We start from the raw sequence: 70,413 nt of genomic DNA on the forward strand, positions 1-70,413 counted from the left end.
AGGAGGATTCTGTTCTCCACAGTCATAATTAGGAATGTTCCTTCCACTGCCTGCAGGCAGCTCTCTGTAAACAAACAATAACCGTCCATAAAAATGGCAAAAGCAGTTTCTTTCCCAAATAGGTTTAATCTTAATTGCAAACGCAGTAATAAAGAGTCCACTTGTTTGTTGTTTTAAATTATTTTTATTAATTTTCCAAATTAATACAAATCAAACCACATTAAATTAATACAATTTCTTAAAATCAGGTTTCCCACTCCTGTTCCAAACATATGATCATCATCATTTCCTCACATTGCTGCATCATTTCTTATTTAGAGTCCCGTTGAAATCCTTCACTTGCCGTTACAGCATTCTTCCAGCTGGCTGCTTTTTCCACCATCTTATAAACGGCCAATGCATTTCGCATGTATAGTCCTTCATGTACAGTGTCGTTCCAGACCTGGTGTGCTGGGAGAGATCATTACGATCTTCCATGGCTCAGTTCTTTGCAGTTTTTATCTGGGCGGCACAAGGTCACATTCCATCCCTTCTGCTGTTTATTGACTAGGCTATGAGCTGCAGCCATAAATAACTCACACAATGCATATCCATACTCCGCCATTAAAATTCCTCTCTGGAGTTCTTCCTCGGCACACAGTTAAAGACAAGATCTTTTCTCAAATTCAGCCTCTTTGCCAGATACACTCAGCAGCAGGTCCTTCCTTTTTCAGTGCACCAACAGCATTCCTAGTCTACTCCAGGAATAATTTTAAATAAAGTCCATTCAGCCTTTGTCAAGGGGGGAGAGCATAGTAAAACCTTGTTAAATTCCTTGTTGAGCATAAATCAAAACCTCCCTCCCTCCTCTTTTCCGAAGTAGCAAACAGAAAAACATAACAATGGCTACACACGTCTCTTTCATTTTGAGGGGAGGGCAAGAAGAAAGAAGAGCATTTGAAAACCACAAAAGAGCACAAAGCACCTTGTTTCCCCCCCTTCCTTTCCTGGCTGTTTTTATTGTTCTCAAGCTTCAAAGAAAACATTCAAAGAGCCAAGCCCAGTTCTTTTGGCAGCTGACTGAGTATATCAGAATTGCACTGAATTAACAAGTAGAATAAGGAAAATTAAAAATACATTGAGAAAGCATAATTAAGACATACATTTGTAGTAAATAATATACAAGACAGTATGTAAACTGCTATTCCCAATCGAATGAAAACAACATAATATTATACACAAAGATTAGTATTTATTTAATTATCTTACTGCAATTATATCCAATCCTTTTCTGTCAATTACACAATAAAGATTGGGAGATTCATGCTCCGTTACAGGAATTTAAATGAACACAGTCTCTATCCAGAGAATAAAACAGTAAAAAATGAATCTCCCACCCTCAAAGAGTCTGAATTGTTTTGCCTTTGCTTTTGGCTCAGTGGTTTGGCTCCTTCAATCCAATGCCATCTGAAGTCCTTGTTCCCAGGTGCTCCTTTATATTCAGATCAGGCCTCAGCACAATAATGTAGCACTTGGGAAGGAAGATGCAGCCCAGAAGCCCAGCACTGGAGGCCAACATAGAGAAGATCTGCACGGCCACCATGTACTTGCCCTTGGTGCTCAGGTAGGTGGGCACAAAAGACACCCAAACACTGCAGAAGACCAGCATGCTGAAGGTGATCAGCTTGGCTTCGTTGAAGGAGCCAGGCAGCTTCCTGGCTAGGAAAGCCACCATGAAGCAGATGGCAGCCAGGAAGCCCAGGTAGCCAAGGGCAACATAAAACATGGCCACAGAGCCTTCGTTGCATTGCAAGATGATCTCTTCCGCCTGGGAGTGCATGTCGGGCTCTGGGAATGGGGGAGAAGAGCCCAGCCAGATGGTGCAGATGAGAACTTGCACACCAGAACAGGAGATGACAATGGAGTTGGCCAGACTCTTCCCTAGCCATCTCCTCACCCTGTTCCCTGGCCTTATGGCCAGGAAGGCCAGCACCACCGTGATGGTCTTGGCCAAGAGAGAAGAAACCGCAACGGAGAAGATGATGCTGAAGGCCGTTTGTCGGAGAAGGCAGGTCGCTATTCTTGGTTGCCCAATGAAGAGGAAGGAGGACAAACAGGAAAGCAGAAGGGAGGCGAGCAGGATGTAGGAGAGGTCCCGGTTGTTGGCTTTGACTATTGGGGTTTCTTTGTATTTAATGAAGATTCCTAACACAATGCCTGCTGTGGAAGATAAGAAGAGGACAATGGAAGCTAAGGTGATCCCCAGATGTTCTTCATAAGCCAGGAAGGTCACAATCTTGGAGACACATTGATCTCTGTCCTTGTTTGGATGCTGATCTTCTGGGCATTTGGTGCAATATTCTGCACCTGAGGAAGAGGAAAAGAGTGGCTTCAGCATCTCTTACATCCATCACCACCTGTGCCCCGGAAATAAGAATGTGTAAAGAGGTAAAGAGGGGCAAGCAATTCTTTGTTCCTTTTTTGCAAAGGGCAAGAATGCTTCCTTTCTTGTAATCCTTCACACCCACCTTCTTGGTTGGACATGGTTCCTTCCGCACAAGGATCACAAGCATAGCAGCAAACAGGCTTTCCTTCTGGAACCACCTTTGCAAATCCAGGTGGACATATTTTGCTGCACCTGGAACGAGGCACGGCCTAACCATGAAGATAAGAAGGTGCATGGAGAATCAATAAAAATGATAGGGCGGGGAGAGAAGGTGAATTTTGACAGTTTGCAAATGACCTAATAGGATCTCTTTTCCCCCTGACCCTGTCCACTTCTTGCATAGAAGCATCTCTTTGTTTGTTCATTCATTCAAGTTTTATATCACACGTTTATATACAATTCAAAATGTTGGTGCTGATCTTTAAAGCCCTAAACGAACTTGGCCCTGTACGCTTGAAGGTGTGTCTCCTTCCCCTTTATCCAGCCCTGACCCTGAGGTCCAGCTCCAAGGGCCTTCTGGCGGTTCCCTCCCTGTGAGAAGTCAGGTTACAGGGAACCAGGCAGAGGGCCTTCTCAGTGGTGGCACACTCTCTGTGGAACAACCTCCAAACAGATGCCAAGGAAATAAGTAACTAGCTGACTTTTGGAAGGCAGTCCTATACAGAGAAGTATTAAATATTTGAGGTTTTATTGTGCGTTTTTGGGAGGAATTAGCTGCTCCTCTTGTACCAATTGGCTGTTCAGGTCTTTAATGTGGTTTGGCCAAACTTTAGGATTTGGGTAATCTCCCACATGCCAAACCACTGGGTGCACACTCCTGGGTGTAAGATTTGGGGTTTAGAGAAAACCAGCCACCAGCCTATTTTGATGCTGGGGGGGGGGGACAGGACAGGAGAGAGAGAGAGAGAAGGAGGGAGGGAGGGAGGAAGGGGGGGAGGAGAGGAGAGGAGAGGAGAGGAGAGGAGAGGAGAAGGAAAGAGGGCTGGGTGCTGCTGGCTTTCCTCCCCAGGTGGACTGAGAGGGACCTGGCTGGGAAATATAGTCTACCTTTTCTCAGGATGCCTGGGTGCTAGCGCATTCTTGAGCCTCCAAGATTCACCGCTGGCAGCTGAAGCTGGGTGGAAAGGACACCACTGGTCCCCCGTCTAAGGCCATTTGGCAAAAGAGGCTCCAGGAAGAGGACGAGCAGGATCTCCTAGCCTTCTTCCTGGGTAACATCCCCTACCTTGTGGAACTTCTCAGGCCACTCAATGGCTTCTGGGTTGATGGTGAACTTGATGCCAGTAGAGGCCTCTCTCCTTGTACTGCCAATCTTCACTAGAGCACGAGACCCATTGGGAAACATCACCCAATTCAGAATATCAAATTCAGGAGGCAGCTCCCAATTCTCATCCAAACACATTGTGCCCCTGGAAGTATTCAAACACTGGATTTCCTTTAAGAAAAGGTGGAGCTGGAATGACAGGGAAAACAGCAGCATTTTATTGTTCCTCACTTGGAGCAAGGAGCTGTACAAAATAAGATTAATACTAATAATAAATAAGATCAATACAAATGACAATACAATCATTTTATTTAAAAAAACCCAAAATGCCTAACAGACACTTTGGTCTATTAGAAGTAGCTGAGAGAACATCATTTTCACAGATACCCCTTTAATTTCTAGTGAAGATTGAATTCATATAGTTCCGTTCATCCAAGGATCTGATGGTGGATTACAGCATAATTAAAATTCTTTATGTTGCTCTTGCACATGACATCTGGTGAAAGGCCTGTCAGGAACGTGGCTCACCAGAATGAAGGGGAAGAGTCAGACTTAGAAATTGAACTAAGTGAAAGAGGGACCGACTCTGCAGATGACAGCTGGCTGACAGTTGAGAAAGGGGCAGTTCAACACTCCCACTTTCTCAAGGAAGATACTGTTAGCTCTTAAGAAGAGGAAGAGTTGGAAGGCAGCCAGAGTGTTGCTAGGCAATCAGCAGATAAGCAGAGGTCTGAGACTGTGTCAAGAGAAAGTGGGGAGGGCAAAGGCCAGCCTCTCAGTCCCCATTCTAGGAGACTGGATAAGATCAGAGGTCAACGAAAGGGCAAGAGGGGAAAGGCAGAGATTTGGCATCCTTCCGGCTGTGGGAGGGGTGAGGATTCAGACTGACCAACTATCGTCCAGGCGAGCAGGTGAGAAGCCGTGCTCTGGAAGTGTTTTGTTGAAAATAAATGTACATTAAGCTGCCAGAGAGTCATTACTTCTTGTTGGGGCTTGCTTGCCTGCCAGAGATCATTACAAGCTGTATCGCAGTGGAACAGCATCTACTTTTCACACCGAAGGCCCGTGCTTCAATCTCCAGTCCCTGCAGGTGAGGCTCTGTCTGAAAGCCAGGGGAAATAGTCCTGGAGGCAGCACTGAGGGCGATGGGCCAATGATCTTGAGAGCTTGCAGGGCAGCAGCTGAAGAAGGAGCAAAAAGGGTTTCCTCCTGTGTGTGTTTCTTTGTGGCTGATTAGCTGTTCCCCCTGTGCAAAGGTCAGAGGGGGCAGGGTTTCTGTTGAGGTAGGTGCGGCACGCGCAGTTTGATCCATCTTTTAGATTTAGGGGAGCTAGTCTCAAACGTTTGTCGGGGTAGACCTAGGGTTTTTTGGGGGAGGAAGTTATTTGTCCTGTCTGCACGCTTCTTATGATGGAGGACCGCTGTAGCCATCCCCAACGACACATTCTCAAGATGGAGAGTGAGGGAACAGCTGCAGTCGCCTGCAGTTCCTGCACAATGTTTGCCATCTTGCCAAAGGTTGCAGGCAGCTTTACCTGCAGCAATTGCATGTTGATTGCCCTCTTAGAAGACAAAGTCCAGCAACTGGAGGAACGTGTAGCTACGCTCCAAAGAATTAAGAGAGCTGGAGCTCTTCTTGGAAGCAACAGAGCACACTGTCGCCACCAAGGAGGAGACAGGGGACTCCCCTGAGAAGGAGGCTAGTTCACCAACACAGGAGCCAGATATATGGAGAAACGTGACTCAAAGAAGTAGGAAGCCCAGGGTTCGCTCTGATTGTTTAGAAATACACAATCGCCTTGAGGTCCTCTCCCCTAGCATGGAAGACGAAGAGCAGACTCCGTTTGAGGATCTCTCCCTCATTACAGTCGATCAGGTATATGAAGATGAGAAGCAAAGTCAGTCCTCAGGGAACGTGCAGGCGACCTTGGAACGGACAGCTCACGGAAGAACCCCGACCAAACCTAAGAGGAGGCGTGTAGTGGTGATAGGGGATTCCCTACTGAGGGGGACAGAAGCAGTGATCTGTGGGCCTGACAAGATGTCTCGGGAAGTGTGCTGTCTCCCCGGGGCTAAGATCCAAGATGTAACTGAACGACTGCAAGGAATCATAAAACCCACTGACAAATACCCCTTCCTCTTGGTTCATGTGGGAACCAATGACACTGCATGCAATAGCCTCCAGAAGATCAAAAGAGACTATGAGGCTCTGGGCAGGAAATTGAAGCAATTAAATGCACAAATTGTCATCTCATCTGTCCTCCCAGTTGAACGACGTGGCCCAGGGAGAGAGAGAAAAATAGTGGAAGTGAACAGCTGGCTTCGAAAATGGTGTAAACAGGAACGGTTTGGATTCTTAGATCACGGACAGCAGTTTCTTGAAGATGGACTTCTGGCAAGCGATGGGCTGCACCTCACAACGGTTGGGCGGAATGTTTTTGCCAAAAATCTCAGAAACCTCATCAGGAGGGCTTTAAACTGACTAATGTGGGGGAGGGAGACAGTGCTCCTGAAGGTAGGAGTCCAAATGTCATAGACCGAATGGAGCATACAGCACGCAGACCTAGTGATGGGAGGAAAAAATCCTTAAATAAGAGACACGGGGGAATGATTAATGGACTTCAATGTCTGTACACTAATGCCCAAAGCATGGGTAATAAACAAGATGAGCTTGAGCTCTTGGTACAGCAAACTAAATATGACATAATAGGCATCACTGAAACCTGGTGGGATAAGTCCCACGACTGGAATGTAATAATGGAGGGATACAATCTATTTCAGAGAAACAGACCAGACAAGAAAGGAGGAGGAGTGGCGTTATATGTCAGGGATGTGTATACCTGTGAAGAGATCCAAGATTTAGAACCTCAAAGCCAAAGTGAGAGCATTTGGGTCAAAATTAAGGGAGAGAAGAATAACAGGGACCTCATTGTGGGAGTTTACTATAGATCCCCAAGCCAAACGGAGGACATAGATGATGCCTTCCTGGAACAGATGGCCAAGCATGCAAAAGGAAGGGAGATAGTAGTAATGGGGGACTTCAATTACCCGGATATTTGCTGGATGTCAAACTCAGCCAAGAGCATAAGGTCAAACAGATTCCTCACTGGCCTTGCAGACAACTTCATTGTCCAGAAAGTGGGAGAAGCAACAAGAGGAACAGCCATTTTAGATCTGGTCCTAACCAATGTTGATGACCTGGTTAGTGGGGGTTACAGATAGGTAGCCGTGTTGGTCTGCCATAGTCAAAACAAAACAAATTCCTTCCAGTAGCACCTTAAAGACCAACTAAGTCAGTTCTTGGTATGAGCTTTCGTGTGCATGCACACTGGTTAGTGGGGTAGAAGTGGAAGGATCATTAGGCGCGAGTGATCATGCTCTTCTGAAGTTTACTATACAGTGGAAAGGAGCAGCCAAGCATACTAGGACTCAATTTCTTGACTTTAAGAAAGCCGCCTTCATAAAACTTAGGGAAGTGCTGGGTGAGATCCCATGGACAGTAATATTAAAAGGAAAGGGAGTTCATGATGGCTGGGAGTTTGTTAAGAGGGAGATAGTAAAAGCACAACTTCAGGCAATACCAATGAGACAGAAACATGGAAGGTACCTAAAGAAGCCAGGGTGGCTATCTAAAGAACTTTTAACTGAGTTAAGATTAAAAAAGGATGTGTACAAAAAATGGAAAAGGGGGGAAACCACCAAAGAGGAATTCAAACAAATAGCCAGCACGTGTAGACACAAAGTCAGAAAAGCTAAAGCACAGAATGAACTCAGGCTTGCTAGAGAGGTTAAAAGCAACAAAAAAGGCTTTTATGGGTATGTTCGTAGCAAAAGGAAGAACAAAGAAACAGTGGGGTCGCTCAGAGGAGAAGATGGTGAAATGCAAACAGGGGACACAGAAAGGGCTGAACTCCTCAATGCCTTCTTTGCCTCAGTCTTCTCCGATAAAGAAAACAATGCCCGACCTGAAGAATTTGGAGCAAATGATTCAGCAGAGGAAACACAGGCCAGAATAACTAAGGAGATAGTACAAGAATACTTGGCTAGTTTAGATGTATTCAAGTCTCCAGGGCCAGATGAACTGCATCCAAGAGTATTAAAAGAACTGGCAGATGTGATCTCAGAACCACTGGCAGTCATCTTTGAGAATTCCTGGAGAACAGGCAAAGTCCCGGCAGACTGGAGGAGGGCAAATGTTGTCCCTATTTTCAAAAAGGGGAAAAGAGAGGACCCAAATAATTACCGCCCAGTCAGTCTGACATCAATACCAGGGAAGATTCTGGAGCAGATCATTAAGCAAACAGTCTGTGAGCACCTAGAAAGGAATGCTGTGATCACCAATAGTCAGCATGGATTTCTGAAAAATAAGTCATGTCAGACTAACCTGATCTCGTTTTTTGACAGAATTACAAGCCTGGTAGATGAAGGGAACGCAGTGGATGTAGTCTACCTTGATTTCAGCAAGGCATTTGACAAGGTGTCCCAATGATATTCTTGTAAAGAAGCTGGTAAAATGCAGACTTGACTATGCTACCACTCAGTGGATTTGTAACTGGCTGACTGACCGAACCCAAAGGGTGCTCATCAATGGTTCCTCTTCATCCTGGAGAAGAGTGTCTAGTGGGGTGCCACAGGGTTCTCTCTTGGGCCCGGTCTTATTCAACATCTTTATCAACGACTTGGATGATGGACTCAAGGGCATCCTGATCAAATTTGCAGATGACACCAAACTGGGAGGGGTGGCTAACACCCCAGAGGACAGGATCACACTTCAAAACGACCTTGACAGATTAGAGAACTGGGCCAAAACAAACAAGATGAATTTTAACAGGGAGAAATGTAAAGTATTGCACTTGGGCAAAAAAAATGAGAGGCACAAATACAAGATGGGTGACACCTGGCTTGAGAGCAGTACATGTGAAAAGGATCTAGGAGTCTTGGTTGACCACAAACTTGACATGAGCCAACAGTGTGACGCGGCAGCTAAAAAAGCCAATGCAATTCTGGGCTGCATCAATAGGAGTATAGCATCTAGATCAAGGGAAGTAATAGTGCCAATGTATTCTGCTCTGGTCAGACCTCACCTGGAGTACTGTGTCCAGTTCTGGGCACCACAGTTCAAGAAGGACACGGACAAACTGGAACGTGTCCAGAGGAGGGCAACCAAAATGGTCAAAGACCTGGAAACGATGCCTTATGAGGAACGGCTAAAGGAGCTGGGCATGTTTAGCCTGGAGAAGAGGAGGTTAAGGGGTGATATGATAGCCATGTTCAAATATATAAAAGGATGTCACATAGAGGAGGGAGAAAGGTTGTTTTCTGCTGCTCCAGAGAAGCGGACACGGAGCAATGGATCCAAACTACAAGAAAGAAGATTCCACCTAAACATTAGGAAGAACTTCCTGACAGTAAGAGCTGTTTGACAGTGGAATTTGCTGCCAAGGAGTGTGGTGGAGTCTCCTTCTTTGGAGGTCTTTAAGCAGAGGCTTGACAACCATATGTCAGGAGTGCTCTGATGGTGTTTCCTGCTTGGCAGGGGGTTGGACTCGATGGCCCTTGTGGTCTCTTCCAACTCTATGATTCTATGATTCTATGATTCTATGATCTGACTAGGTATAAGGCGGCTTCCTGTGCTCCAAATGGTCATGCCTGCACCAAGTAAATGGTTCAATAGCTGCATTTCCTTTCATCACCATGAATGCTACACAAAGTGATAAGGAAAGGCAATTCTTCCGAGGTTAGAGAGATTCATTAGCAGATTCAACAAGTATTTCATTTTTCCTAACTGAGCAGGTGCAACAGCGTCACTCCACAGAAGGCCTTCATAACCCCCACAATCATCATCTGATGGACTTGTTCATGCGCACGTCTTCTACAAGAAACCATACTGCAGTCCCTTTATTATGGACCGCAAAGACCTCCCTTTCTGGAATGGGATGATTAACATGTGTTTCTGCGTCTGTCAACAAAAACCAGTCCCTGTTGAATTAACTTTTTCCGTAATAAAGGAGAAAGAAAGAAAGCTCCAGTTTACAGCGTTGAGTAAAAGCAACAAAGAGCTGAATTTATTGTGTGGATTGAGAAACTTATGTCTCACTCCTACTTTTATTCCACAGTTGGGACAATGGATTGCAGTTTGCAGAAGGAGGAAGGAAATACCTGCCATGACTGAAGCCTTCCCTGTTCCCATTTGGCTCCTCCTCCCACCATCAGCATCCACCGTGGTCTAGATGAAAACGCAGCATTCAAGGCCTGGGCTGCCGCTTGAACATTGATGTAAGTGCCATAGCTGTCTGCAGACAGGACTCTGTCAATCTCCCCTTGGGGCAAAGACTCCCGTTCCTCCTTCTCTCTGCATCTTATCCGTCCTTTTGGGGATAAGACATGCTTGGAATATGAACAGGGAAATGCTTCCCACAAAAAATAGAAAAGAAGATCAGACAGTGGTCCATCATCACCACGTTTGGTGCTCCCTATTCTGGTCTTAATTGCGAAAGAGAGAGAACCATGAATGTACTGGAAGAATGTACAAGGGAAAGTCAAGCTGACGCTGATGTCCTGGAAAGCTGTTGTGATCCAGACTTTGGCCCCTATTTCCTTCTCATAATACATATGTATTTTCATTGTTATTATGATTCTCACTGTATCAGTTACATAGCAAACAAATACCCTGGCTTGTCTCCAGTTGAAAAGAGCATCACTTGGGTTCAGAAGTTGCTTTAAATCCTCTTCTGCAAATATTTTTGACAAGGCAACACAGATCCCTCTTCTGATCATCAGAGGTGTCATAATGCTCACAAACCTTTCTCCACTGTCATTGTCTGCAGCCAAGAGGCCAACCCACGTCCATCCGAAATGGAGGAGCAACTCCACGATCCCTTGGTACTGACTTTCCTCTTTGGGGAGCATCTGGTAGAGGAAAGGGAACTGTGTTTTATCTTCAAGAACCTGGGCTCTGAAGCCATAACTGAGCTGGTGAGGAAAGGAAAGAGTAATTGTTTTGCTTTCAGGAAGGGAGCAGATATTTAGTAATCTGAAATGATTAATATCTAACCAAAGTTGTGCTGCTGGGATCAATGGGAGCTTTATTCCGAAACATCTGGTGGTGTCAGGAACTGTTCAGATGAGAAGAAGAGGTGGAGACCCTCAAGAGTCTTCCAGGGAGGGGGCAGAGGAAGACAGCATGGAGCCAGGTTTGTGGTGGTGGGAAGAGGACACAGCCCAGAAGAAGAAAAGAGCTGGGGAATGTTGGAAGGTGAGGAAGAAGGGCAAGGTAGTAGATGCACCAGCCCTGAAGAGAGACAGGCGTCAGATGCAGTGGAGACAAGATCGGAGCCAGTTGAGACTAGGTCCCTTGGGAGCCTGCTAGATCTTCCTCCTTCCGCTAAAACCAGGCGTTTCACCCACATCACAGAGCAGAAAACGACCCAGAGGCAGAAGGGGTCCCTTGGCCGCCACCGTAGGCAGCAGGAGGGCAAGCTGGGGCAAGGAGGAGTGGGCACACTGGGCAACAGCTCCAGCCTGGAGGGAACATACTTTGTGGTTCTCTGTCTCTTTCGTTTGATATTAAGAAGTGAAGGGATAAAGATGCTCCCTGCCTGCCTGGTTCCCCTTGCTGGTACTTTGCCTGTCAGCTCCCTCCCTGTCAGGTGGGGGCCAAGTAGGAAAAGGCTCAGTACCTTCAAAAAAGAGTATGGATTCCATTCCATTTATTACATTTCTGTGCTGCTTTTCATTCACAAAAATCACAAAGCGGCTCATGAACAGCAAAAACGTAATAGAACATCACAAATGCAACATAATTCATATAGAATAATTTACAAACCATCAGTTAAGCATTTACGCTCTATAAAAAAACAATTAAGAAAACTACTCATAAGCTAAACAACACAATTTCAACAAAAGTAACTTTATAAGATTAACAAAATACCACAGTATGTATAATCTATGGAATAATATTAACACCCTCAACAAACCAGCAACCAGAAATGAACCGAGCACTCTTGAATTCATGCACCCAGTCTCCCCACCGCATGACTCATGATCTTTCTTTCAATTCAGTTCACTAAAAGACACATGCAGATAATGTCCATGGCAGCAGCTCAGGGCTAGAAAGTGGGGCAAGGCAGGTGGGAGAAGCCTTGGCCTGATGGCCAGCACATAGCTCAAGGTTTCCCCCCTTAACTCCCCCCAGGAGAGAGTAGAGTTTCCTCCTGTGTCCCTCCATGCCCCCTGTCCCATTCATACCTGTGGGATTTTGTAGATGCCTGACATGGTGGAAATCTCCTTTGAGATGTCAGAATCACTCCTTCCAAGAACAGCCAGAAGGGGATTCTCTTCTCCGCAGCGATAATTGGGAATGTTTCTTCCGCTGCCTGCAAGCAGCTCTAGCATGGCATCTGAAGTCATCCTGGCATCAAAATAGTTCTCATAGAGGTTGTAGCCAAGGGTGGTGTTGGGTAAGAGCCTGAGATCCCGGTTGATCTCCTGGATGGTGAACAGGAAGGACAGGGTGTGCCAGTAATACCTCGGCGTCTCACTGCAATAAGTGGATCAATTAAAAAGAGTGAAACCGCTACTCACAGTTGAATGAAAACAAACATGATATGATACACAAAGGGACTTCCGGGTTGGCGCCATCGCCGAATGGCGGACTCCCTCCGAGCTCCGGAGGGAGTCTGCTCGGCAGGGGTTGGGTCCCGCCGCGCCGGCAACTCAGGGACCCTCAAAACCATGGGCGCAGATGCCCATGGACCTGGTGACTCAGCGGGCACCGCTTGCGCCCCCCGACCCGCAAAGGAGCCTTTTTAAAGGCTGCGGAGCGGGGGACGGGGTGGTGGTGTGGTGCTATGAGTCCACTGCTTCCCCTGCCGAGCGAAGCCGCATGCCATTTGATGGAGAGCGCCGACTTCTTCTATTGAAAATCTGGACTAAAAATAACAACCCGTGAGTAATTTAATTGGACCTAAAAGGGAAAATTTGTTTTTTGAATTTGGATCGAGCGGGGGAGGTGCAAAAAGGAAGTCCGTCTCCCCCCTGTTGTAGACGATTTAAAGCAAGGATCTTTTTTTTTTTTTTTTTTTTTGCATTTTAAAATTTTTTATTAATTTCATTCTAAATACAATATATCCGAAATACAGAACTTTCCATTCATTTTTGACTTCCTTCAGCGACGTTGACATTCCTTCGAATTTGAGTCTTTGAAACACATTCCATCCTTACATATTGCCATACATATCTCCCTTTATACATTATTTCGATTTGAACAATACTTGTTAATTCTTTACAGTGCCTCTTTAAAACCCACTAGCGTTGTATTTACAAAACATTTATTCTCCAGATAACCCACAAATTTCCCCCAATCTTCAATAAACTTTTGATCTTTTAGGTATCTTAATTTCCCTGTCAATTTATCCAACTCAGCATACTCTGTCAGTTTTGCTCTCCACTCTGCAACTGTTGGCATTTCTTCCTGCTTCCACCTCTGGGCTATCACAATTCTGGCTGCTGTGACCGCGTACTGGAATAGTTTACAATCCTTTCTCCTGATGTCCTTTCCCATAATACAAAGTAGAAAAGCTTCTGGTTTTTTAACAAAAGTGTAACCTAGCATCTTTTTCAGTTCATTATATACGTCCTCCCAGAAGCTTTTAACTTTCTTGCACTCCCACCATTGATGATAAAACGTCCCCTCCATAAGTTTACACTTCCAACACTTATTGTCTATCTTATACATCTTAGCTAATTTTACAGGAGTCATATACCACCTGTATTGCATCTTCATTACATTTTCTTTTAGTAGTGTACAGGCTGTAAACTTTATATTCACTCTCCACAGCTTTTCCCAATCTTCCATTTGGATGTTATACCTTAAATCCCTTGCCCATTGTACCATCACTGACTTCACTTCCTCATCCTTCGTATTCCACTCCAGCAGTAGTTTATACATTTTGGAAAGGTTTTTATAATCACTATTTATTATCTCTTTTTGGAATATTGATTCTTTTTCTACGTATCCTCTTTCCTTCACCTCTGTTTTAAACATCTCATTTATCTGGAAGTAATGCAGCCAACCTTGTGTGAGCATTTTGACCTGGTCGTATGGTTTAACTTTCCACTTCCCTCCTTCATAAACAACCATATCTTCATACTTCCCCCATTTTTCCTTCATGTTAACTTTCTTTACACCTATCATCTCCTGTGGGGACAACCAGTGTGGTGTTCTTGGTTCTAATATATTTTTATATCTGTCCCAAACCTCTATTAATGGTCCTTTAAAAATGTGGCTACCAAATCCCCTATGCACTCTCTTTTTATCCTTCCATAGATACGCGTGCCACCCAAACCTGTTGTTGTACCCCTCCAAATCTAATAACTCTTTGTTCTCTAACTTTACCCAATCTTTTAACCAACACAGACATGCTGCTTCGTAATAAAGTCTCATGTCTGGTAAGGCGAAGCCCCCTCTTTCTGTTACATCTGTTAACAACTTAAATTTAATTCTTGGTTTCTTCCCCTCCCAGACATATCTGGAAATCGCTTTTTGCCATTCTTTGAAGTCCTTTGTTCCTTTTAAAATGGGCAGTGTTTGGAACAGGAACAACAACCTGGGTAGCAGCATCATCTTCACCATGGAGATTCTTCCCCAGAATGATAGTTTCATCCTGGTCCAGAGCGTCAGATCTTTTTTAATTTTATTCCACACCGGTACATAGTTATTTTGGTATAGGTCGATGTTTTTGTTGGTAATCCAGATACCTAAATATTTTATCTTTCTGACAACCTCAATTTCAGTTTGTTGTTGCAGTGTTGTAACCTTATCTTGCTCCATATTTTTAATAATCATCTTGGTCTTACTCTTATTCAATTTGAAACCTGCAAGATTCCCGAATTGTTCGACCTCGTCCAGAAACGCCCTTATACTTTCTATAGGTTCTTCCACCGTTAAGACCACATCATCTGCATAGGCTTTAACCTTATACTCATTAAGGCCTAAAGTTACCCCTTTAATTTGTTTGTTTTGTCTGATTGCATTCAGTAACACCTCCAAAACCGTTATAAAGAGCAGAGGCGAGAGCGGGCAGCCCTGCCTCGTTCCTTTACATATTTTTATATCCTCAGTAATCACATTATTAATTATCAATCTCGCCTTCTGCTCTGTGTAAATTGCCTTTATCCCATTTAAGAACTTTTGTCCCACCTCCATAGCTTCCAAATTCTTTAACATAAATTCCCAAATTACATTATCGAAGGCTTTCTCCGCGTCTAAGAAAATTAAACTTGCTGGTTTGTCACATCTATCAGAAAGGTACTCAATGATGTTAACTATATTTCTCGTATTGTTTCTTATAAACCTTCCAGGAAGAAAGCCCGCTTGGTCTTCATGTATCAACTTTATTAATATCTTTTTTAATCTTTTAGCCAAAACTCCAGCGAATATTTTATAGTCCGTATTTAATAGGGAGATGGGTCTATAGTTCTTGATTTGAGTTAAGTCCGAGTCTTGTTTTGGGATGATTGTGATAAGGGCCTCTTTCCAGGAGCCAGGGATGTCTTTTCCTGTCAAGATGTTATTCATTACATCAGTTAGCGGCGTCATTAACGTGTCTTTCATTTCTTTATAGTAACTTGAAGTAAACCCATCTGGGCCCGGGGCCTTTCCTCTTTTTAATTCTTTTATCACTTCTTCTACCTCTTCTCTACGAATTGGGACATTTAGCTGTTCTCTTTGATTTGATGACATCTTCTTCACCATCTTTTCTTTTAGGTATCTTTCTATTTTTCTCTTATTGTTCCTTTCCTTGAACCTATACAGTTGCTCATAGAAATCCTGAAATCCTTTTCTAATTTCTTTCGAATCAGTTGTTTCTTTTCCATTTATTATTATTTTACTAATTGTATTTTGCTCTTTCCTTTTTTTGACTTGCCACGCAAGCCATTTTCCTGACTTATTTGCATATTCAAAGTTTTTTTGTCTTAATCTTTTGATATTCCACTCAACCTCCTTATTAATTATCATTGCGAATTGCGTTTGAAGGGATTTTATTTCCTGCATTATCTTTTCGTTGTTTGGTTTTTTAATCAGTTTTTGTTCATAGTCCATAATCTGTCCCAAAATCTCTTTTGACCTCTTTTCCTTAATCTTGTTTTTCAGTGCGTTTTGTTGGATGAAGAGGCCCCTCATTACAGCTTTACTTGCATCCCACACCGTACTTGTTTTCACCCCTTTATCTAAGTTATCCAAAAAGTATTCCGCTAATTTCTTCCGTATTCTTTCAGTAAATTTTTGATCATCCCATAGATTATCATTTAGTCTCCATCTAAAAGTCCGTTCTTCTACTCCCTTCATCTCCATTTCTATTGGGTTATGGTCTGATATAACTTTGGCCTGAATTTCAATTTTCTTTATTCTTGGTGTCAGCTCACTCGATATCCATATTTGGTCAAGTCTTGAAAACGACTGATTCGGTTCCGAATGATAAGTGAATTGTTTCTCTAGGGGGTGTTTCAACCTCCATATATCTATTAGGTTGTAATTTTTAATCAACGTAAAAAAGGTCTTGGGAAGTTTTCCTTCATTGTTCTTTGATTTTCTTAATCTGTCCATTTCAGTAGAGGTCACATCATTCATGTCTCCCATTATAATAATTTTCTGGTCCGCATATTCAAATAACTTTTCTTCCAATGAGCTAAAAAATTGTGTCTTATTTCCATTAGGTGCATAAATCCCTACTATTATCATTGTTTCACCTTGCCAGCGAATGCGCACCGCAATTATTCTCCCTTCCTCATCCTTAAATAGTTGGTGAGCTTCGATTTTATTTTTAATATAGAGTACTACTCCCCTTTTTTTCTCTTTATCTGAGGAGATAAATTCATTCCCTAGCCTCCTATTGATCAAAATTTTCCTGTGTTTCTTAGCCACATGTGTCTCTTGAAGGCATATGACATCTAGATTTTTCTTTTTTAATATATGCTCAATACCGTTCCGTTTCTTCTTATCGTTCATGCCATTGATGTTCCAACTCCATAATTTTAGTGTCATTTTTTTTTTAAAGAGTTAACCACTAATTAGATTTAAGTTTAAGTTTTTAGCTAAAGCCTTTCTGTTTCTTCTTCTTCTTCCTCTTCTTCGTCTTCCTCCAACTTTCTTCTAATCTGTTCTTCCTCTTCTCCCAGCTCTGAGTCCTCCCTCTGTCTTGTTCCACCTTCAGCTCCTTTCAGTTCCTCCTCTCCTTGTTGAAGTTCTTTGTATCTTCTGGTAAACTTTCCTATTTCCTCTGGGCTTGTTAATCTTCTTTTGACTCCTTTATAGAAAAAAGAGACGCCCTCCGGAAATTCCCAGCGGAAATCTATCCTGTTTTTTTTAAGCAGTTGCACCAGTGGTTTATAAGATTCTCTCCGTTTCAAGAGTCTTATAGGTATATCTTTGAAAATAATTACGTAGTTCCCGTCAATGTACAGTCTCTTCTCTCTGTTCCTCTGTAGAATCAAATTTCTCATCTCCCTATCTTTAAATGTGATTAGGCAATCCCCAGGAAGTCTCTTTACTTTACTTGACTTAATTTTCATCCTGTAGGCATTTTGTATTGTCTTTGCCACCTCCTCTTCCTCTAACTCCATCCATTGTGCTATCTCTTTTATTAATCTTTCCTTTATATTTTCATTTTGTAGTTCCGGGATCTGTCTAAATCTTAAGTTCACTTCTCTTTGTTTTAATTCATTCATCGCAATAGAATCTTTTAATTCTTCCTGTGTTTTACTTAAATCTGCTATTTCATTTTTCATTTTTTCTTCTTCTCTTTTCATTTCTTTCATTTCCTGTTTAGTCTTTTTAAATCCCTCGTCTACTCTTTTCGCAACTTCTTTAATCTGTCCTTTAAGCTCGCTTACTGTCTCCTCGATTTTCTTGTCCATTTTTCCAATTTTGTTGTCTACCTGTTCTAGTTTTGTCTCTAAATTTTTCTCACTTTGCTTTATTTCTGCAAACATCCTCAATATTTCTGTTCTAAATTCTGTTTCTTGTTTTGATGCTCTCCTATCTGTTGGGGTTCCCCCCTCCGTCCCTTTTTTTTGATTGTATGACATTATCACTGGTCTCTGAATAACAAATATTCCTCTAAACTATACCTGTCTAATATTCTTATCCTTACTAATTACAAATACTATATTTGACCACCAATGAGCATATATCGAGTCTCAAACATCTGCCATCATATGCCAATAATAGAGAACATAACTACTAATAGTAAAAGTCAAAAAGAAAACCAAATCAAAAAAGCCAGAGCACGGGATAGTGCCTCCAGTTCCCCTCTATTTATAGTATTTGGTCTGTTATCTCTAGCCCCCCCCCCCCCAATGTTAAGGCAAGTTGTATGATCGCTGATTCTTAAAAATAGTCAATTTGTAGTCTTCTTGCCCCTATTCGGGCTAATCCAACCGGGATCTTCTTGCCCCTATTCGGGCTAATCCAACCGGGGTCTTAATGACCGTGGACCTTCTTTATGGATTTATGAGTCCGTGCCAGTCCCAATAATGATGATAAAGAGCGATATGACGGCAGTACTTAAAGCTTCATATATAGTCCAAATTTAGATATCAATTTTAATATATTAACTGTTTTCAAGTTACCTATTCTTTACTAATAAAAATTCGTATTCAGAGATATTAGTCCAGCAAGTAAAGTGAGATTTCTGCAAAGCAGTCCAAAAAAAGAAAGTCCAGGAGAGACTCAGCTAGAAATTTCCTCAGTTATCAAATAAGGCAGTGCAGTGTTAAGCACCTACCTTCGTGATAGATGGTCTATTTTCGCCCCCGAGAGAGTTTCTTATTTAGCTTTCCGAACAAACAAACAAAAAAAAGTGGAAGAAGAGTGGCCACACAACAAACATACGGTAGTAGGGTGAGGTAGCCCCCCAACGCTAGGGGTTATTTTATGATGTTTTATACCCCCAAAGTTAAACGTTTTTCCTTTTTTTTAAAGCCACTTAGATATGGCGTCTGCAGCTCCGTTCCTTTTCTGCCTTCCTTTCCTCCGCAATTAATATGGCGTCGGAGAGTCTTCTCACTGTTTAACTTTTCCACAGGGTTCTAAACGTCGATCTTCTCTATATTTTCCGGGGTCTCCTACACTCTAGAGACTGGGTTCCCCTCTATCACGCCTCTTCTCTGCTCCCTCTTGACTCCCCCCTTTCCTTTAGAAAGAAAGGGTTTCTTTCTAAACTTTTAACTTATAAGTCCTGAGGGAGACGGAAACAGTAACCGCTAGCGGCAACTTACTTTCTCTTTAGGCTCTGCTCGCCGCGCTGCGTCTTTTTAAATGAAGTCAAAACCACCGCCGAACTCGAATTTCCCTCCTGTCACTCGGAAACTTCCTTGTTGACCCACTCGTTATTAATATAAATATCTATTTTACGAGTCCGAGTTTCTTTATATCGAGAGCGGAGCGCTATCCCTCGCAGGCTCGGGGCTTCGCTGAGTCGCCGTTGAAATCGCCGCTGTAATGGCTGCTCAACTGCCTACCGCTCGTTCCGTCGCACTCTTCACCTTTTTCCAAAGGTTACCTGACGACCGGACGAACGGCTGCTTGGCACTGCCGAGCACCTGGACCTCTGGACACCCACCAGAGGTTTAAACGGGAGGTTTTGGCGCCCTAAAAACCTCCTATTTTAGGCGAAACAGCTAGGGTTTCCTCCGCAGAAAGAACCCTCGCCTGCGATCGGTTCCGCGCTCCACCGGAAGTCTCGATTTAAAGCAAGGATCTGACAACTAAGGTCGAGAGAAGAGCTCGGTTTTTTTTATAAAAGTTATTAATTTCACGATGGGAAATTACAAGTAATTGTGCTGGAGGAGAAGAGTGATTTGCGAGAACTAAAGTGCAACCCCCTGGAAACCGGGAGTGATCCATCATGAGAGAGCCTGGCGAAGAGATATAGAAATTTTGTCAGCTGTCAAAGTAGCTGTCAAAGTGGGAGAATAAAAGAGAACTTTGTTTTGATGACTTTGCTGGTTAGATTCGTTACAATTTGGATATAAACTGTTGAAAACAAGGGTACAAGTTAACTTGACTTTTGGGTGTGATTTGGAAGGAAACTAAGTTACCATAATCCCTCTAGAGGAGGCCTTGGGACATTGTAAGAATGGTGGCAAGTGGAAAAATACTCATGGAATTGAACAGGACTTTTTATCTCCTGGGAAAGCTGCAAAAACGAAGCATTATTTTGTCTACAGAGGTCTCTGCATTAAAGGAGACAATGGATATATCTATTGAAGAATGGAAGGGACTTGACGTAAGTTTTTGTTCCTGAATAAATAAAGCCTCTGTAGAGGAACTAGAAGTTTTTGAATTAGAAGGTTTTTGCAGCGGAACAGGAAAAGAAACCTGAGGAACAAGAATTGGACTAAGCTGGAAGTTGGAGCATTTGGGACATCCAGACCTTAAAAGGATTAAGAAACAGAACTCGAGTTTTACTCTTAAATATAGAGGTCTGGATGGAAGAAAAATGGACTTTTTTGAGAGTTTCTCTAAGATTGGATGTTTGAAACTAAACACTACCAAAAAGACGGCAAAGTGGAATCGAGAGAGATTTGGACATGGACGTGGGGTCTCTAGGCTGGCAGCAGATAGATTGATGGACACTGGGGATCGAAACCGGGAAAGGGGGAAGGGAGATTTGGAATCCAAAGGCTGTAAAAATATATTTTGAAGTTTCTTCTTATTTTCTTTTGTTTTGCTGTGTGTGACAAAAAGGGGAATTCGTGGAAGGGAATTGGGGTCGACCTTAGGGAAGAACAAAAAATATAAGAGAAAATGGTTATATAAGATGAATTAAATTGAATAATGGGCTAAATAATAAGTTTCAAAATAATAATAAATTTCAAAATTTGGGGTAAGAGCTTGTTGAACTAATCTAATGAAAATGGAATACAAGAGGGGGAGGGATGGGGAAGTCCTGGAAAGATGTTAATGAAAGTAAGGTCTTAAATGTAATTATTTTTTTTTCATGTTTTGGATTTTTTTTTGAAATTTTAATAAATATAATTTAAAAAAAAAGATATGATACACAAAGATTAGTATCTATTTAATCATCTTATTGGATTTATATCCAACCCTTTTCTGTCCATTATACAATACAGATTTGAAGATTTGTTCTCCAAACCAGGAGTGTAGATGCACACAGTCTCTCTCCAGAGAATAAAACTGAGTAAGAAAATGAATCTCCCAACTCCAACATTTTTGAAGTACTGGGAAATTGCTGCAAATGTTTTGCCTTTGCTTTTGCCTCAGGGGTTTGGCTTCTTCAAGGGGGGGGGGCTGTACACATTCCCCACCTCTTATTCAGAAGGAAAAATGGGGGTCAACTAGGGGGGTGTTTTGTCCAGGGTGACCAGTGGGTTAGTTAGGAGCAATTGGAGTTCAGGTGGGGATGCACCAACAACTCAAAATATCTGTACATAGAAATGTGTATGAGAGAATGAGAATGAGAATGAGAATGAGAATGGTAAGAAGAAGAAGAAGAAGAAGAAGAAGAAGAAGAAGAAGAAGAAGAAGAAGAAGAGGAGAGTTGGAAGAGACCACAAGGGCCATTGAGTCCAACCCCCTGCCAAGCAGGAAACACCATCAGAGCACTCCTGACATATGGTTGTCAAGCCTCTGCTTAAAGACCTCCAAAGAAGGAGACTCCACCACACTCCTTGGCAGCAAATTCCACTGTCGAACAGCTCTTACTGTCAGGAAGTTCTTCCTAATTTTTAGGTGGAATCTTCTTTCTTGTAGTTTGGAACCATTGCTCCATGTCTGCTTCTCTGGAGCAGCAGAAAACAACCTTTCTCCCTCCTCTATGTGACATCCTTTTATATATTTGAACATGGCTATCATATCACCCCTTAACCTCCTCTTCTCCAGGCTAAACATGCCCAGCTCCCTTAGCCGTTCCTCATAAGGCATCACTTCCAGGCCTTTGACCATTTTGGTTGCCCTCCTCTGGACACGTTCCAGTTTGTCAGTGTCCTTCTTGAACTGTGGTGCCCAGAACTGGACACAGTACTCCAGGTGAGGTCTGACCAGAGCAGAATACAGTGGCACTATTACTTCCCTTGATCTAGATGCAATACTCCTATTGATGCAGCCCAGAATTGCATTGGCTTTTTTAGCTGCCACTGTTGGCTCATGTCAAGTTTGTGGTCAACCAAGACTCCTAGATCCTTTTCACATGTACTGCTCTCAAGAAGGAGAAGGAGAAGGAGAAGGAGAAGGAGAAGGAGAAGGAGAAGGAGAAGGAGAAGGAGAAGGAGAAGGAGAAGGAGAAGGAGAAGGAGAAGGAGAAGGAGAATTACTTACCTCACAATCCTGGTGAAGGGTGTATGGGAAAAGACATATGGATCACGTTCAAAAAAACGTTTTGGAGATATGATTCCACCAATGAGAAAGTCTCCAGGCTGGAAGTAATTGTGAGCATCAGTTTGGTCTCTGATCAGATTCAAGGGGCATTTTGCCTTCTGCTTCACACAAACTCTTTGGGAGCAAATTAGCAGCAGGAGCAGCAAGGATCTCATCCTGGCTCTGCCTCCTTCACATCTGCTACGTGTGGCTCCTCTTCCTTCCTGACCCAGCCAAGCAGGAGAATCACAAGACTCTTGCAAGACCCAAGCTGCAGTGACTTTCCTGGGGTGGGGGTGGGGGTGGGGGCTCAGCTCTGGCTTCCCTCTTCCCCCCAGCCCTTCACCTGCTCCAAATCTTGACTCACTCTGTCTCCAACACAGGAAATACTGTCTGCAACAACTTTTTCTTTTTCACTCACAGTACAAGTAATAATGTCATGCTGTTGGTGCTTCAGATGCAATCTCCAGAAATATCTCTTGGGCTTTTAGAAGATGAAATCACTATGATTTTGATAATTATAAGTGGAAGAAATCTCACCTAGATAACTTTCTGGCATCTTGAATGCCTCAAGCAGCAGCTGCAGAGCTGGAGGAAAACATGTTTGCAATGCTGCTCTAACATTTGGCATAAATCAATGGGGGGGGGCATGTTTGGCCTGAAATTTGTGCACAGGACCTCTGGAGAGAGACCTGCACCTGGATCCGACCAAAGGCCCAACTAGTGCAACACCCTGTAGCTCACAGTGGGAAACTAGAGACGCAGGACCGGAGGGTCCCAAGGGAGCTGCTCACACCTTCTCAATGAATCGGGGTGCTTAAAGCTTTAAGCCAGCGTGGTGTAATGGTTAAGAGCGATGGACTCGTAATCTGGGGAACCGGGTTCTTGTCTCCGCTCCTCCACCTGCAGCTGCTGGGTGACCTTGGGCTAGTCACACTTCCCTGAAGTCTCTCAGCCCCACTCACCTCACAGAGTGTTTGTTTTGTAGGAGGAAGGGAAAGGAGAATGTTAGCCGCTTTGAGACTCCTTTGGGTAGGGATAAAGCGGGATATCAAATCCAAACTCCTCCTCCTCCTCTTCTTCTTCTTCTTCTTCTTCTTCTTCTTCTTCTTCTTCTTCTTCAGCTCCCATGGTCCTGCTCTGCCTCCACAGGGGAGAGGGCTGTTGTGCTCAGGTCCAGTCAGGGCTTTTGACGGAGACATTGGATTGTCATCTGTGAGAACAGGATGGGGAATGATGATGAGCCGTTGGCCTAAATAAGCCAGCAGACCCCTCAGATTCCCAGGGCTGTTATTTCATAGTTGCACTGCTGATATGTGAGTGCCATCAGAAGCACTATGCTGCCCCCCCTTCAGACCCTTTCATGGTGCCACTGATGGAGAAGGAAGGCACACTTGGCAAACCCTCACCATGATCAACTCCCACCCAGAAACCTATGTCCCCACGGTGGAAGGACGTGTGGATCCAGAATTGGCCTCCGCAGTCACTTTAAGGCTGTGTTCATGGATGACCATCTTTCTTGGTCATCCAAGTAATGGAAGAAAGAAGAGGAAAGATCATACTCACCATAGCTAGATGGGAAACCCATCTCCAAAGTGGAATGTGACCCAGGCTGAACAGATAAACTGCCAACCAACGTATAAATTATGGCTGCTATATGCCCAGAAAATTGCGGACACAGTCTCCATAGAGACTCCATAGTCTCTTACAGACTCACTCCCCCATAGATTTCTGGAACTGGCATATCCTTGTCCAGTGCTCATTAATGGTTCCTTCTCATCCTGGGAAAAGTGACACGTGGGGTACTGCAGGTTCTGTGACCTTAAGAAGCGTCTCCACCTCCATTGTTCAGCCCAGAAACTGAGGTTGAGCTCCAAGGGCTTTCTGCCAGTTCCATCATTACAATATGTGAAGGGACAGGGAACCAGGCAGAGGGCCTTCTTGGTAGTGGCGCCCACCCTGTGGAATGCCCTCCCAGCAGAGGTCAAGAAAATGTAACCTTCAAAAGACATCAGAAGGCAGCCGTGTATAGAGAAGCTTTTTAATGTGTAATGTTTTATTACAATTTTATCCCCTACCACTCTCTGGAAACCAGTTGGATCCATTAAGTAGCAGGGGCGGACCATCCAAATCAGTCCCACCTCCCTGCAGAGGGGAAGGGTCGCGGAGAAGTCCAGTTGCACCAGGAAGTGATCCAGGAAGTGATCTGACCATGGCACTTCTTTGGTTTCGCTTTTAGTTAGTGTCAGATCACCAACATCCATGGAGGTAAACATCAAGTCTAAGGCATGTCCGTGGCTACGAGTTGGGCCAAACTTATTCAGGGACAGCCCCATGGAGGCCATGCTTTCCACGAAGTCCCGAGCGGCCCCTTGTAAGGTCATGTTGGCATGGATATTAAAATTCCCCAGGACAACCAAGCTAGGTGTCTCCAGGAGAACATCCGCCACAACCTGAAGCAGCTCAGGCAGGGAATCCTTGGTGCAGTGGGGAGGTCGGTACACCAAAAGGAATCCTGTACTGCCCCTATTGCCCAACTTCCAGAACATGCACTCAGAGAACTGGGTCTTCCCAATAGGATGCCTGGTTTTTATATATGCTGGAAGACACGCAGGGTGGCTGGAGCAACCCAGTCAGTTGGGAGGGATACCAAGGGTACCTAGGTCTTGAGGCAAATTGGTGAAGCAGCAAAGAGTTTATTGACTGCATACGTTCTTGCAAGAAGTGGGTGTCCAAAAGCAGGCACACCCGAAATTAGCAAAACACAAGCTTATACCCCCTTTTCCCAAGCTCAGGGTCCCTCCCTTCTTTCCCCATTGGCTGGGGACGCAGAGGGTTTACAGCCTATCACGGCTGCCTGATTAAAATACTAAGACACCCGCCTTTGTTAACATTGCCCATTACCCTTAATTCCGACGAGTTCTCATATTTGTCTTTCCCCTTATATGGTCTATGCTTTCAGCCTTTTACACATTGCCTCAAACTATAAAGCCACATCCTGAGCACTAGTGGGTGTAGCTGAGTTCAATAATAATAGCAATAATAATATTAATAATAATAATAATAATAATAATAATAATAATAATAATAATTTATTTTTACCGGCCCCCAGCCATTCTACATCTACATCTGCTGACGCATACAGATAAGTTGCAAGCTGCCTTGTTTTTCTGTCGTTCTAACCATAATCCGTTCTAAACATAAACTTTAATCCAAAAACAACTATGTGTGTTTCCTTTCTGCAGTGCTGGGTAGAATCAACATGGAATACTATACAAATCCGATGCCATCTGAAGTCCTTGTTCCCAGGTGCTCCTTTGTATTCAGATCAGGCCTCAGCACAATAACGTAGCACTTGGGGAGGAAGATGCAGCCCAGAAGCCCAGCACTGGAGGCCAACATAGAGAAGATCTGCACGGCCACCATGTACTTGCCCTTGGTGCTCAGGTAGGTGGGCACAAAAGACACCCAAACACTGCAGAAGACCAGCATGCTGAAGGTGATCAGCTTGGCTTCGTTGAAGGAGCCAGGCAGCTTCCTGGCTAGGAAAGCCACCATGAAGCAGATGGCAGCCAGGAAGCCCAGGTAGCCAAGGGCAACATAAAACATGGCCACAGAGCCTTCGTTGCATTGCAAGATGATCTCTTCCGCCTGGGAGTGCATGTCGGGCTCTGGGAATGGGGGAGAAGAGCCCAGCCAGATGGTGCAGATGAGAACTTGCACACCAGAACAGGAGATGACAATGGAGTTGGCCAGAGTCTTCCCTAGCCATCTCCTCACCCTGTTCCCTGGCCTTGTGGCCAGGAAGGCCAGCACCACCGTGATGGTCTTGGCCAAGAGAGAAGAAACCGCAACGGAGAAGATGATGCTGAAGGCCGTTTGTCGGAGAAGGCAGGTCGCTATTCTTGGTTGCCCAATGAAGAGGAAGGAGGACAAACAGGAAAGCAGAAGGGAGGCGAGCAGGATGTAGGAGAGGTCCCGGTTGTTGGCTTTGACTATTGGGGTTTCTTTGTATTTAATGAAGATTCCTAACACAATGCCTGCTGTGGAAGATAAGAAGAGGACAATGGAAGCTAAGGTGATCCCCAGATGTTCTTCATAAGCCAGGAAGGTCACAATCTTGGAGACACATTGATCTCTGTCCTTGTTTGGATGCTGATCTTCTGGGCATTTGGTGCAACGTTCTGCACCTGAGGAAGAGGAAAAGAGTGGCTTCAGCATCTCTTACATCCATCACCACCTGTGCCCCGGAAATAAGAATGTGTAAAGAGGTAAAGAGTGGCAAGCAATTCTTTGTTCCTCTTTTGCAAAGGGCAAGAATGCTTCCTCTCTTGTAATCCTTCTCACCCACCTTCTTGGTTGGACATGGTTCCTTCCGCACAAGGATCACAAGCATAGCAGCAAACAGGCTTTCCTTCTGGAACCACCTTTGCAAATCCAGGTGGACATATTTTGCTGCACCTGGAACGAGGCACGGCCTAACCATGAAGATAAGAAGGTGCATGGAGAATCAATAAACATGATAGGGCGGGGGGAGAAGGTGAATTTTGACACTTTGGAAATTACCTAAGAGGATCTCTTGTCCCCTGAGCCTGTCCACTTTTTGCATAGAAGCATCTCTTTGTTCGTTTGTTTGCTTGTTCATGCAAGTTTTATATCACACGTTTATATACAATTCAAAATGTTGGTGCTGATCTTTAAAGCCCTAAATGAACTTGGCCCTGGACACTTGAAGGTGTGTCTCCTTCCCTTTTATCCAGCCCTGACCCTGAGGTCCAGCTCCAAGGGCCTTCTGGCGGTTCCCTGCCTGTGAGAAGTCCCGTTACAGGGAACCAGGCAGAGGGCCTTCTCAGTGGTGGCGACTTCCATGTGGAACAACCTCCCATGGGATGTCAAGGAAATAAGTAACTAGCTGACTTTTAGAAGGCAGTCCTATACAGAGAAGTATTAAATATTTGAGGTTTTATTGTACCAATTGGCTGTTCAGGGTTTTAATGTGGTTTTGCCAAACTTTAGGATTCGGATAATGTCCCACATGCCAAACCACAAGGTGCACACGCCTGGGTGTAAGACTTAGAGAAAGAGTTAGAGAAAGCCAGCCTCCTTTGATGCTGGGGGTGTGTGTGGAAGATGTGGGAAGGAGAGAAAGAGAGGAAGGGAGAAGAGAAGAGAGCTGGGTGCTGCTGGCTTTCCTCCCCATGTGGACTGAGAGGGATCTGGCTGGGAAACATAGTCTGCCTTTTCTCAGGATGCCTGGGCGCTAGCGCATTCTTGAGCCTCCAGATTTCTCTCCCCTCTCAGCTGCTGTGGCAAGAAGGAGCAGCGCTGGCAGCTGAAACTGGGTGGAAAGGACACCACTGGTCCCCCTTCTAAGGCCATTTGGCAAAAGAGGCTCCAGGAAGAGGACGAGCAGGATCTCCTAGCCTTCTTCCTTGGTAACATCCCCTACCTTGTGGAACTTCTCAGGCCACTCAATGGCTTCTGGGTTGATGGTGAACTTGATGCCAGTAGAGGCCTCTCTTGTTATACTGCCAATCTTCACCAGAGCACGAGAGTCATTGGGAAACATCACCCAATTCAGAATATCAAAGTCAGGAGGCAGCTCCCAATTCTCATCCAAACACATTGTGCCCCTGGAAGTATTCAAACACTGGATTCCTTTTAAGAAAGGGTGGAGCTGGAATGACAGGGAAAACAGCAGCATTTTATTGTTCCTCACTTGGAGCAAGTGGCTCTCCAAAATAACATTAATACAAATAATAAATAAGATTAATACAAAAGTCAATACAATCTTCTTTTTTTAAGAACCAAAATGCCTAACAGACACATCGGTCTGCTGGAACTAGCTGAGAGAACATCATTTCCACAGGTGATGTCATGAATGAGCCAACTGAAGAAAGCAGCCAGGATGAGAGAGGGTTAACTGCCATGCAGGATGAGCATCGGCTTGTGCCTACTCCTCCACCCCCTTGGAATGCCGGCTGATGAGGGAATGGCGGAGAACATAGTCAGGAACGTAGTCAAAGCTCGCCGGAAGCACAAACCGGCAGTAAAGAGTTAAGGGACAGCCTCTCAGAGAATGAGGAAGAGGAGGGAGTTGACTCACTCTCTCCAAGGTCTCGACGAATGGAAAGGCTTCAAGATAAGAAGGAAAACAAAAGATGTATGAAGTGAAAGTTCAGTTGCTTCTGGTTGCACCGGAAGCATTCTTCAGAAGGGTCATCTTGACTGATGATGGAGGCTGTGTTAGAGCCGGCCGGAGTTACCTGTTTGTTTTGACAATAAATCATCCTTTTTAATTAACTACGCTCACTGTGTTATCAAGCCGGGGACTGGATTCCTGACTGGTGACCCCTTTATTTCTAGTGAAGATTGATCAGATCAGAAGAATTTTTATTTGCATCAACCACAAGTCATAGCAATAAAATTGTCAGCATTGCCCTTGAGCCAGTGCCACCAACTGGACTCACACACCTCAGGCCCGACTGGGCTAGGTGAGCTGGGTAGCACTTCCAGAGACCACCTTCTGCACAGGAACAGGTCAAAGTGCTGTGGACTCACAGCTTAGAGTTGTGAGCACCGGATTCACTTCCACAAGAAGACAGTCGTCGCACAGCAGAGTCTAGCAGAGTATATAAACGACTCGGAGAGCAGCTCTGTAGAATATCTTCTTTATTCTATCTACAACTATAATACACAACTATGTACAGAGCTAAATGAGGTCTAAACGAAAATGCCGAACTGCACTGAGTGTCTGCAGCTGCTCTTAGCAGCAACCTTATCTATACACACGATCTCTCTCTAACACTCAGTCTCTCTCTCTCTCTTTGATGTGAGGCTGGAGCGGAATAAGTAGAGAGCAGAATCCGCCCCCTCCTCTCTGGAGAATCAGCAGAGAACATCAGCAGATTCTTGGATATGAGAGGGGTGAAATCTCCTCAAAAATAATAATATATACTGAAGATAGAGGTAAAAACTTTAACTAAAATAGAATGCATTTTGGGGTTTACATCAAATAATAGATCTTATTCTAATTGCTGCCCATTAAAATCCTTGCAGTTTTTGCTGTCACTTGATCATCTTGATCTGCTAAAAGAAAGGACACAGTAACAATGGTTGAGCGACCCGGCATGGAGAATAAAAGAGGGGTAATAACCTCACTCCTCAAATCTTTATAAAGAGTGCAAACCAGAAGGACATGAGCCGCTGACTCAATACTGCCATCTTCCCAGGGGCATAACCATTTTTCCAGTGGATTTTTTGAAATCAACCCTCAAGTACAGCCGAAGGCAGTATATTCAACCTTGCAAAAGTGCATCTATATTTTGGGATTGTTAAATTTTGCAAATAGGGTGCCAAATGTCAAGATGACCATGTGGAAAGTAGTCATACCATGGACAAAATTTCCTCATTGTGGCCAGATTATTCTGTCGCTCAATATCATGTAGGCCAGTGGTAGCAAACTTATGGCACGTGTGCCAGAGGGGACACTCAGAGCCCTCTCTGTGGGCACGCACATTGTCGCCCCAGCACAGGGCCAGCAGAAGGTGAGAGCAGTGTGTCAAGTCCTCAGCTCAACTTGGGCGGCCGGAGCGCCATGTGCGCGGCCGATTGGCATAGGAAACTGCACAGCAGGAGTGGGATGCAATGCCCGTCAAGGCACTGGCTCTCTCTAAAACAGAGCTTGCAGCTCTTCTTTGGCCCTAGTTCCTTGCGCCCAATTGCACGGAGGCTTCCAGAACATATTGTGGCAACTAGTATTTTGCGCGAGCAGGTTGCAAAATAGCACCAGCAATGGTTATGGCGGGCCCTCCGTTTCGGAAGCTGCACAAGCAGGACAGCATAGAGCCGAAATCCCCAAACTGGCCCATCTGCTGCAGCACCTTTAGGGCTCCGTTTGCTCAGCTGCTCGGCACAGGATGCCCAGACTGAGAAGGCACCCTTGTGGCCAGGGAGGGGCAAAGGGAAGGGGCGAGTGGGGCATTGGTCCCATTCAGATACTTGATGCTGTCCCCACACAGGCACTCATGTTTTCAGAGGCTGAGCGTGGATCCTGGGACTTGTGTCCAAGTAGAAGAGCCTTGGATGGGGCGTCAGGGGGTGCAAAACGGAGCCACAACCCCCAGGGCGCACGTTTTTCCTTGGGGAGCCTCTGCTGTGGGTGGGGAAGGCGCAGCAGTCTGCACGTGCTCAGAGGTGTGCTGCCACTTTGGTGAGCCGCTGAGAGTTCTGGATGGGCCTTTTCTGTGGGAGTTTGTGTTATTTGGTTATATGTTATGTATTTTTTCTTCTCATTTTGTGTCTTTATGCTGTGAACTGCCCTGTGATCTTTCCACCAAGGATGGGATCATGGTGAACTGAAGGTCTTTCAAAGACTTCTTGCCCACAGAGATAGTAGCCTGGGGTTGGATGATAGCCAGACTCAAGCTTGGCTGTCAGATTTCACTTCTGAAAAGAAGTTGAAATGAAGCAATTAACCTCTGGTTGCTTTGAAAAGTTGCTTTGAAATGTTGGATTGTTGTTTTCCTGCCCTGTGACTCAAGTGACTACAAACCATGGATCATCATCTGGCCCAAACCATGCTGCTCTCCCATTATTATGGACCACAAAGACCTCCCTTTCTTAATGATCTTTGGAATGGAAGACCATATTACACCGGTCCTGAAAGACCTGCATTGGCTCCCAGTACGTTTCCGAGCACAAGTCAAAGTCTTGGTGCTGACCTTGAAAGCCCTAAGCGGCCTCGGCCCAATGGACCGGAAGGAGCATCTCCACCCCCATCATTCAGCCGGGACACTGAGTTCCAGCGCCGAGGGTTTTATGGCAGTTCCCTCCCTACAAGAAGTGAGGTTGCAGGGAACCAGGCAGAGGGCCTTCTCGGTGGTGGCACCCGCCCTGTGGAACGCCCTCCCATCAGGTGTCAAGGGAATAAACAAATATCTGACTTTTAGATGACATCTGAAGGTAGCCCTATTTAGGGAAGTTTTTAAGGATTACTGTTTTATCATGTTTTTGATATCCTGTTGTAAGCCGCCAAGAGTGGGCAGGGTATAATTTTTTTAAAATTTTTATTTTATTTTATTTTATTTTATTTTATTTTTTATTTCATTTACAAGTGTTTCTGAATCTGTCAGAAAAAAACAGAACCTTGTGAGTTAACTGTTTTCCGCACTAAAGAAGAAGCATTGAGTAAAAGCAACAAAGAGCTGGATTCACTGTGTGGATTGAGAAACCTTTGTCTCACTCCTACATTTATTCCACAGTTAGGACAATGTATTGCAGTTTACAGAAGGAGGAAGGAAATACCTGCCATGGCTGAAGTCTTCCTTGTTCCCGTTCGGCTCCTCCTCCCACCATCAGCATCTGCCGTGTTCTAGATGAAAACGCAGCATTCAAGGCCTGGGCTGCCGCTTGAACATTGATGTAAGTGCCATAGCTGTCGGCAGACAGGACTCTGTCAATCTCCCCTTGGGGCAAAGACTCCCGTTCCTCCTTCTCTCTGCATCTTATCCGGCATTTTGGGGATAACACATGCTTGGAATATGAACAGTTAAATGTTTCATTCAAAAAATAGAAAAGGTGATTGGACAGTGATTCATCGTAACCATGTTTGGTGCTCCTTATTCTGGTCTTAATTGCAAAAGAGAGAGAACCATGAATGTATTGGAAGTACAGAGTAGGGAAAGCCAAGCTAGCGCTGATGCTCAGGAAAGCTGTTGTGATCCAGACTTTGGCCCCTATTTCCATCCCATAATACATACATAGCTGCATTATTATTAGGATTCCCACTGTATCAGTTACATAGCAAACAAATACCCCAACTTGTCTCCAGTTGAAAAAAGCTTCACTTGGGTACCTCTCTTGATATATATCATCTTCTGTTAATATTTCTGACAAGACAATGCAGATCCCTCTTCTGATCATCAGAGGTGTCATAATGCTCTCAAACCTTTCTCCACTGTCATTGTCTGAAGCCAAGAGACCAATCCAGTTCCATCCGAAATGGAGGAGCAACTCCACGATCCCTTGGTACTGACTTTCCTCTTTGGGGAGCATCTGGTAGAGGAAAGGGAACTGTGTTTTATCTTCAAGAACCTGGGCTGTGAAGCCATAACTGAGCTGGTGAGGAAAGGAAAGAGTAATTGTTTTGGATATACAGGTGGTACATGACACCAGTCAGGCTCGCAAAAATATATCATTTGCCCAATAATAAATGCTGGAAATGTAAAGAGACTGAAGGTACATTCTTTCACCTTTGGTGGACGTGCCCAAGGATTAAGGCTTTCTGGGAGATGATTTATAATGAAATGAAAAAGGTATTTAAATATACCTTCCTGAAGAAACCAGAGGCCTTTCTCCTGGGCATGGTTGGCCAATTGGTGCCAAAAAAGGATAGAACTTTCTTTATGTACGCCACAACAGCAGCAAGAATACTCATCGCAAAGTACTGGAAGACACAAGATCTACCCACCCAAGAAGAATGGCAGATGAAGGTGACGGAATACATGGAACTGGCGGAAATGACTGGCAGAATCCGAGACCAGGGAGAAGAGTCGGTGGAAGAAGATTGGAAGAAATTTAAAGTTTATTTACAGAAACATGGTAAAATTAAGGAATGTTAGAAGGAGGCTGGAATGAAGTTATGTGGCTTCAGCAGAAATATTATAAAGGACTAAGTAAAAATAGACTTAATGGATGAAAGGAGGAAAGGTAAAGTTACATTATATTAAGATAAATTATAGGATAAAAATTGGGAAGTATGGAAAGGATTTGTTGAAATAGCTAACCGAACTAGAATACAAAAAAGGGAGGTGTGAGGAGGTCAAGGAAACAAGCAAATGAAAGATAAGTTATGGGAAGGTTTGTTGTGCTTTTTTGTTGTTGTTGTTGTTGTTTTAATTGTTTCTATTTTTCTATTTTTCTGTTTTTTTACAAGTTTGTGTTTAACTTGGTGTGTTTTCTTTTTCTTTTTGTAACCTTTAAAACCTTAATAAATATATATTTTTTTTAAAAAAAGAATGCTCCAACTACCGCACAATTGCACTCATTTCACACGCTAGCAAGGTTATGCTTAAAATTCTACAAGGCAGGCTCAAGCAGTATGTGGACCGAGAACTCCCAGAAGTGCAAGCTGGATTTAGAAGAGGCAGAGGAACCAGAGACCAAATTGCAAACATGCGCTGGAGTATGGAGAAAGCTAGAGAGTTCCAGAAAGACATCTACTTCTGCTTCATTGACTATGGAAAAGCCTTTGACTGTGTCGACCACGGCAAACTATGGCAAGTTCTTAAAGAAATGGGAGTGCCTGATCACCCCATCTGTCTCCTGAGAAATCTCTATGTGGGACATGAAGCTACAGTTAGAACTGGATATGGAACAACTGATTGGTTCAAAATTGGGAAAGGAGTACGGCAAGGCTGTATATTGTCTCCCTGCTTATTTAAGTTATATGCAGAATACATCATGCGAAAGGTTGGGCTGGATGAATCCCAAGCCGGAATTAAGATCGCCGGAAGAAATATCAACAACCTCAGATATGCAGATGACACAACCTTGATGGCAGAAAGTGAGGAGGAATTAAAGAACCTTTTAATGAGGGTGAAAGAGGAGAGCGCAAAATATGGTCTGAAGCTCAACATCAAAAAAACGAAGATCATGGCCACTGGGCCCATCACCTCCTGGCAAATAGAAGGGGAAGAAATGGAGGCAGTGAGAGATTTTACTTTCTTGGGCTCCATGATCACTGCAGATGGTGACAGCAGTCACGAAATTAAAAGACGTCTGCTTCTTGGGAGAAAAGCAACGACAAACCTAGACAACATCTTAAAAAGCAGAGACATCACCTTGCCAACAAAGGTCCGTATAGTTAAAGCCATGGTTTTCCCAGTAATGATCACTTCCCAGTATGGAAGTGAGAGCTGGACCATCAAGAAGGCTGATCGCCGAAGAATTGATGTTTTTGAATTATGGTGCTGGAGGAGACTCTTGAGAGTCCCATGGACAGCAAGAAGATCAAACCTCTCCATTCTTAAGGAAATCAGCCCTGAGTGCTCACTGGAAGGACAGATCGTGAAGCTGAGGCTCCAGTACTTTGGCCACCTCATGAGAAGAGAAGACTCCCTGGAAAAGACCCTGATGTTGGGAAAGATGGAGGGCAGAAGGAGAAGGGGACGACAGAGGGCGAGATGGTGGGACAGTGTTCTCGAAGAGACCAGCATGAGTTTGACCAAACTGCGGGAGGCAGTGGAAGACAGGAGTGCCTGGCGTGCTCTGGTCCAGGGGGTCACAAAGAGGTGGACATGACTAAACGACTAAACAACAACAATTTCAACAAAAGTGATATAATAAGATTAACAAAATAATATGCTATGGGACAATATTAACACCCTCAACAAACCAGCAACCAGAAATGAACTGAGCACTCTTGAATTAATGCACCCAGTCTCCCCACTGCATGACTCATGAACTTTCTCCTGATTCAGTTCACTAAAAGACACATGCAGATAATGTCCATGGCAGCAGCTCAGGGCTGGAAGGTGGAGCAAGGCAGGTGGGAGAAACCTTGGCCTGATGGCCAGCACATAGCTCAGGGTTTCCCCCCCTTAACTCCCCCCAGGAGAAAGTAGAGTTTCAGTCTCTGTCCCTCCATGCCCCCTGTCCCATTCATACCTGTGGGATTTTGTAGGTGCCTGACATGGTGGAAATCTCCTTTGAGATGTCAGAATCACTCCTTCCAAGAACAGCCAGAAGGGGATTCTCTTCTCCGCAGCGATAATTGGGAATGTTTCTTCCGCTGCCTGCAAGCAGCTCTAGCATGGCATCTGAAGTCATCCTGGCATCAAAATAGTTCTCATAGAGGTTGTAGCCCAGGGTGATGTTGGGTAAGAGCCTGAGATCCCGGTTGATCTCCTGGACGGTGAACAGGAAGGACAGGGTGTGCCAGTAGTACCTCGGCGTCTCACTGCAATAAGTGGATCAATTAAAAAGAGTGAAACCGCTACTCACAGTTGAATGAAAACAAACATGATATGATACACAAAGATTAGTCTCTATTTAATTTTCTTATTGCACTTATATCCAGCACTTTTCTATCCATTATACAATAAAGATGAGGAGATTTGTGCTCTAATCCAGAAGTGTAGATGCACATAGTCTCTCTGCAGAGAATAAAACAGAGGGGGGGGGGGAATGAATCTCCCTCCCCCCAAAATTTCTGAAATACTGGGAAGTTGCTGCAAATGTTTTGCCTGTGCTTTTGCCTCAGGGGTTTGGCTCCCTCAAAGGGGGGCTGTACACATTCCCCAGCTCTTATTCAGAAGGAAAAATGGGGGTCAGGTAGGGGGGGGTTGTCCAGGGTGACCAGTGGGTTAGTTAGGAGCAATTTGAGTCCAGGACCTCAAAACATCTTTACTTAATAGGAGGATGAGAGAGGAGGAGGAAGAGAATTGTTCATGTTTAAGAGATCTGACACCATAGCATGGGAGTCTCCTGACTTTTATTGTTTTATTTATTCATTTTATAGAAAGCATACCTTTCTCTCTATTCAGCCAACAAACGTCACGCAGAGGATCTTAACATTTTATATTCAAAACTATTGCATTCCTTAAAGGCAATTCTGACTAGGCAGTTTATAAATTGTACCAATAGTGAGGCATCTAATCATAGCCTGCATTTTAAATCAAGGCTTATATTTTTTATCAAGGTTGTATCTTAAAAATGAGATCAAATTCACAAATGTTTTATGCCAGGCAGAAGACCAGCTGCCTAAGTACTTTGGCAAGATGTTTATCCTCCTGGACAAGGGGGCTCCCTGATTTATAGCAGAAAACAATTCTCAAAGTCGTAAAAAGGGAATTACAGGCTGAGAGCAAAGGTTACACTGACCCTACATATTACAGAATATAAAAAAGCTGAGAAAAAACATAATTAAGAGTTGGTAAATAGTAAAATAAAACCATGTGCCTCCCATTAAACTTGAGCCATATTTTCCTAAGGTTAAAGGGCAAGAGCAAATGGAAAAAGCAGCTGGCTTGGCTGGAGAAGGGGGGTGTAAACAGAAGAAGAGGCTTCTTCCTATTTTATTTTGAGGCTGTAAACTGTTCCTTCCTTTTTACTTTGAGAAGGTTTATTCTTCTAAAAAGCTATCTATGATAATGTATTAAATATATTGGCTTAAATGTAATTATGCAAAGGATTTAAGAAATGTTGGATTCTTATTTCATATAGTTGTAAGAGTTGTAACTATCCTGAAATTAAGTCAGCCATCAGCCCAGCCCCCTGTCAGGCAGGAAAACACCATCAGAGTGTTGGTTGTCATGGTTGACAACATGTGGTTGTCAGGCTTTTGTTTAAAGGAACCTCCAAAGAAGGAGATCTTTCATTGATGATGCATGAGAATGTGAACCCAAGATCTCTGACATCTGTTAAGATAAAAATTTAAAACTATTAACCATCTGTTTTGGAGGGCAATAGGGCAAGGAGGGCAAGAGGTGAGCTGGTAATTAAGGTTCCTTGTTGAGACAAATGTAAGATATATGACTACTTATTTGTCATTTATAGATAGAAGAATATATAGCTTTTTTCCCCCATAAAAGGCAAAAGGAAATGGGTGTATCTTTTGTGATTGGTTCTAGCAAACAGCCAATAGGAATTTCAACCAGGCTGATTGGACAGAGGCAGCCACAGGAGGAGCAAGGGGGCTGGATTAAGGAAATATAAGTGCTGGCCAGAATGGCAGGAGGGCAGGCCAGAGCTTGGTAACCATATACCACTGTGCCTCTCATTTATTTGTCTGACAAATAAATTATTATTTTAATTTCTCTAATGCTGCGTTGAATATTTCATTCCAGCTAAGCGTTAACCACAAGCAGGGTGCTACAAAAGAAGACTAATAAATCAAATCTTGGAACCGTGGAAACTGCCTGAGTCTCATGGCATCCTCACCTCCTTTCTGCAGGTGGGAAACATCAGGGGATCCCTTTGATCCCTGACCAGATTCTCTTGCATTCTTCTCTCACCAACCTTTAAGATGCAAGGAACTGGGAGAGGCTTTGGGAGAAATCTTTTACTGGACTCCAACTCCCATCAGCCCCAGCCATCAAGGCCAAAGGTCAGTCAGGCAAGAGGGGAGCTGTAGTCCAGCGATCTCTGGAGGACCCCAGACTGCCCAGCCTTGAGATAGGAATCTCCCCTTCAGAGATAGGGACCTGGGGTGCTTAAGGACTTTGACATACCTCTGTAAAGAATTACTTACTACAAAATCATGGTGAAGGGCGTCTGACGAAAATCAAATGGACCACGTTGCAAAATACGTTTTGGTGATACGATTCCACCAATGAGAAACTCTCCAGGCCGGAAGTGATTGCGAGCATCAATTTTATCTCTGATCAGATTCAAGGGGCATTTTGCCTTCTGCTTCACACAAACTCTTTGGGAGCAAATTAGCAGCAGGAGCAGCAAGGATCTCATCCTGGCTCTGCCTCCTTCACGTCTGTTACTCATGTCTCCTCTTACCTCCTGACCCAGCCAAGCAGGAGAATCACAAGACTCTCACAAGACCAAAGCTGCAGTGGCTTTCCTGGGATGGAGTGGGGGGGCTCAGCTCTGGCTTCCCTCTTCCCCCCAGCCCTTCACCTGCTCCAAATCCCGACTCACTCTGTCTCCAACACAGGAAATACTGCCTGCAACATCTTTTTCTTTTTCACTCACGGTACAATTTATAATGTCATGCTTCTGTTGGTGCTTCTGATGCAATCTCCAGAAACATCTCTTGGGCTTTTAGAAGATGAAATCACTATGATTTTGATAATTATAAGTGGAAGGAATCTCACCTAGATAACTTTCTGGCATCTTGAATCCTCAAGGAGCAGCTGCAGAGCTGGAGAAAAACATGTTTGCAATGCTGCTCTAACATTTGGCATAAATCAAGGGGGGGGCAGAGTTTGGCCTGAAATTTGTGCACAGGACCTCCAGAGAGAGACCTGCACCTGGATCCGACCAAAGGCCCAACTAGTGCAACACCCTGTAGCTCACAGTGGGAAACTAGAGAAGCAGGACCGGAGGGTCCCAAGAGAGCTGCTCACACCTTCTCAAAGGATTGAGGTGCTGAAAGCTTGAAAAGGCTACAAGCCCCCAAAGTCCTGCTCCGCCTCCACAGGGGAGAGGGCTGTTGTGCTCAGGTCCAGCCAGGGCTTTCGATGGAGACATTGGGTTGTCCACTGTGAGAATAGGATGAGGAATGACAATGAGTCGTTGGCCTAAATAAGCCAGCAGACCCCTCAGATTCCCAGGGCTGTTATTTCATAGTTGCATTGCTGATACATGAGTTCCATCAGAAGCACTGTGCTCCTTTCATGGAGCCACGGATGGTAAGAGGAAGGACCTTTGGCCAATCCTCACTGTGATCAACTCCCGCCTTGAAACCTATCTCCCCACTTTGGAAGGACGTGTGGATCCAGAATTGGCCTCCACAGTCACTAATGTTCATGGATGACCCATCTTACATAGTTACAACGGATCTCCAAAGAGAGAACAGAGAAGACGCCTGCCCATGTTTGCATCAATATGTCCTCTCAAAGTACTGCAATCTGCAACAATAGCCCCCCCCCCATGCCAGTTCTCTCCCAACAGAGGCTCACTTCCAGGGGATGAGTTTTAAGGGCCAACCTGCCATAACCACTGCTGTCAAAAGATGGTTGCAGCACAGCCCCCCCCCCATACCTGCTCAGGGCAATTCTCAGGCCATTGTGCTGCTTTTGTGAATGGGACTCTCCGCTGTGTCAATGGCACACTGTGGGCAATCTTGTCAGGCATCACGGGAACCCTGGTCTGCCATGAATCCCCAAGCACACAGTCACGGAGGCTCCTCCTCCTCAGCAGAAAGGTCCAGAAGAGTTTTTCTTCATGGTGGCAATTGAAAATGGACATAGCAATGTTTTCCCATCCTATTGGTTACCGTATTTTTCGCTCTATAAGACACACTTTTTCTCTCCTAAAAAGTAAGGGGAAATGTGTGTGCGTCTTATGGAGTGAATGCAGGCTGCGCAGCTATCGCTGAAGCCAGAAGAAGAAGAGGGATTGCTGCGCAGCTATCCCTCTTGCTGTTCTGGCTTCAGGGATAGCTGTGCAAAGCCTCTTCAGGGCAGTGGGTGCAGCAATCCCTCTTGCTATTCTGGTTTCTGGGATTCAGAATATTTTTCCCCCTTGTTTTCCTCCTCCAAAAACTAGGTGTGTCTTATGGTCGGTGGCGTCATATAGAACGAAAAATATGGTACTTGTGTTGTCATTCAAATGGAACTTGTGATAACTATTCAGAACCTCAATGCATTACGAAAACTCTGTCTGGAAAGGTGTAAGCCCTGCAATTCACAACTGACTTGATTGACATGTAATTTCTAGCCTGTCTGACCTGCTGCAGCCCCTCCTAACGTGTGATGTTCTTTTTATGTTTGCATACACATCGCTGACATTTGAGGGATGGGACTTCTTACCATTTTTGTGCCAAATGTAAATTTTTAAAAGCTAAACATGCATTGTCTGGGGGTTCTCCTTTCTTTATTTTCAGAGAGGTCAAGTCTTTGTCGTAACAAATAAATGACCAACGTACAGCAAGCACGGGAATGGTTAGGATCAGTCCAATTAGTCTTGATTTAGAAGCATATTTGCGCAGCAGTGTTAGTATTTTCATTCTCCTACTGCTGGGTCACATGATCCCATGTTTACATTCCTTACCATTGTATGTGTGGGAACGAAAGTAAGACTGAAAAACTTCCCCTCTTTGTTCTTCTCTCTCTGACTGAGAGGATGTTTGTGTGAGACGCTGCTCACACTGCTGGTCATGTTTGTTTACTTAATTTGCTGTAAATAACAAAATACTTGATGCCACATATCTGGACAGTCTGGCTTTTCGCTGACTCTGCTGTTAGCGTGCACACAGGTCCATTGGATGTGTGTCACTGGATGTATGGGACCGCTGCCGAATTTGTGTCCTGATAAGCAGTTCTCACACACAACCATTACACATAAAAGATTTCCTAATCTGACTCCTGGTGCTGGAGGAGACTCTTGAGAGTCCCATGGACTGCAAGAAGATCAAACCTCTCCATTCCAAAGGAAATCAGCCCTGAGTGCTCACTGGAAGGTCAGATCCTGAAGCTGAGGCTCCAAGAATTTGACCACCTCATGAGAAGAGAAGACTCCCTGGAAAAGACCCTGATGTTGGGAAAGATGGAGGGCACAAGGAGAAGGGGACGACAGAGGAGGAGATGGTGGGACAGTGTTCTCGAAGCTACCAGCATGAGTTTGACCAAACTGCGAGAGGCAGTGGAAGACAGGAGGGCGTGCTCTGGTCCAGGGGGTCATGAAGAGTCGGACACGACTAAACGACTAAACAACAACATGTTTTTTAGCCACATATGTTTCTTGTAAACAAATTATATCAAAAAATTTCTGAATTAACAAATGTTCAATTTTATTTCTTTTTACTTTATTATTAAGTCAATTCACATTCCATGATAGTACTTTCACTGCCATTTCAAATTCCAATTAAAATAATATATTTTTATTTTTAAGATTGGGATTCTTCTTCCTCCACTTCTTCCTCCTCTTTTTCCTCATCTATTTGTGGTTTGTCCTCTCAAATCTTCCATTCTTGGGCAAGGTGATTGAGCGGGTGGTTGCTGAACAACTCCAAGCACGCCTGGAGGATGTGGACCATTTGGATCCCTTCCAGTCGGGATTCAGGCCTCACCATGGGACTGAAACTGCCTTGGTCGCTGTGATGGCCTGGGATTCCGATTCAGAGGCTGAACCGGAGGAATCCCAGCTTGCACAGGAGTCCCCGCCTCCAGGGCCGGCTGAACTGGGGCAGGGCCTTGTTTCTGAAGCGGCTACACCTATGCCGGATCCTCAGGAGCAGGCACCAGGTGAATCCACTCTGATGCAAGACCAGCCCTGGATAGTGAGGGCATGAGCCTTCAGCCAGTTCCCGGAGTCGTTCCTGGGCCCAAGCGTTGACCCACTGCTGTTCCTGCACCCAAGCCTGCAGTGGCTCAGCCTCCTGAGTGGCCAGGAACGCAGCTGGTGGTAGGATCGTGGTGGGTACTGCTTGCTGTACCGTGTCTGCGTTGTCTTCAGGTTTCTGGGACAGGGCATCCGCCTTCTGCTTTTGGGAGCTAGGAATGTAGCGGATCTGGAACTGGAACCGGGAAAAGAACAACGCCCATCGGATCTGCCTTTGGTTCAGCTTGCGGGTGGTCTGGAGGTACTCCAGGTTCCGGTGGTCGGTTCTCACCTCCACTGGGTGTCGTGCCCCCTCAAGATGGTGGCGCCAGACCTCAAAGGCCACCTTGATGGCCAGTAGTTCCCGCTCCCACACGGTATAGTTACGGTCCGCCGGAAGGAGCTGGCGGGAATAGAAGGCGCTGCTGGGATAAGACGGCACCAAGAGCCGTGCTGGAGGCGTCGGTCTCTACCACAAAGGGTCGAGAGGGATCAGGATGTTGCAGGATCGGTGCTCTCTGGAAACAGGCTTTCAACCCCTGAAATGCCTCCTCTGCCTCCTTGTCCCAGGAAAATGGCATCTTGGGGTGCAGTAGCCGGGTCAACAGGGTGGTACAATGAGCATAATCTGCAATGAAGGTCCGGTAATAGTTGGCGAACCCCAGGAATCACTGTAGGTCCTTGCGGTTCCGAGGTGCCGCCCACTCCCGAACCGCTGCCACCTTCCCAGGATCCATCTGCACCCCATCTGGAGAGAGTCGGTGACCAAGGAAGTCCACAGACCGCTGATGGAACTCGCACTTGCTGAGCTTCGCATACAGGCGGTGCTCCCGCAAGCGCTGCAGCACGGTCCGGACATGACCCTTGTGGCGAGCCGGGTCACGGGAGGAAATCAGAATGTCATCCAAGTACACCACCACGTACTTGTCTAGCAAGTCCTGGAACACATGGTTGATGTACCGTTGGAACACAGCAGGCGCGTTGCACAAACCGAAGGGCATAACCAGGTATTCGAACTGCCCATACTGGGTCCCGAATGCTGTCTTCCACTCATCCCCGGCTTGGATCCAAATCAAATTGTAGGCCCCCGGAGGTCTAGCTTTGTGAATACCTGCACCCCTTGCACCCGCTCCAGCAACTCCGAAATAAGGGGCAAGGGGTACCAGTCTGGGATGGTAATTTTGTTCAGGGCCCGGTAATCATGGCAAAGGCGGAGCTCCCCACATTTCTTCTTAACAAAGAGCACTGGCGCAGCGGTGGGCGAAGTAGAAGGCCTAATGAAACAACGCTCCAGGTTCTTGCACAAGAAGTCCTGCAAAGCCTCGCGCTCTGGCTCTGTTAGAGAGTATAAGCGACTCACCGGTAGGGGTGCTCCGGGCTGGAGGTCTATGCCGCAGTCAAAAGACCGATGTGGCGGCAGCTGGTCTGCCCCCCGTTCCTCAAACACGTCGTGATAGTCCCAGTACTCAGCGGGGAGCGTTGATGCAGCCTCCTCAGTGGGCACAGCTGCTAGCATCTTGGTCTGAGCATGAGAACTTGGGTCTGGGAAGTGCACAGTCCGTTTGACCCAGTCAATCTGAACATTGTGAGCCTCCAGCCAGTCCATCCTGAGCACCAGGGGGAACTGGGGCATGGAAGCAATGTCCAAAGTTGGGATCTCCCGGTGCTGCTGGAGACACAGGACCAAGGGCTGGGTCTCCTGAGTAACGGCACCTGAACGCAGGAGCCGTCCTTCGATTGCCTCCACCTGTAACGGTTCTGGCTTCTTCTGAAGTGGCACCCAATGATGGGCAGCAAAAGCAGTGTCCATATAGGAGCGGGTTGCCCCCGAATCCACCAGAGCATGGGTAAGAATCCAGGGCCCACCTGGAGGGTATAGACATACTGGAACCATAAGGTGTTGCAATTCAATTGGTGCGGCCCCATTCTGCGCTGTTTGGGACCCCAGGTAGCCAGGGCCATCAGCTACTGGGGTTGGCAGTTTCCCTGTGGCTGGCGCTTCTCAGGACAGGACCGGGCATAGTGTCTGCTTCCGCCACAATAGAGACATAGATTCCCCTCCTGACGCCGCGTCTTCTCCGCGGGGGAGAGGCGTGGCCGCACTGCCCCAAGCTGCATAGGCTCCTCCAATGACACGGCTGTGGCCGTGGAGCTGCTGGTAGAAACTGGTGCGGAGAACTGGGAGTGCCGGCGGCCCCGGGCCTGACGACGGTCCTCTAGGCGATCGTCTATCTGTAGACTCCGTTGAATGAGGGTGTCTAGCGTGGTGGGGTATTCCATTGTGGCCAGCTGGTCCAGTATCTCGTCTGAAAGCCCCTCGAGATACTGGTCCCAGAGAGCAGAGTCATTCCAGGTCAAATCCTGTGCCAGCAGCTGGAATTCCGTGGTGTATGCGCCTGATTGCCCAGTTGGCTTGACTCCCCTTCTGGGGGTTGCCAGAACGTGGCCTCCCAATGATTGCAAAACCCCATATAGTCTGTCAGCAAGGGGGAGTCTTGCCTGAGCAGCGGCAACGCCCACTTGGCCGCCTGGTCCTTTAACAAACTAATCAAGAAGTGCACCTTGGTGCGGTTGTCAGGGAAGTTCCGGGCTCGCCCCTGAATATACAACTTGGCCTGGGCAAGGAACATGGGGAAGCTGGCCGGGTCCCCATCAAATTTCTCTGGCAAAGCCACTGGGTACTTGCCAGGAGCCGGGGCGTCGGCCCCAGGAGCCGGTAGGGCATCCAAGCGCTGCTGAAGTGCAGTAACCGCATTGCTGAGCTGCTGTACGGTGTGAGTCAAGGCCTGGTTCTCCTGGGCCAATGCCACCAGCGCAGCTGCTTGATCGGCCATGGCTTCTGGCTCTTCCCGAATGCACCCCAACGAAGGGGGAGTGCGGGTTTGTAGGAGCAAACTGTGCTGATCCCGGGGGAAAGGTTACCGTTGGCGTAGTCAAAGTCCGGTCCTGGGTCACTAGCCTGGAATCAGTCCACAAGGAGTGGGGCGAGGTCCGAAGCAAGAAGCCGGGCGGGGACAGGAGCACTGGAGAGTCAGGTCTGGGTCCGGGCAGGAACAGGTACTCAACAACGACGTTGCTCCCACAACCTGGGACCGGGCCGACTGGCCTTTATCTGTTCTGAGGCCAGGGGCGGTCCCGGCCCCCAGGAGACCCGCCTCTCTTGGCCTTAAGGCGAGCACTCCTCCTGGGAGAAACCAGTTCCCTCCGCCTCTCTACCCTGAGTCTCTGCAGTTCAGGAGAGGCTAAAGGGTTACTGGGCCCAGGGGGAGACTCACCTGCAGGCACTGAGTCCTCAACCACCTCTGGAGCCAGAGTGGAATCACCTGGTGTCTGCTCCTGAGGATCCAACACAGGTGCAGGCGCTTCAGAATCAAGGCCCTGCCCCAGTTCAGCCGGCCCTGGAGGCGGGGACTCCTGTGCAGGCTGGGATTCCTCTGGTTCAGCCTCTGAATTGGAATCCCAGGCTATCACGGCTGGTGGGCCAAGGGCCCTACCAGGCGACCCCCCGGCCTACTCCAGCTGTTGCCAGTCCCACCACGTCCTTGGCACATGGTTTCTCTGGACTTTATAGTGGACTTACCCCCTTCTCGTGGCTGTACCTGCCTCCTAGTTTTCTCCGACCATTTCACTAAGATGGTGCACTGTGTCCCCTGCCCATCCGTACCCTCAGCTAAGGAAACCGCTCAGCTGTACCTTCAGCATGTCTTCTGCCTGCATGGCCTACCTGAGCGTGTGGTGTCCGACTGGGGCGTTCAGTTCACGTCCCGGTTTTGGCGAGCTTTGCACCAGACCCTCGGGACAGAGGTCTGTCTCTCATCAGCCTACCACCCACAGACCGATGGCCAGACGGAACGGGCGAACGCAGTGCGGGAGCAGTACCTCCGGTGTTACTGCAGCTACCAGCAGGATGACTGGGTCGACCACCTAGCATTGGCGGAGTTCGCTTACAACAATGCGGTGAATGCGTCCACCCAGCAGACCCCGTTCCAGGCCAGTTACGGTTTTCATCCACGGCTGTTCCCGGATATGCTGCTGGCATCCCCAGTCCCTGTGGTGACGGAGTGGCTTCAAGAGCTCCAGTCCCAGCAACAGCTATTGATGGAGCAACTGTGCCAGGCCAAGGAGGCGTACAAGGCCCAGGCCGACCGCCACCGCCAGGTGGGGCCGGAACTCCATGTCGGTGACCTGGTATGGCTCTCCACTCGCCACCTCCACCCCTCTCGACCTTCACGGAAGCTGGACGCCCATTTCACCGGCCCGTTTCCCATCGTGGACCAGGTCTCGCCTGTGGCATTCCGTCTCTGGTTGCCCGCAACCCTGAAGGTTCACCCGGTATTCCACAGGTCCCTTCTGAGTCCAGTGGCCCCGCCCGACGAGTTCCACCCGAACCGTTCACGACCGCAGCCAGTTTTGGTTCAGGGGGAGCCTGAGTACAAGGTGGAATGTATTCTGGACTCCCGATACCGCAGGGGAAAGCTGCAGTATCTCATAGACTGGAAGGGGTATGGACCTGAGGACTGTTCCTGGGAACCAGTGGCCAACGTCCACGCGCCTGCCGACCTCCAAGATTTCCATGCGGTGTACCCCAGCAAGCCAGGTCCAGACCCTCGATTGAGGGGGGGGCCTGGGAGGGGAGATGGTGTGATGGCCTGGGATTCCGATTCAGAGGCTGAACCGGAGGAATCCCAGCTTGCACAGGAGTCCCCGCCTCCAGGGCCGGCTGAACTGGGGCAGGGCCTTGTTTCTGAAGCGGCTACACCTGTGCCGGATCCTCAGGAGCAGGCACCAGGTGAATCCACTCTGGCTCCGGAGGTGGTTGAGGACCCCTAGATAAGATGGCGGCGCGTGTAGATGCAGCAGCTGGTTGCTCCTCAACTCAGAATTTGGCTTTTTTGTCCTGCCAAAATAGACTTGTTTATAGTCGGCAGGACATGTTATCTATTCGGCTACGGAGTGTGTGCTGCATAAATTGTGAGTGTCTCCGCGTCTGCAAGGAAGATTTTTTGACTTCAAAGAACTGGGGGTTAAAGAGACACAGGAGAGATCGTAAACAGAAGAGAGGCTGCAGAGGAGGAAGGCGATTAAGGCAATTAAGGTTGAAGACACAACATTATAACTTACCGCTTCCCAGCATTTTTTATGCGAATGTGAGATCTTTGGTGAATAAGCTGGAGGAGTGGAGATTGTGGATAGCAACTGAGAAAACTGTGAGTGAATGCTGTCTCCTGCTGCTTACAGAAACTTGGCTGACACCAATTATTCCTGACTCAGCCATAGAACTAACAGGCTATATAGTGTTCCGCCATGATAGAACAGAGGACTCTGGTAAAAGGAGGGGGGGAGGTTTGTGTGCATACGTAAATAATAGCTGGTGCACAAACCACGCTGTGATAGCTAGTCATTGCTCCCCAACTGTGGAATTTATGACGCTTAAATGCAGACCAATATATATCCCCCGAGAATTTACAGTAGTACTGATAACTATAGTATACATTGCACCTGATGCGAACACCAATGAGGCAATGGGTCTTCTGCATGATGCCATTAGCAGACAACAAGGCAAGTATCCCGAGGCTGCATTTCTTGTATGCGGGGATTTTAACCAGGCAGATTTGAAAGTGGCCCTACCCAAATTCTATCAACACATAAAGTGTGCAACCAGGGGAGAAAAGACTCTGGACAGGCTGTATACAAATGTCAAACAGGCCTATAAGGCCGAACCACTGGCACATCTAGGCCAATCTGATCATGTGTCCCTGCTCCTGACTCCTGAATATATTCCATTGAGGAAACGGACTCCAGCTATAAAGAGGGATATTACAATATGGCCAGCTGAAGCATCCCAACAACTACAAGACTGTTTTCATGACACCGACTGGGAGGTATTTGCCCAACAGGATGTAGAGACTCATACTGAGCAAGTGTTGGACTATATCAGGTTCTGCACTGACAATGTAACACAGAGGCGCCGGATAAAGATCTACCCAAACGGGAAGCCCTGGATGACAAGGGAGGTCCAGGGGTTGCTAAAGGCAAGAAATACTGCTTTCAGAAGTGGAGATAAGTCGTTGTACAGCTTAGCTAGAGCGGATCTAAAGAGAGGTATCCGTGTAGCAAAGGAGGCGTATAGACAGCGGCTGGAGAATCATCTACAAAGCAACAACACCAGGCAGGTGTGGCAAGGCGTACAAGAATTAACAGGGTATAAATCCAAGGATTCCCTGGCAGACGAGGGAGGGGCATCCCTCGCAGAGGATCTGAATGCCTTTTTTGCCCGTTTTGAAGTAACATCTGCAGCAACACCTGCTGAGGCTTTACCACCACCACTCCCTGTGAAGGCTTTGCCACCATCGCCACCATCGTCATCATCAGCACAAAGGAATGTGGTAGTCTCTGTGGAAAAAGAAGAGATGAGGAAGGTGCTGAAGGGAATCAACCCAAGGAAGGCCACAGGGCCGGATGGGGTAGCTGGAAGGGTACTGAGAGACTGTGCAGATCAACTAGCAGGAGTTTTCACTGGGATTTTAAATCGATCCCTAGCCCAGGCTATTGTTCCATCCTGCCTAAAGTCCTCTACTATCGTTCCAATAGCAAAAAAATCTAACCCGGAAGATCTGAATGACTTTCGTCCAGTAGCACTCACACCTATAATCATGAAGTGCTTTGAAAAGCTGGTATGAAATTATGTCATTGCTTGCCTACCAGAGGGACTGGACACATTCCAATTTGCTTATAAAACGAAAAGATCGACAGAGGACACTGTGGCGATTGCCCTCCATGCCGTTCTTGCACATTTGGAGCAGCGGGGGGGGGGGGTTATGCCAGACTGCTTTTTTTAGATTTCAGCTCTGCATTTAATACCATTCTACCACAACGTCTGATGTCTAAACTGGAAGATCTGGGGCTTCCATTATCACTTTGTGGGTGGATATTGGACTTTCTGTCAGACCGCCCCCAGAGGGTTCGGTTGGGCCCTTATACCTCTAATACACTTAAGACTAACACAGGAACACCACAGGGATGCGTACTTAGTCCGCTCCTTTATATTCTCTACACGTACGATTGTGTCGCTGCTCACCCTAGTAATAGGGTTGTCAAATTTGCAGATGACACAACCGTGATTGGGCTCATCTCTGAAAGGGAGGGTGAAACGGACTATAGAGATGAGGTGGAGCGGCTGACAGAGCGGTGCAGAGCTAACAACTTGCTCATAAATACAAGGAAGACAAAGGAGCTTGTGGTGGACTTCAGGAGACAGAAGAGCAATGTCCAGCCACTTTTGATTGATGGGGTCTGTGTGGAGAGGGTAACAACGTTCAGATTTTTGGGTATTGAATTACAGGAGGATCTGTCCTGGAGTGTCAACACAAGGGGGCTTGTGAAGAAGGCGCAGCAGAGACTGTACTTTTTGAGAATGCTAAGGAAAAACCATCTTCCGCAGAAACTGCTGCTTGCCTTCTCTCACTGTGCCATTGAGAGCGTGCTCACTTATGGCTTATGTGTGTGGTACGGAAGCTGTACTACCCAGGACAGGATGGGGTTGTGCAGAGTTGTGAAGGCAGCAGAGAGCATTGTTGGCTGCCCACTCTCCACCTTAGAGCAGATTTATGCCACAAGGTGCCATAGGAAGGCACTGGACATAGTAAAAGATCCATCGCATCCTGGTCACTGTCTCTTTGAGCTCCTGCCGTCGGGACGGAGATACAGGACGATGAAGACAAGAACGAGCCGTCTCAAGAACAGCTTCTTCTCCAGAGCGATCTTGGCCCTGAATGGGAAACCTGGACTTTGAAAGTCATCTAATCTTCCTTGCTGTATTATACTGTATTGTTTTAATTAGTGTTTTTATAGTTGTTCTGATTTTGAGTGGAGTGCCCTACCTGGGTGGATGGAGCAGCCAAGTAATTTCGTTGTCCCCGAGAGGGGGCAATGACAATAAAGATATTATTATTATTATTATTATTAGGACACAGTGCCTGCAGGTGCGCCTCTCCCAGCCCTGTCAGGGGAAGGCGAGTCTCCCCCTGGGCCCAGTAACCCTCCAGCCTCTCCTGAGCTGCAGAGGCTCAGGGCAGAAAGGCAGAGGGAACTGGTTTCTCCCAGGAGGAGCGCTCGCCTTAAGGCCAGGAGAGGCGGGTTTCCTGGGGGCCGGGACCGCCCCTGGCCTCAGAGAAGATAAAGGCCAGTTAGCCCGGTCTCAGCTTGCGGGAGCAACGTCGTTGAAGAGCTGTTTTGGCCAGCACCCAGTCCTGTTCCTCCAGAGTTCCTGTCCTTGCCCGGCTCCTCGCTTTGGACCACGCTTCACCCATGGAGGACTTTCTGCCGACCCTCAACTCAGGTCCTGGACCTCGCCCCACGGTAACCTCCCCCCGGGACCAGCACAGTCGCGCTGGTCGATGATCTCCGGTGGGCTAGGCATAAAGGAGAGAGCTGTTTCCTAGTTCTGCTGGATCTCTCAGCAGCGTTTGATACCATCGACCATAACATCCTTCTGGACCATCTAGAGGGGCTGGGAGCTGGGGGCACTGTCATACAGTAGTTCCGCTCCTTTCTCCTGGGCCGTGTTCAGAAAGTGGTGTTGGGGGATGAGTGTTCAGACCCCTGGGCTCTCACTTGTGGGGTGCCTCAGGGTTCTGTCCTCTCCCCCATGCTTTTTAACATCTACATGAAGCCACTGGGAGAGATCATCAGGGAGTTTGGGCTGGGTGCTCATCAGTATGCAGATGCTACCCAGCTCTACCTCTCTTTTATTCAGAGCCAGTGAAAGTGGTGAAGGTCCTGTGTGAGTGTCTGGAGGCAGTTGGAGGATGGATAGTGGCTGATGGATTGAGATTGAATCCTGACAAGACAGAAGTATTGTTTTGGGGGGACAGGGGGTGGGCAGGTATGGAGGACTCCCCGGTAATGAATGGGATAACTATGCCTCTGAAGGACCAGGTGCACAGCCTGGGAGTCATTTTGGACTCACAGATGTCTATGAAGGCACAGGTTAATTCTGTGTCCAGGGCAGCTGTCTACTAGCTCCACCTGGTACGCAGGCTAAGACCCTACCTGCCCGCAGACTGTCTTGCCAGAGAGGTGCATGCTCTAGTTATCTCCCGCTTGAACTACTGCAATGTGCTCTATGTGGGGCTACCTTTGAAGGTGACCTGGAAACTACAACTAATCCATAATTCGACAGCCAAACTGGTGACTGGGAGTGGCCACTGAGACCACATAACACTGGTCCTGAAAGACCTACATTGGCCCCCAGTGCATTTCTGGGCACAATTCAAAGTGTTGCTTCTGACCTTGAAAGCCCCAAATAGCCTTGGCCCAGTATACCTGAAGGAGCATCTCCACTCCCATTGTTCTACCCAGACACTGAGGTCCAGTGCTGAGGGGCTTCTGGCAGTTCCCTCATTGCGAGAAGCGAAGTTACAAGGAATCAGGCCTTCGCAGTGGTGGCACCCACCCTGTGGAATGCCCTCCCACGCGAAGCCCGTTCTGGATCCACATGTCCTTTCACAGTGGGGACATAGGTTTCCGGGCGTGAACTGATCACGGTGAGGGTTTGCCAAGCATTCCTTCCTCTTACCCAGCCAGATTGGCGGGGTATAAATAATAAATTGTCATTGTTATTATTATTACCATTTGTGGCTCCATGAAAGGGTCTGAGGGGGGATCATTGCTTATGATCAGCAATGCAACTATGAAATAACAGCCCTGGGAATCTGAGGGGTCTGCTGGCTTATTTAGGCCAATGGCTCATTGCCATTCCTCATCCTATTCTCACAGTGGACAACCCAATGTCTCCATCAAAAGCCCTGGCTGGACCTGAGCACAACGGCCCTCTCCCCTGTGGAGGCAGAGCAGGACTTTGGTGGCTTGTAGCCTTTTCAAGCTTTCAGCACCTCAATCATTTGAGAAGGTGTGAGCAGCTCCCTTGGGACCCTCCGGTCCTGCGTCTCTAGTTTCCCACTGTGAGCTACAGGGTGTTGCACTAGTTGGGCCTTTGGTCGGATCCAGGTGCAGGTCTCTCTCCGGAGGTCCTGTGCACAAATTTCAGGCCAAACTCTGCCCCCCTATTGATTTATGCCAAATGTTAGAGCAGCATTGCAAACATGTTTTTCTCCAGCTCTGCAGCTGCTGCTTGAGGCATTCAAGACGCCAGAAAGTTATCTAGGTGAGATTCCTTCCACTTATAATTATCAAAATCATAGTGATTTCATCTTCTAAAAGCCCAAGAGATGTTTCTGGAGATTGCATCAGAAGCACCAACAGAAGCATGACATTATAAATTGTACTGTGAGTGAAAAAGAAAAAGATGTTGCAGGCAGTATTTCCTGTGTTGGAGACAGAGTGAGTTGGGATTTGGAGCAGGTGAAGGGCTGGGGGGAAGAGGGAAGCCAGAGCTGAGCCCCCCCCCACTCCATCCCAGGAAAGCCACTGCAGCTTTGGTCTTGTGAGAGTCTTGTGATTCTCCTGCTTGGCTGGGTCAGGAGGTAAGAGGAGACATGAGTAACAGACGTGAAGGAGGCAGAGCCAGGATGAGATCCTTGCTGCTCCTGCTGCTAATTTGCTCCCAAAGAGTTTGTGTGAAGCAGAAGGCAAAACGCCCCTTGAATCTGATCAGAGATCAAACTGATGCTCGCAATTACTACCAGCCTGGAGACTTTCTCATTGGTGGAATCGTATCTCCAAAAGATTTTTTAGAATATGATCCCTATGTCTTTTCCCAGACACCCTTCACCAGGATTGTGGGGTAAGTAATTCTTTACAGAGGGATGTCAAAATCCTTAAGCATCCCTGGGCCCTATCTCTGAAGAAGAGAGCCCCTTTCTCAAGATTGAGGAGTCTGGGGTCCTCCAGAGATCGCTGGACTACAGCTCCCCTCTTGCCTAACTGATCCTTGGCCTTGATGGTTGGAGATGATGGGAGCTGGAGTCCAGGAAAAGATTTTCCCCAAAGCCTCTCCCAGTTCCTTGCATCTTCCCTAGTAAAAACTGGGTTGCTTTTGGAGCTTGGTGACACAAGAATGCAAGAGAATCAGGTCAGGGATCAAAGGGATCCTCTGAAGTTTCCCACCTGCAGGAAGGAGGTGAGGCTGGCATGAAACTCAGGCAGTATTCAAGGTTCCAAGATTTGATTTATTACTATTCTATTGGTACAATTTATAAACTGCCTAGTCAGAACTGCTTTTAAGGGATAGAGCAGTTTTGAGAATGAAATGTTAAGATCCTCTGGGTGACGTTTGTTGGCTGAAGAGAGGAAAAGATATGCTTTCTACAAAATGAAGAAATAAAACAATAAAAGCCAGGAGACTCCCATGCTATGGAGTCAGAGCTCTTAAACATGAGCAATTCTTCTTCTTCTTCTTCTTCTTCTTCTTCTTCTTCTTCTTCTTCTCCTTCTTCTTCTTCTCCTCCTCCTTCTCCTCCTCCTCCTCCTCCTCCTCCTCCTCCTCCTCCTCCTCCTCCTCCTCCTCCTTGTCTCTCTTCTCTCATCCTCATTTCTAAGTAAAGAAGTTTTGAGATCCTGGACTCATATTGTGCCTAAGCCACTGGTCACCCTGGACAAAACATCCCCCCCACTTGACCCCCATTTTTCCTTCTGAATAAGAGCTGGGGAATGTGTACAGCCCCCCTTTGAAGGAGCCAAGCCCCTGGGGGGAAAGCACAGGCAAAACATTTGCAGCAACTTCCCAGTATTTCACAAATTTGGGGAGAGGGAGATTCATTTCCCCCCCTCTGTTTTATTCTCCGGAGTACCTCTACACTCCTGGATTGGAGAACAAATCTCCAAATCTTTATTGTATAATAGTCAGGAAATGGTTGGATACAAATGCAATAAGATAATTTAATAGAGACTAATCTTTGTGGATAATATTTTGTTATCATTCACCTGTGAATAGGGTTTGAGTCTTTTAAATTGGTCCATTCATTGCAGCGACACATTTGCTTTCTATGGGCACACCCTGTCCTTCCTGTTCACCATCCAGGAGATCAACTGGGATCTCAGGCTCTTACCCAACACCACCCTTGGCTACAACCTCTATGAGAACTATTTTGATGCCAGGATGACTTCAGATGCCATGCTAGAGCTGCTTGCAGGCAGCGGAAGAAATATTCCCAATTATCGCTGCGGAGAAGAGAATCCCCTTCTGGCTGTTCTTGGAAGGAGTGATTCTGACATCTCAAAGGAGATTTCCACCATGTCAGGCATCTACAAAATCCCACAGGTATGAATGGGACAGGGGGCATGGAGGGACAAAGACTGAAACTCTACTTTCTCCTGGGGGGAGTTAAGGGGGGAAACCCTGAGCTATGTGCTGGCCATCAGGCCAAGGCTTCTCCCACCTGCCTTGCCCCACCTTCCAGCCCTGAGCTGCTGCCATGGACATTATCTGCATGTGTCTTTTAGAGAACTGAATCAGGAGAAAGATCATGAGTCATGCGGTGGGGAGACTGGGTGCATGAATTCAAGAGTGCTCAGTTCATTTCTGGTTGCTGGTTTGTTGAGGGTGTAAATATTGTTCCATAGATTATACATACTGTGGTATTTTGTTAATCTTATAAAGTTACTTTTCTTGAAATTGTGCTGTTTAGCTTATGAGTAGTTTTCTTAATTGTTTTTTTATAGAGCGTAAATGCTTAACTGATGGTTTGTAAATTATTCTATATGAATTATGTTGCATTTGTGATGTTCTATTACGTTTTTGCTGTTCATGAGCCGCTTTGTGGTTTTTGTGAATGAAAAGCAGCACAGAAATGTAATAAATGGAATGGAATCCATACTCTTTTTTGAAGGTACTGAGCCTTTTCCTACTTGGCCTCCACCTGACAGGGAGGGAGCTGACAGGCAAAGTACCAGCAAGGGGAACCAGGCAGGCAGGGAACGTTTTTATCCCTTCACTTCTTAATATCAAACGAAGAAAGAGACAGAGAACCACAAAGTATGTTCCCTCCAGGCTTGAGCTGTTGCCCAGTGTGCCCACTCCTCCTTGCCCCAGCTTGCCCTCCTGCTGCCTATGGTGGTGGCCAAGGGACCCCTTCTGCCTCTGGGTCCCAAGGGACCTAGTCTCAACTGGCTCCGATCTTGTCTCCACTGCATCTGACTCCTGTCTCTCTTCAGGGCTGGTGCATCTACTACCTTGCCCTTCTTCCTCACCTTCCAACATTCCCCAGCTCTTTTCTTCTTCTGGGCTGTGTCCTCTTCCCACCACCACAAACCTGGCTCCATGCTGTCTTCCTCTGCCCCCTCCCTGGAAGACTCTTGAGGGTCTCCACCTTTTCTTCTCATCTGAACAGTTCCTGACACCACCAGATGTTTCGGAATAAAGCTCCCATTGGCCCCATCAGCACAATTTATATCAATCATTTCAGATTACTAAATATCTGCTCCCTTCCTGAAAGCAAAACAATTACTCTTTCCTTTCCTCACCAGCTCAGTTATGGCTTCAGAGCCCAGGTTCTTGAAGATAAAACACAGTTCCCTTTCCTCTACCAGATGCTCCCCAAAGAGGAAAGTCAGTACCAAGGGATCGTGGAGTTGCTCCTCCATTTCGGATGGACGTGGGTTGGCCTCTTGGCTGCAGACAATGACAGTGGAGAAAGGTTTGTGAGCATTATGACACCTCTGATGATCAGAAGAGGGATCTGCGTTGCCTTGTCAAAAATATTGGCAGAAGAGGATGTAATTCCACTGATGAACCCAAGTGAATCTTTTTCCAGATGGAGACAAGTTGGGGTATTTGTTTGCTATGTAACTGATACAGTGGAAATATTATTAATAATGGAAATATGTACGGATCATGAGGAGGAAATAGGGGGGAAAGTCTGGATCACAACAGCTTTCCTGGGCATCAGCACTGGCTTGATATTGCCTCCTCCACTCTTCCACCACATTCATGGTTCTCTCTCTTTTGCAATTAAGACCAGAATAAGGAGCACCAAACATGGTTATGATGAATCCCTGTCCAGTCTTCTTATCCATTTTTTGGATGAAGCATTAAACTGTTCATATGCAAAGCATGTTTTATCCCCGAAAGGCCGGATAAGATGCAGAGAGAAGGAGGAACGGGAGTCTTTGCCCCAAGGGGAGATTGACAGAGTCCTGTCTGCCGACAGCTATGGCACTTACATCAATGTTCAAGCGGCAGCCCAGGCCTTGAATGCTGCGTTTTCATCTAGAACACGGCAGATGCTGATGGTGGGAGGAGGAGCCAAATGGGAACAGGGAAGGCTTCAGCCATGGCAGGTGATTTTATTGTTTTTTGCATTAATCTTATTTTGGAGAGCCCCTTGCTCCAAGTGAGGAACAATAAAATGCTGCTGTTTTCCCTGTCATTCCAGCTCCACCCTTTCTTAAAAGAAATCCAGTGTTTGAATACCTCCAGGGGCACAATGTGTTTGGATGAGAATTGGGAGCTGCCTCCTGACTTTGATATTCTGAATTGGGTGATGTTTCCCAATCAGTCTCGTGCTCTGGTGAAGATTGGCAGTACAAGGAGAGAGGCCTCTACTGGCATCAAGTTCACCATCAACCCAGAAGCCATTGAGTGGCCTGAGAAGTTCCACAAGGTAGGGGATGTTACCAAGGAAGAAGGCTAGGAGATCCTGCTCGTCCTCTTCCTGGAGCCTCTTTTGCCAAATGGCCTTAGAAGGGGGACCAGTGGTGTCCTTTCCACCCAGTTTCAGCTGCCAGCGCTGCTCCTTCTTGCCACAGCAGCTGAGAGGGGAGAGGAATCTGGAGCCTCAAGAATGCGCTAGCGCCCAGGCATCCTGAGAAAAGGCAGACTATGTTTCCCAGCCAGGTCCCTCTCAGTTCACCTGGGGAGGAAGGAAAGCAGCACCCAGCCCTCTTTCCTTCTCCTCTTCTCTTCTCCCTTCCTCCCCCCCCCCTCTCCTTCCCACACCTTCCACACACCCCAGCATCAAAGGAGGCTGGCTTTCTCTAACTCTTTCTCTAAGTCTTACACCCAGGCGTGTGCACCTTGTGGTTTGGCATGTGGGACATTATCCGAATCCTAAAGTTTGGCAAAACCACATTAAAGCCCTGAACAGCCAATTGGTACAATAAAACCTCAAATATTTAATACTTCTCTGTATAGGACTGCCTTCTAAATGTCAGCTAGTTACTTATTTCCTTGACATCTGTTTGGAGGTTGTTCCACAGAGAGTGTGCCACCACTGAGAAGGCCCTCTGGCTGGTTCCCTGTAACCTGACTTCTCACAGGGAGGGAACCGCCAGAAGGCCCTTGGAGCTGGACCTCAGGGTCAGGGCTGGATAAAGGGGAAGGAGACACACCTTCAAGCGTACAGGGCCAAGTTTGTTTAGGGCTTTAAGATCAGCACCAACATTCTGAATTGTATATAAACGTGTGATATAAAACTTGCATGAACAAGCAAACAAACGAACAAAGAGATGCTTCTATGCAAAAAGTGGACAGGCTCAGGGGACAAGAGATCCTCTTAGGTAATTTCCAAAGTGTCAAAATTCACCTTCTCCGCCCGCCCTATCATTTTTATTGATTCTCCATGCACCTTCTTATCTTCATGGTTAGGCCGTGCCTCGTTCCAGGTGCAGCAAAATATGTCAACCTGGATTTGCAAAGGTGGTTCCAGAAGGAAAGCCTGTTTGCTGCTATGCTTGTGATCCTTGTGCGGAAGGAACCATGTCCAACCAAGAAGGTGGGTGAGAAGGATTACAAGAGAGGAAGCATTCTTGCCCTTTGCAAAAAAGGAACAAAGAATTGCTTGCCCCTCTTTACCTCTTTACACATTCTTATTTCCGGGGCACAGGTGGTGATGGATGTAAGAGATGCTGAAGCCACTCTTTTCCTCTTCCTCAGATGCAGAACATTGCACCAAATGCCCAGAAGATCAGCATCCAAACAAGGACAGAGATCAATGTGTCTCCAAGATTATCACCTTCCTGGCTTATGAAGAACATCTGGGGATCACCTTAGCTTCCATTGTCCTCTTCTTATCTTCCACAGCAGGCATTGTGTTAGGAATCTTCATTAAATACAAAGAAACCCCAATAGTCAAAGCCAACAACCGGGACCTCTCCTACATCCTGCTCGCCTCCCTTCTGCTTTCCTGTTTGTCCTCCTTCCTCTTCATTGGGCAACCAAGAATAGCGACCTGCCTTCTCCGACAAACGGCCTTCAGCATCATCTTCTCCGTTGCTGTTTCTTCTCTCTTGGCCAAGACCATCACGGTGGTGCTGGCCTTCCTGGCCACAAGGCCAGGGAACAGGGTGAGGAGATGGCTAGGGAAGACTCTGGCCAACTCCATTGTCATCTCCTGTTCTGGGGGGCAAGTTCTCATCTGCACCATCTGGCTGGGCTCTTCTCCCCCATTCCCAGAGCCCGACATGCACTCCCAGGCGGAAGAGATCATCCTGCAATGCAACGAAGGCTCTGTGGCCATGTTTTATGTTGCCCTCGGCTACCTGGGCTTCCTGGCTGCCACCTGCTTCACGGTGGCTTTCCTAGCCAGGAAGCTGCCTGGCTCCTTCAACGAAGCCAAGCTGATCACCTTCAGCATGCTGGTCTTCTGCAGTGTTTGGGTGTCTTTTGTGCCCACCTACCTGAGCACCAAGGGCAAGTACATGGTGGCCGTGCAGATCTTCTCTATGTTGGCCTCCAGTGCTGGGCTCCTGGGCTGCATCTTCCTCCCCAAGTGCTACGTTATTGTGCTGAGACCTGATCTGAATACAAAGGAGCACCTGGGAACAAGGACTTAAGATGGCATTGGATTCTTACAGTATTCCATGTTGATTCTACCCAGCACTGCAGAAAGGAAACACACATAGTTGTTTTTAGATTAATGCTCCATCAATAAAATCTCTCTTCATTTTGCATAACTCATGAATGATGAAAATGAACCTATAATAACTGCCACGACTACAAGCTCTTGGACTGAAGATCTTTTTCACAGGCTGATTCCAACAAGATAGCTTAAACGTCATGTTGTTGTTTCTGCTCCTGATCCTCATCTGGGTCATCCTGGCTGGTTCTGGAGGACAGTATGGATTTGGATCAGTTGTTTGCCGAAGGGCATAGTTCAGAGGCTGCGGAGGGAAAAGCTGGGGAAGATTGGAAGAGGAAGGAGGAGGAGGAGGAGCAGGAGGAGGAGGAGAGAGACAGCTGACAGACTCAGTGTCTTTGGAAAGCATTCCTGACCCCCGCCCCGCCCCTTTTCACAAGACAAGACAGGCATTGAGGATAGTAGAACAGAGAGCTCAGCTGCAGAAGGCCCGCCATCCTCTGCCTTCTCCCCCTCGAGAGAGTTCAATCCAAACTTCTTAGAGCCCTTGTACAAGTCCCCAGATGTGTTTCAAATGCCTGGGTCAGACTAGAAACGGGGATGATGAGAGTTGTGGTTCATATCAGCCCAACCTCAATATATAAATGGCTGGCACTGAAACTGCTCCCCCTTGGTATAGCTTCACTGATCCTTTGCGACCAGTTCCAGTCAGGCTGGCTGTCCTGAACATTCTTCAGAAACTGGGCTTTGCCCCTCAAGCCCTTTTAAGCCTGGGCTTGCGCCAAGCAAAAGCCACGGTCAGGCAAAGAATTATAGACAGTGAAAGACAACAGGACTGCCTAAGGTGCCCCGACTACAAAACTCTAGAAACCGGCAGCATATCTCTATTTTCTTGTATCCAAAAATACAAGAAGGGCTTTTACACTTACCAGAAGCTTGGCTCTGCCCTCCCCGGTCCTGGAAGGATCCTTCAAAAAGTCCCATATGCCCAGAGACTTTGTGCCTGCCCATATAGGAAGCCCCGAACATCTATTTTTTAGATGTCCTTTCTATAATGAGGCACGTAGAAATACTACTGACCACTTGCTGAAGAGGCTTGCTGACCTCCCGGAAAAACACAAATTTGATCTTCTCCTTTTAGGTAAAGATCATAAGATGACCTGGATGGTTGCCAGATTCTGTCTACAGATCTGTAGGTGCAGACCATCCCCTGATACAACTAGTCCGTCAAGAAAATCCCCAGACTTGGATCCACGGGTGACTCTGGGCCAATTTTCTATGCTAGTTTTTCCCAAAGATTTTGTGTGTTTACGCGTTTGACACATTTTTTAACATGTAAGCCATTGCTGTACATTGTTTTGCTTTGCTTTTGGGAGTGCAGTCCCCTTATGTGTTTTACAAGCTGGTCATTCCTGACCCCCTTCTCCCAGGACCAGGCGAGCATTGAGAGCAGAAGAGAAAGCTCAGAAGCAGAAGGCTCAGATTAGCCGACACAGGGGTGGCGTAGAAGAAGAGAGACGGGGGGGAGGGGGACTTGACTTGGAGCAACGCCACTATCTTAGGGAGACTGCATTCTTCCGTGTCTCTCTGTGAACTATGGAATAAATTACTCCTCTTGTTTACCTGCTTCTTGGCTGCCTTTGTGGGAGGGATCGGATTCCCTGCACCCTGACACCACTTGTCCCTCTTTCCAGGATGACAAGGAACCATTAATGAGCCCTGGACAAGGAGAGGCCAACTGCAGAAGTTTATGTGGCAGCCCAAGGAAACACACCGGAAGGCAGATGTCAGGGGCTGGACTGAGGAGGACTGGGGGGAGCCCCCGCTTTTCCTGAACCTTCTCAAGGGCAGGAGGACAGTATTGAATTAGAAGAGTGGTTTGCAGAGGGGCATAGTCCAGAGGGGAAAGGCTGGGAGAAGCTGGGTGAGGAACAGCTAGAAGAGGAAACACCAGGAGAGAGAGAGCTGGCAGATTCAGTGCCCTTGGACAGACAGCATGCTTGACACACACACCCCTCCGCCTAAGACTAGAAGGGTTTGAGAGTGATAGAACAGAGAGCTCAGAGGCAGTAAACTCAGATTACGCGACGGAGGAGTGACGTAGATTAATGGGGATGGAGGGGGTGAGCCTGGAGTGGGGGCAGCACCATTTCCAGAGAGATGGGCATTCCTTTATCTCTGGCTGTGATTATTAAAGGAACCAACTGGTAAGAACGCGGCTTTCATTTGATCTGATGATTTACTGCCACTGGGGGAGGGATACGATTCCCCAAATCCTGATAGCAGATAAGCTCTGACTACCTAAACGTACACTTCCTGTGGTGAAAATAACCAGATATCATTTTGAATTATTTTAAAATTTATACACCATTGAATGACAAAATGAGAGGTTCCAAGAGGTTCACTAAGTATAAACGCCCAATTACACATCATTTAAAAATACAACGCTAAAGGTCTTCACTGTCATCAACCTGGAGCAAGATTTTCCTTTCCCTCCCCTCCCCTCTCCATCCCTGCTTCCCAGAGCCCCTCCCAGGCTGGCTGCTCCCAGGCTTGTTGTTTCTGGCAAGAGGAGCAAGTTAGCTGCATGTGCAACAGAGACTCACCTTCCCCAAAACACGTTGACAGGGAAGGGAGTTATTATACTGGACAAAGTAATGTCAACGGTGTACTTACAGGTACTATCTCCGATCATCCTGTCCTCGCCACTGAATTTCCGGCACAGGTCCCCATTGGTAGGTCCAGTCAAGTAGATGTATTGATGGGTCAAGTTCACTGCGGTTAAATTCCAAAATTCCACGTTGGCAAAAAGGTGTTGTTGTAAAGTGAGGGGCACTCCAAGGAAGGGAATGCCACTTTGAACATGAGCTGGGGCGTTTGCACAGGATCCAGCAGTTGTCCAAGGTCACTTGCTTGGCAATTTTTGAGATGAGTTTTATGTAGGAATTGGAGTGCCAAGTGGAGAGGAGGTCTTCATTGGTAGGTATATTTGACACCAACAGTTCCCCCCTTTGTCGGGGTGCCATGCCTACGGAATGCAAGGGGTATTGGCGGTATAGATAGGTGAGGTTTGCAGCCAGTCCCCCACACCTTTGTGGGCCAGTAGTGCCCCACTCTGTGGGTGCGGGGCCAGTAGTGGAGTGGTACCAGCCTTCCGGGTAGGCCTTGCCCTCCCATGTAGAGGCCAGACCAATGTCCCATGCACAGCAGAATCTCTGTAGACAGACCCCTAGGTGGGTAGTGGGTCGGGGTGTGGAGTCGACACGTTGGCAATAAAATCCATGGATCAGGTGGTCGGTTGGGTGATTCCGGTCTGTATAAACAGACTCTCCTCCCCCATTGTCCAGTAATGTCCAGTTAATTGGTTGGAAGACCGTCAGAAAAAAGTGTATAGGAGCCATTCAAGCATCGAGCTCAATTCCAAGCGTTATTGTGGGTTAGGATGAATTTCTCTAGGAGGGTATAAGTTGGTGAGCAGATGAATAGTTCCCGGGTCTGGTGGGTTGTCAAGGTTGGTAAGACCAAGTAGCAGAGGAGAACACGGGTTTCTGGCGAGCAAAAGTCAAAGTCACCCAACCAGTCTAATGACCCCTTCTTCACCATGTCCACAATTCCAAAATCCAGGTGTTGTTCCAGTTACAGATAGGTAGCCGTGTTGGTCTGCCATAGTCAAGACAAAATAAAAAAATTGCTTCCAGTAGCACCTTAAAGACCAACTAAGTTAGTTCTAGGTATGAGCTTTCATGTGCATGCACACTTCTTCAGATACTTCTTCTTCCAGGTGTTGTTGTTCAACTTGTAGTCCCGGACACCAGTGGTGTTGGGGGTTTGTGGGTATGGCAGTCTTGGAGTAGGGAAGAAAGGTAGTGAAAATGCAGGGTGTGAGGAGAAAAGATAAGAGGAAAAGCGGACTGGTACTGATGGAAATCATGGGGGATAGTAGGGGCAGTAGGATGAGGTGGGAAATGTAAGCTGTCAAAAGTGGCGGGGTGTCAGAGCGGCGAGTCAAACACGAGCTGTCAAACAGGAGCTGTCAAAGCGGCAAGCTGTCAAAGCGGCGTTGTTTTGCGTAGTAGGAGGCAAATTGGGGGTCTCCCTTGATCGTCTGCGGTGGGAAGTATTTCGGATGTCCGGTGGGTCGTTGTTGTAGGTGGAGCTGGTCCGGTCTGCTGAACTGGTCCAGTCTGTTGGGCTCGATCTGTGCCCCAAACTGGTCTGGTCTGTGGGAATGGCTGTCGTCCCTGGGTTGGGGTGGGGTGGCGTAGATCGTAAGGAAGGCCTTCCTGTTCTGTGGCGTCAGTGGGTGGAAGGGCAGCTTTGCAGCATGTGTGGTGAAGCCAAGCCAACTTTTCCGCTACCTTAAGAGAAGTGGGGGTAGTCCGTAATACCTGATAGGGTCCCTCCCAGGTGGGTTCCAACGGCACCTTGTGGTAGGTCTTTGTCAATACCCAGTCGCCTCTCATCCAGGGGTATATTTTGACTCCCAGCTGCATACCTGTGGAGAGTAATCAATTGCTTCTGGAGCTGGATTACATATTGAGTTAGTTCTGATTTTCCCACCTCTAGTTCAGAAGGGGGAAATTGGGTGTTGTACACAGGGGAAGGTCTCCCAAAGAGTAGCTCATATGGAGAAAGGTTCAGGTTTCCCCTGGGGCACCCTCTTATGTTATGTAGTACCAAGGGGAGAGCATTGACGCACTTCAATCCGGTGGTTTTACAAAGTTTCCTTATTGTGACTTGAGCTGCTGGTTCATTCTTTCAACCTGACTGGAGGACGGTGGGTGGTACGGGGTATGCACTTCCATTAAATTCCCAATGCTTTGGCTATTTGTTGGACCACATCCGATGTAAAATGGGATCCTCTATCGCTGTCTATGTGCCTTGGGACCCCGAAAGGTGGTATGATTTCATGTAACAAGGCTTTTGCCACAACCTGAAGTCCACTTGCAGACTTTCAAATAGAACAAAAGCCCATGGTCTAGCTCCCGGTGGGGTTCTGGCAGCGTGCTTTGGGCTGAAGGCATGACAGGTATGGCAATCTTAAACTGCAGCTTTTGCAGCAAGGGCTATTCCTGACGCATACCAGCAGCGTTTCACACTATCCACAAGCTTGTCCCTTCCCCAACGAGTACATTGGTGTAATATTCTTAGATGCTTTGGCACACAGAGTCTCAAGAGCATCAAGAGTTTTTTGTTGGGGAGGTACCAAATGCCGCCTTTTAAAACAGCCCCCTGTTCCCTCCATCCCACTAGTTCTTCTGGAGTTGCTGTTTTATACATTAGTTCGAAATCAACATCAGAAGGTAATTGTGCTCCCTGGAATCCTTTGTCCGGTGGTAGGGGCCATAAAGCCGCTTCCTGTGCTGCCTGATCAGCGCATCGGTTTCTGACTGGGATCAGATCTTTTCCCTTTGTGTGTGCTTTACAGTGCACCAGCACCTTGGCATCAGGAAGGTGTGTGGAGTTCACCAGGCGCTCGACTAAAGTTGCATGGGCAATGTTTGTGCCTGCAGCTGTTAAGAAACCCTTCTGGAGTCAAATTTGACCTGTGGCATGCACCAGTCCGAAATAATATCTCAAGTCCATGTAGATCATAATTCTTTGTCCCACCCCCATTTCACAGGCTCTGATAAGGGCAATTAGTTCTGCTGCCTGTGCGCTATATCTGGCATGGATGGGGCGTGCTTCTAGAATGTCAGTATCAGTTACTACTGCCTAGCCACTTTTGTGTTCCCCTCCCCCTACCTTGGAGCCCCCATCTGTATCTATGATGAGGTCCGGATCTTCCAAGGGAAGGCAGTCCAGATCCTCTCATGGTTTTTCAGCATGGCGAACTACTTGGGAGCAATCATGGGGTGGCGACCCATCGTCAGGGAGAGGGGGGAGAGTTGCTGGGTAAAGGGAATTCACCCTTTTGATCGTTACGTCTGAGGGGCTCAGGAGGATGGCTTCATACCTATTTAGTCTCTGTATGGTGAAACCTTGGCACCCCCGTAGGTTAAAGAGGGGGGCCACGGCATGGGGAGCGTTCATGGTCAGGTCGTGTCCTAGCACAGTTTCTTGTGCCTTCTCTAAAAGTAGGGCGGCTACTGCTACCACTCTGAGGCACCCCACATTCCCCATTGCAGTGGTATCTAACTGGAGGCTGTAATAGGCAACTGGTCTGTTCCTTCCTTGGAATGGCTGTGTGAGGACACCTGAGGCCACTCCTTCATTTTCATGTATGAACAAGGAGAAGGGCAACCGATAATCAGGGAGCCCAAGGGCAGGGGAGGATCTTAACTCCCGTTTGATGGATTCAAAGGATTCAAGTGCCTCTGCAGACCACACAAGTTGTTCTGGGGCATCGTCATGAGTCATGGCGGTGAGGGGACGGGTGAATTCCCCATATCGGGGGATCCAGGCACAGCAGAACCCACTCATTCCAATGAAGCCTCTATGTTGCCTTTTTGTCTTGGGGAGGGGTAGTTTTGTTATGGCCTCTATCCTGTCTGTTGTTAAGGCACGGGTTTCTTTTCCTAGGATGTGACCACGGTATTTTACTTCCCTTTAGTAGTACTGTATTTTCTTTGGGGATACCTTGTGTCCTTTATGCGCTAATGCCGTGAGAAGAGCTATGGTGTCCAGTTTACAAGATTCTAAGTCCCCCCCACATGGTAAGATGTCATCAACGTACAAAAGGGGGGCAGACCCTTTTGGGAGGGTTACGTCTAGCAGATCCTGATATAGTATAGCAGAGAAGATTGCTGGAGATTCCACATAGTCCTGGGGCAGCCGCGTCCATGTTAATTTTCCGGCTTGCCAGATGAAGGCAAAGAGTAATTGGCTTTCTGCATCCACTGGGATGCTGAAGAAAGCAGAACACAAGTCAATAATGGAGTAAACTACAGTTCCCTTCGGAACTGAGCTCAGGAGGTGATGAGGATTTGCCACCACAGCGTGGCGGGGAATGACAAAGGAGTTCACAAGTCTCAAGTCCTGAACCAAGCACCATTTTACAGGGTTTGTGTGGGGTTTGTGGACGGGGAGCAAGGGGGTGTTACAAGGGGAAGCGCAGGGAACTAGAACTCCCATTTTTAAGAATTCCTCTATCATCGGAGTAAGTCCTTCTATTGCCTCCTTCGGTAATGGGTATTGTTTGGTACAGGGAAAAGGCAGGTCTTTCCTGTAGTTCACCTTTACTGGGGTGGCGGACTTCAGGAGTTCAACCGATGTGGATTCAGTTCCCCATAGCTGGGGGAAACACCCCATTTAGGAGCTCAGGGGGAAGATCCAGATCTTTATTATTCGTCTCTTGTAAGATTCCTTGGAAGTTAAAGATAGATTCATTGGGCATATGCAGGTAAATTCTCTCCTGTCCACACTGAATGGTGGCATTTAGTTTGACGGGGCTAGAAGGTAATAAAAAAAAGTGTGCTTAACAGACAAAGGTCCAACTGACACTTTGGCAGCCTTGGAAAGGAGGCAAACTCTAGGAATCCCATCCAGTCCCATTACAGTCCTGGTTTCTTCTCCTGGGGTCAAGTGACTATTTGTGAGAGTAGAACAGGTGTCCCCCGTGTCTAGCAGACAGTTGTAATATTGTAGGATCTGAGGGTGATAGTTGTAGAATAGGACAAAGGAAAGGAAAAGAGGCGGGATCTGCTTCTGATTGTCAATAGTCATTGTATTCCTCCATTACCATTTCGTGGAAGGGTTGGCAGGGCAGTTTGGATGGTTGAAAGGATTGGTGTTCTTGGGGAGATTCTTAGGTTGTGGTAAAGGAGGAAGAAGCACCCTTTGGGAGGACCCATAATCAGGGGGAGTTCCCTGAGCCTGGGGTTAGCCGGTTCCCTGTATTCCAGCCTCAGTGTCCTTGCCTCTCTATAGATCTCCTGGGCCTGGGTTCTTGGTGTCCGGTTAATAATGGGCAGTTCCTTCTGATGTGTCCTTCCTCATTGCAACGGAAACAGACACGTCTGTCTGTCTGTTCATGTCCTCTTCCCTTCTGCCTTTCCCTAGGAGGGGGAACCCCGGTTGCGTAGGCTAGCACTTGTGGGGATTCTCCCCTCTGGTCCTTCCTTTTTCGTTCATCTCTTGAATTAAAAACTGACTTGGCAATAGAGAGGATCTCATTTATTGTTTTCCCGTTGTAGCCGAGGTGTGCGTTTAATGCCTTCCGTATGTCGGCTGTGGCTTGGTCTTTAAAGAATCCCTTAACACTAACCTCATGTTGTAGACTTTCAGGGTTGATCCCACCGCAGGTTTTGATTGCAGACACCAATCGGGTATAATAATCGGAAGGGTGTTCATCGGGTCCTTGTAGGACGCCTTGGACTTTAGTCCAGTTTACTGTTCACTGTCCTGCAGCTTGCAAGCCATCCAAGATAGCTTTCTTAAATATCTTCAAACCCCATATACCCCCGGTTGTGTTATAATCCCAGGCAGTGTTGTTCAGGAGGTTTTGGGCTGTCAAAACAGGCATATCAGCGGGTCTGTCTGCTTGATAGTCAGGTCTGCTCAAAGCTTCCCCTGCCTTTACCAGTATTTCCCTCTTCTCAGCTTCATTAAAAAGGGCTCCTAATAACATGTGCACGTCGGCCCACATCGGATTATGAGTGGAAAAGATAGTGGCTCCTTGTCGATGGCATTTATCGGGGTCATCTCGGAGGGAGGGCATTTTATCCGACCAGTTCATTAAATCGGAGGTGAGGAAAGGCTGGTGGGTGAAAACAATGTGAGGCGGGTCTCCTGCTCTTGCCGGGGGGATAGGTAGTGCTCTGAGGGGGAGCACGGCCTCTACTTCTCCACTGACTAAGTTATTTCTGTGGCAAGTTCTCCTAGAGAGAGGTTCTTCACCTTCCTCATCTGAAGGAGCCCCCACAGGCAGAGCATTCGGGTCGGGATTAGCTTGTCCCCCTCCCCTCCTGGCGCATTCTGGAGAAGGTTGTTTGAGCTGGGATTTGTAGGTTTGGGGAGAGATCGGGGGCAGGATTCCCCAGACTTTCTATGGCTCCTCCCCCGGCTCTGGCTCCTGGTCCAGATGGCAGGGGTCCCATTGGTTCAGGGTAGTAAAAGGGGATGAGGGACCTATCTAACTGTTCCTCTTGCATCCTGATTTCATTATAAGGAGGGGGTCTGGCGGTCCCCAGTACAGCCATCTGCCGAGCGATCTGTGCTTGCTTACATTTAAAGAGTTCGTGGGCTTCCACGAAGGCATTTAGGTAGTAAAGCTGTCGGGGTTTTTCATCAGCTGAGTAGGATCTAAGTGCTTGCATCTTCGTAACGTTAAAAGAGCCTTGAGGTGGCCATTGAGACCCTGCCTCTAGGTGATGGGTAAAAGCCACCCATGAAAAGTTACAAAGGTCTCTCAATTTGGACTTGGAAAGACCCTTTCACCCCTTTAAACTTTTCCAGTTGGAGATGACAAACTGGAGAGCCGTATCAGAATCCTCTCTGGGGCAAAAAGGCTTCATGTTTAAGATAAGGAACTAAGATAAAATAAAGAGGGGGAAATTTGCTGAATTAATTATTTGAATTGGAATATAAAGGAGGGAGGTGTGAGGAAGTCATGGAAATAAGTAAATGAATCATAAGATAGAGAAAGAGGGATTTGTTTTTAATTTGCTTTTACTTTTCATTTTTTTCCCTGTATTTTGTATTTTTTCTTTTTTTGGGGATTATGTAATTTCATTTTTTTTTTCTTTGTAATTTTTCTCTCTTTTTTGGAAATTTCAATAAATATTATTTTTTTAAAAAAAAAGTGTGCTGGACCCGGGGGAAAGGTACCGTGAGCGTAGTCTGAGTCCACACGAAGAGGGGCGAGGTCCGAGGCGGAGAGCCGGGCGGGGAACAGGACGCTGGAACAGGAGGCCAAGCAGGGTACAGGAACACCGGATGGTCAGGAACAGGAGGCCGAGCAGGGAACAGGAGCACCGGATGGTCAGGAACAGGAGGCCGAGCAGGGAACAGGAACACAGGAAGGTCCAAAGCCAACAACGACGTTGCTCCCGCAACCTGGGACCGGGCTGACTGGGCTTTTATCCTCTTCTAAGGCCAGGGGCGGTCCCGGCCCCCAGGAGCCCCGCCTCCTCTGGCCTTAAGGCGAGCACTCCTCCTGGGAGCAACCAGTTCCCTTCACCTCTCTGCCCTAAGCCTCTGTAGTTCAGGAGAGGTCGAAGGGTTACTGGGCCCCAGAGGAGGCTCACCTGTAGCCACTGAGTCCTCAAGCCCCTCTGGGGCCAGAAGGGTTTCACCTGGGGCCAGCTCCTGGTTCTCTGCCACAGGTGCAGGCTCTTCAGCATCTAAGCCTTGCCCCAGTTCAGCCGGCCCTGGAGGCGGGGACTCCTGTGCAGGCTGGGATTCCTCTGGTTCATCCTCTGAATCGGAATCCCAGGCCATCACACCATCCCCCCTCCCAGGCCCCCCCCTCAACCGAGGGTCCGGACCCGGCTTGCCGGGGTACGTCGCATGGAACTCTCGGAGGCAGGCAGGTGCGTGGACGTTGGCCGCTGGTTCCCAGGAACGGTCCTCCGGTCCGTACCACTTCCAGTCAATGAGATACTGCAGCTTTCCCCTGCGGTATCGGGATTCCAGGATGCGTTCCACCTCGTACTCAGGCTCTCCCTGAACCAACACTGGCTGCGGTCGGGGACGGTTCGGGTGGAACTCGTCGGGTGGGGCCACCGGACTCAGAAGGGACCCATGGAAGACCGGGTGAACCTTCAGGGTTGTGGGTAACCGGAGACGGAATGCCACAGGAGAGACTTGGTCCACGATAGGGAACGGGCCGGTGAAGCGGGCGTCCAACTTCCGCGAAGGTTGAAAGGGGTGGAGGTGGCGAGTGGAGAGCCAAACCAGGTCACCGACGCGAAGTTCCGGCCCCACCTGGCGGTGGCGGTCGGCCTGGGCTTTGTACGCTTCCTTGGCCTGGTGCAGTTGCTCCACCAAAAGCTGTTGCTGGGACTGGAGCTCTTGAAGCCACTCCGTCACCGCCGGGACCGCGGATGCCGGCAGCACATCTGGAAACAGCCGTGGATGATAACCGTAACTGGCCTGGAACGGGGTCTGCTGGGTGGACGCATTCACCGCGTTGTTGTAGGCGAACTCCGCCAATGCCAGGTGGTCGACCCAGTCATCCTGCTGGTAGCTGCAGTAACACCGGAGGTACTGCTCCAGCACCGCGTTCGCCCGTTCCGTCTGGCCATCGGTCTGTGGGTGGTAGGCTGACGAGAGGCAAACCTCTGTCCCGAGGGTCTGGTGTAATGCTCGCCAGAACCGGGATGTGAACTGAACGCCCCGGTCGGACACCACACGCTCAGGTAGGCCATGCAGGCGGAAGACATGCTGAAGGTACAGCTGAGCGGTTTCCTTGGCTGTGGGTACAGATGGGCAGGGGGCGCAGTGCACCATCTTGGTGAAATGGTCGGAGAAAACTAGAAGGCAGGTACAGCCACGAGACGGGGGTAAGTCCACTACAAAGTCCAACGAAACTGTGTGCCAAGGGCGCGGTGGAAATGGCAATGGCTGAAGTAGGCCGGGGGGTCGCCCGGTAGGGCCCTTGGCGCGCCGGCAGACATCACAACCAGCAACGTATCGAGCCACGTCAGCCTTCAGGCGGGGCCACCAAAACTCACGACTGACCAGATGGGTGGTCCGATACCGTCCAAAGTGCCCCGCTGCTGGGGCATCATGGGCCATCTGGAGAACCTCCAGCCGCAGTGGCCCTGGCGGGATGTACAGACGACCGTGGTGCAGCAGAAGGCCCTGATGCAGGACCAGCCCCGGATACTGTGGGCTGGACCCTTCAGCCAGCTCCCGGAGTCGTTCCTGGGCCCAAGCGTCGATCCGCTGCTGTTCCCGCACCCGAGCCTGCAGTGGCTCCGCCTCCTGGGTGGCCAGGAATGCAGCTGGAGGTAGGATCGTGGTGGGTTCTGCTTGCTGTACCGTGTCTGCGTTGTCTTCAGGTTTCCGGGACAGGGAATCCGCCTTCTGGTTCTGAGAGCTAGGGATGTAGCGGATCCGGAACTGGAACCGGGAAAAGAACAACGCCCACTGGATCTGTCTTTGGTTCAGCTTGTGGGTGGTCTGGAGGTACTCCAGGTTCCGGTGGTCGGTTCTCACCTCCACCGGATGTCGTGCCCCCTCAAGATGGTGGCGCCAGACCTCAAAGGCCACCTTGATGGCCAGTAGTTCCCGCTCCCACACAGTATAGTTACGCTCCGCTGGTAGGAGCTGGCGGGAATAGAAGGCACAGGGTAAGAGTGGCGCTTCAGGACCATTCTGTTGAGACAAGACGGCACCGAGAGCCGTACTGGAGGCGTCGGTCTCCACCACAAAGGGTCGAGAGGGGTCAGGATGTTGTAAGATTGGCGCCCTCTGGAAACAGGCCTTCAACCCCTGAAACGCCTCCTCTGCCTCCTTGTCCCAGGAAAACGGCGTCTTTGGGCGCAGTAGCCGGGTCAACGGGGTGGTGCGATGAGCATAATCTGTGATGAAGGTCCGGTAGTAGTTGGCGAACCCCAGGAAACGCTGTAGGTCCTTGCGGTTCCGGGGTGCCGCCCATTCTCGAACCGCTGCCACCTTCCCAGGGTCCATCTGCACCCCATCTGGA

General features: G+C 47.3%; 3 protein-coding genes and 1 long non-coding RNA gene across 4 annotated transcripts; 2 read left to right on the forward strand and 2 right to left on the reverse strand.

Moving 5' to 3' along the window:
- Positions 1-1,403: 1,403 nt before the first annotated feature.
- LOC309326068 (vomeronasal type-2 receptor 26-like) lies at positions 1,404-35,268 on the reverse strand. The gene is made up of 7 exons (XM_081834620.1): positions 34,738-35,268; positions 31,375-32,187; positions 27,518-27,745; positions 9,849-10,661; positions 3,651-3,878; positions 2,508-2,634; positions 1,404-2,346 (listed from the first exon to the last, which is right to left on the reverse strand). The coding sequence occupies exons 1-7, from the start codon at positions 34,897-34,899 to the stop codon at positions 1,415-1,417; spliced, it is 3,303 nt and encodes a 1,100-aa protein (XP_081690746.1). The 5' UTR covers positions 34,900-35,268; the 3' UTR covers positions 1,404-1,414.
- Positions 25,262-26,504, reverse strand: LOC309326025 (vomeronasal type-2 receptor 26-like). The gene has a single exon (XM_081834545.1). It carries the CDS (start codon positions 26,287-26,289, stop codon positions 25,339-25,341), a length of 951 nt encoding a protein of 316 aa, XP_081690671.1. The 5' UTR covers positions 26,290-26,504; the 3' UTR covers positions 25,262-25,338.
- A 12,835-nt stretch (positions 35,269-48,103) lies between the features above and the next one.
- Positions 48,104-49,026, forward strand: LOC309325856. The gene is made up of 2 exons (XR_014150074.1): positions 48,104-48,920; positions 48,962-49,026. It is a non-coding gene; the product is annotated as an uncharacterized lncRNA (long non-coding RNA).
- Positions 49,027-53,070: 4,044 nt separating this feature from the next.
- On the forward strand, positions 53,071-58,634 carry LOC309325920 (vomeronasal type-2 receptor 26-like). The gene is made up of 5 exons (XM_081834299.1): positions 53,071-53,287; positions 54,493-55,305; positions 55,401-55,628; positions 56,612-56,738; positions 56,900-58,634. The coding sequence occupies exons 1-5, from the start codon at positions 53,126-53,128 to the stop codon at positions 57,796-57,798; spliced, it is 2,229 nt and encodes a 742-aa protein (XP_081690425.1). The 5' UTR covers positions 53,071-53,125; the 3' UTR covers positions 57,799-58,634.
- Positions 58,635-70,413: the final 11,779 nt, after the last annotated feature.

The sequence above is a fragment of the Podarcis erhardii genome, assembly GCF_964252035.2.
Source record: "Podarcis erhardii genome assembly, chromosome: 12".
Taxonomy (NCBI): domain Eukaryota; kingdom Metazoa; phylum Chordata; class Lepidosauria; order Squamata; family Lacertidae; genus Podarcis; species Podarcis erhardii.

Coding starts and splice junctions, on each gene's coding strand:
- LOC309326025 (XM_081834545.1), bottom strand. CDS start 26,289: ATGCTGAAGCCACTCTTTTCCTCTTCCTCAGGTGCAGAACGTTGCACC.
- LOC309326068 (XM_081834620.1), bottom strand. CDS start 34,899: ATGACTTCAGATGCCATGCTAGAGCTGCTTGCAGGCAGCGGAAGAAAC. Junction 32,188..34,737: donor GCACCTACAAAATCCCACAG/GTATGAATGGGA, acceptor TTTCCTCACCAG/CTCAGTTATGGCTTCACAGC. Junction 3,879..9,848: donor GAAGGCTTCAGTCATGGCAG/GTATTTCCTTCC, acceptor CTGTCATTCCAG/CTCCACCTTTTCTTAAAGGA.
- LOC309325920 (XM_081834299.1), top strand. CDS start 53,126: ATGACTTCAGATGCCATGCTAGAGCTGCTTGCAGGCAGCGGAAGAAAT. Junction 55,306..55,400: donor GAAGGCTTCAGCCATGGCAG/GTGATTTTATTG, acceptor CTGTCATTCCAG/CTCCACCCTTTCTTAAAAGA. Junction 55,629..56,611: donor GGCCTGAGAAGTTCCACAAG/GTAGGGGATGTT, acceptor CTTCATGGTTAG/GCCGTGCCTCGTTCCAGGTG.